This window comes from Balearica regulorum, chromosome 3, assembly GCF_011004875.1.
Source record: "Balearica regulorum gibbericeps isolate bBalReg1 chromosome 3, bBalReg1.pri, whole genome shotgun sequence".
In the NCBI taxonomy this organism is placed as follows: Eukaryota; Metazoa; Chordata; class Aves; order Gruiformes; family Gruidae; genus Balearica; species Balearica regulorum.
Window position 1 is genome coordinate 19,807,027 of NC_046186.1, and position 72,089 is coordinate 19,879,115.

Here is a 72,089-nt window from a genome sequence, read left to right on the forward strand (position 1 = left end):
GTGTTGAAAAATATTAAGGGGTGTTCAAGCAAAAATGAAATTTCTGGTTTTATTTAAATACACCTGAACAGCCCTAAAAATGTATTGTTTTGTACGTGTAATAATTTACTAATTTATAAATTTGCGATTAAGAAATAAACTTCAGAAGCATGGTCTTCTCATGTGCAAACTTTTGGCATCAGTTAGGTTAGCAAACGATTTTAAGCGCTTTGTGATATCCTTCCTGACCTTCAGCTGCCACATTAAAAAAGTATAGGGTGTGCAGCCATAGATCTGCCAGCCTTGTGCAGAAATCTATGAAATCTAAGCAGCACGAGTAGCTTACCCTACCTTAAATGTCTGTCTTGAATGCTTGTGCACCAGTGAGAGTTACACTTCATGTACTCTCAAGCCGCTGGACTCTAATACATAAATAACTGTATGAAACTGTTAACTAGCCTAGAGAAGCAACTTACATTTTTTTCCTGATAATTCTGCATGATTCTATGAAAATCGGTCTCTAGAAAATGCAGACAAAAGTAATAAATAATGTTTTTAAAATGTTGAAGGGTAATTTGATTTTGTGGTAACTTTTTGTATCCAAAGAAAACCATTGATATTTATGTGCCAAATGGTATGTGCCCAACCAAGAAAATGGCAGCACTCAAAAGCTATCTCTTCAACTGAGAAGCAGTCATTCAAAATTACTTCAAAAATAAACTAAAATTCTTTAATAACATTTTATAATAGCGTAAAATTTGCAAATCAAACTTGACATGAGGAGTTAGAATTTCAGTTCTTTCCAGATTCAAATCAATACTCTACCAACATTTTTAACTCTCATCTTTCAAACCAATTGGATCTTAAATATTGTTGCTCTCACCCTATAAGAAAAATAATTTAATTTTACAGCACTTCATTTTGAGAAAGAGTTTTTTTCATCATTCGGCTGTAAAATCCAATATGCATTTTAAAATATCTTCGTTTACAGTAGAGTCCCCCAAACTAATGAAAATACTTACAAATCAATTAGTGAGAACTGACCACTTACAAACTAACATTGTGAATTATTTAAAAGGCTAGAAAATATATTGCTAATGCTCTTTATGAGTACATTAATTCTGTCATCGTTTACCAGCTTCTCTGCAATGTCAGATTTCACTCTGCAAGCCTTCTAAGTACTCAGTATACTCCTGTAAAAGATTTGCAGAAATACATTGAGTCTGCATTTCCCGGTTTCACACCAGAGTAGGTTTGCACTGCAAAAAGTGGAAAAACATTTCTCCAGAAGAGATATCAACAAAAAAAAGAGCGGAGTTTTCCCTCAAGCCTGCTTTCTGAAGCAGTACTGTTCCTGTTAGAAATGTTCTCTACTTTTCAGCAGAAGAAAAAAGGCAATTTGTGTACATAGCGTGCAAATAATATAGAGCACTACTATTAATAATAATAATAATATGCAAGGTATTTGTCTGAATTTGCCAAGCTCTGAGGAGGTATGGAGTTCAAAAGTAATGAAGTCATCTGTGCCCTTCTTGCAAGATTTTGAAGGTAATATGTTATAAAAGAGAAATAGATCTTAATGAGCAAATCAAGTATGGAGAATAGATTTCACTAGATAATCGTCAAAGATAAAAGAAAGCTACACTAATTAAAAATTTCTTTACATTAAAACTTTGGTGCTTATAATCACTGTGTTGCAAGCTGGAAATGTTTTGTAACAGAAAAAAATAAAACTGGAGAGTAAAACCAGAAAATTTACTACCCAGTAAGGAACACAGGATACTTACGTGAGGTAAATTTAGCCTCAGTTAGGAGAGAACAAGAATTTCAAGGATACTGAAAATCCATCACATGATAATCACTAGGATACCTGGTACCTCAGATACTATAAGAACAAAAAGGTAGACCAAGTGAGCATGCAACCTACAGTATAAGCAAAACATACAGAGTTTTGAAAATAGGAAAGCATTTTGGAAAATGAAAAATCAAAGACTGGAAATTGAACAGTATTATATTCATCTACATACACAGTTTGAGATATTTTGTCATAAATATATTTATGTACCTAGGACAAACAGCATATGATCCTTCACTAAATTAATTGCCAACCAGTTTTTAAAATGTAAATAGCTTTACACTATTTGGGTATTTTCTAGTAAATATCTCATCAAAATCGCATATGATCTCATAAAATTAAACCCTACTATTTCATTCCTATTCTTCAGTCCTACAAGAAAAGGTGTACTGGATCATCCCAGTCCAGTAAATTTCCAACAGCAGATAAAGAAGGCGTAGAAGAACAGCATAAGTATATTTTCCCTTCACTTGCACCCATCCCACATCATTATGCAGCAGTAGTTTATGGACTGCATTTATTGGCGGATGGAGCACCTAGAACACCAGCTTCAGAGATCACTCTTGAAAGACCATTCATGCCATATGGAAGAGTAACTGAGCATATTTTTGCCTATTTTGTTGTAATATAAACTCAGTTTAGTTTTTAAAATTTTTTATTAACTAATTAAAAAAATATGAAGCCAGAGCATTACTGACAGTAATAAAACCTTAGATTCACTAAAACACATCCATTACTGAACACTTTGTTAACACTTCTGTGCACACATTCATATTTTGCTACATGCTTAACTATTCAAGTTTTCCTTACAGGAACAGATGGTTTCAACACAATTAATAAGAAGCCTTGAATTATTTGAATACTTATTAGATAACTTCAGTTATTCTTCAGGCAGAATAAAGGTTCACAGAAATGGGATGCATGTTTCTCTTCATTAAAAGCATTGAAAACAAAGTGCCTATTGCAACAACAGGAAAATAGCAATTCCCAAACAGACTGTAAACCAATACCCATTTGTGTTTCAATAACCAGGTACACATTTTGTGTAACTTCTGTACGGTGGATTTTGTTACATAGCAACAATAGACAAAAACCAAACCCTCTTGGTCTTTCACTTAGATTATTGCCAGAAAAGAAGTTGTGTGATAGATAAGACTGAAATGTAAAAGTGCAAAGATGAGAGGATGGTTGTAGGCTTAAGTCATGTATCTAGGAAAGTTTTGAAAGTTTACATTTAAAACCTAGCTCTGCAGCAAACCTTCTGTGTGAGCTTAAGCATGTGACCTTGAGCCTAATTCTATGAAGAGCACTGGAGTCATTATCAGAGCCGCAACACTTCATGACAGAACAGACTGCAAAGCATGTCAGATGTTGTGCTTTTCTGAAAATTAGGGCAATATGCACCAAAATGGAAGGCACCATGCTCAAGAGACCTCCTGGATCATCAGCTGTAGTCATCTGCTAATGAAGGCAATCTACAACAGAATCTTTTTTATAAACTGCTACAGTTACCCTGAAACAAATAGAGATTTTTGCCTTCTTTCTGCTAGAAGGCTGTTCCAAATTTTCACAGCATTCATGGTTCAGGAAAATCCCACGTTTGTTCTAATTTCCCATTTAAATTAATTTATGTCCTTGTGCCAACACTGATTTAACTCAAATACATCTTCTTCCTTCCCCCCACTGGTGATTAATCATACATTTTTCAATCTCCATCTTGTGAGACTAAGTGGGTAAACCTTCTTTTCCAGCCTCTCCTCAAAGAATAGTTTCCAGACATTTGACAACCTTTCTTTCCACCTTTTCTTTATAAGTGTATCTTTCTCAAATCTGAGCATCAAGGCTCAGAGGCCTTATGAGACAAGTACCTCTCTACCTACTTTGCTCAAAATGTGCTCAGGTAGCATTTGGTCTTTTCATGACCACATATATGCACGTTTTATTCTCTGTCTTGTATAGATGAAGAGCCATTACCTTAGCAACTTTCAGTCCCTAATTCATGAGCACATTTCCCATGCTATTAATACTCTTTCCTAATAATACTATTAGTCTCAGTTCTTATGGTCATTCAGTTTTCCTACCAAATTATATTCTGGTCCTCCTTTCTGTTAAGGTTATTTTGTGACCTTAGTCATTTTTACTAGCTTGTGTCTACTTCTGCCCATTTTATTTATGATAATATTAAACAAAATGGTCTGAAGACGGATCTTCAAGAAATTTCTATGTAATGACTTCCTTCCAACCCAACAGTTTCCCTTTCAGCTTCACCCAGCTTAGCATTTTTTTATCCAGATCTTTACGCACATAATAGTATTTGTATTAATCCTCAGCTTCTGCTGTCGAACTAATAACCTCTCATGAGGCACTATATTAAAAGACTGCATTGTATTCTAGACAGATGAGATCTGCTGCAGTTCACTTGTCTGGAAAATCAGTTATCTTCTCTTAGGAAAGTATCACTAGCTTCGCACATTCTGTATTTGGTAAAATGGTGTTGTATCTTACATCATTTTTATTTATTTCCATATCTCAAGGTCTTCTTCACTTCTGTAAATGTTCCAAAATGTTGTGTATTATTAAGGTTATATTAACAAGTCTGTAGCTGGTAAATCAGATTTTTGTTTTCTTAAATGTACACACATATATGTGCTATATGTCTTACTTTCCAGTCATATTGACCACTTCCAATTCCACAGATACTACAACATATATTGTTGACAGAAAATGAGCCATTTTACATGCAAACATCTTCGATGTTCCAGCCTTGAGACCACCCAGTCCTAGATACTGAAGTATAACTCTAAATCAGCTATGTAAAATAGAAGAGATTGTAGAATCATAGAATCATAGAATCTTTAAGGTTGGAAAAGACCTCTAAGATCATCAAGTCGAATCATCAACCCAGCACCACCATGTCTACTAAACCATGTCCCAAAGTGCCACACCTACACATTTTTTGAACACCTCCAGCGAGCCACCTCTCTGGGCAGCCTGTTCCAATTCCTGACCACTCTTTCAGTGAAGAAATTCTTCCTAATATCCAATCTAAACCACCCCTGACGCAACTTGAAACCGTTTCCTCTTGTCCTATTGCTCATTACTTGGGAGAAGAGACTGACACCCACCTCACTACAACCTCCTTTGAGGTAGTTGTAGGGAGCAATAAGGTCTCCCCTCAGCCTCCTTTTCTCCAGGCTAAACAACCCCAGTTCCCTCAGCTGTTCCTCATAAGACTTCTTCTGAAAATCTGACTTTGACTATTGATGGTGAGTACTGTACTTATCTCCAAAAGAGGCATACTTCCTCTGCAAAAGATTTCATCTATCTATAAATGAGGAAATAGAAAAAAAAGTAATTTTGTGTCTGAATACATCTCTCAAGTTTCCAAATCCCTGTGTATGAAGAATGTTCTAAATGTTTCTCAACTGGTTTCAAAACGTATTTGAGGTTTGAAGAAAATACCTCACAAAAACTCAATGAGCTGTGTATGCATTATTTAAAAACAAACAAACAAACAAGCCTAACGCAAAAAAAAAAAAAACCCAAAATGAATACACTGAGAGGACACCTGATTACAGCGTTGAAGTACAGGAAGAATTTCAGCCATTGAAATACTTAAGAACTTAAGCAACATTAAAAATGGCAGTGACTAAAAGTCAAAGCAAATTAATTTAAATTAGAAACAATATACATATTTTTAACAATAAAGGTGGTTAAGGAATGCAACAAAGCATCAAGAGAGGCAATGAATTTTCTATCTCTTAATGTCATCAAATCAGAAGCCTCTTGGTATGGCAGAGCACAGCAGCCCTGGCTCTAGCAGCATACTAAAATGGTTATACAGCTTTGGAGTCTCTAATTGTGTTAGCATACTGCTAGTGCCAGGGCTGGTGAGTTCTGTCACACATTTGGAGAGCCAGCAAGGAGACTTATAGTGATCAGCACTTTTCCAAGAGATGCATCTCCCTAAAAATGCTGTAAACCATGCTAAAGAAAATTGTTCAAGAAAATCAAGGTAGAAGGAATTTCGGTCTAGGTAGCAATAGGAGCATTTCCCCCTAATTAGCTATTTAGCAGAGTACCCTGGGAATCTGCTTTTGAGGGCTTAGGAGTCCATGAGTGTTGGTCAGTCTTTAAGAACCACCTTTAAAAAGCACAGGAGCAGGCAATTCCACTGTGTTGTAAGTCAAGCAAGCAGGGCAGAAGATGAGCTTGACTGAACAGGGAACTCCTCATGGAGCTCAAGAGGAAAAAGAAACTGTATGAACTGTGGAAGCAAGGTCAGGCTACACAGGAAGAATACAGAGCTGTGGTTCATTTATGCAGGGAGAAGACACGAAAAGCCAAAGCTCAATTAGAGTTGAAACTGGTCAGTGTTGTCTTAGATAACAAGAAGGGCTTTTTTAAAGTATGCTAATATCAAGAGGAAGTCTAAAGAAAACATTGGACTGATACTTGTTGAAGATGGTCATCTAACTAATAAGGATGAAGAAAAAGTGGAGGCATTCAATACATTTTTTTTGTCTCAGTCTTTAATAATACTGATAGCTCTGGCACTGTCTGGTCCCCTGAATCAGAGGACCACGAGTGTGGAAACAATAAGTTTCCATTTGTGGACACTGAAGTTGTAAGGGACCAACTCTATCATCTGAATGTTGAGCTCATGCCCAAGGGGCCTGATGGATCTCATCCCAGAGTTCTGAAGAAGCTAGGGGATGTTATGGCAGGCTCAGTCTCTACCATCTACCAAAGGTCTTGGGAGTCTGGGGAAGTTCCAGCTCATTGAAAGCTAGCCAATGTTATTCCAATCTACAAAAAGGGCATGAGGGAGACCCGGGGAACTATAGACCTGTTAGTCTGACCTCAGTTCCTGGAAAAAATTATGAAGAAGATTATACTGGGTACTGTTGAAAGACACTTAAAGAACAATGCAATCGTCAGGCATAGTCAGCATGGGTTCACCAAAGGAAACTCCTGTTAACCTAATTTGATATCCTTCTATGATAAGGTCATTTACCTAGTAGATGAAGGGAGGGTGGTGGATGTAGTTTTTCTGGATTTTAGTAAGACTTTTGATACTGTCCCTCACAGCATCCTTCTGGACTAGTTGTCCAACTGTGGGATGAGCTGGTTTATGGTGTGCTGGGTGAAGAACTGGCTGAAGGGCAGGGGTCAAAGGGTTGTAGTGAATGGGGCTACATCTGGCTGGTGACACCAGCAGTGTTCCTCAGAACTCAATTCTAGGGCCAGTTCTGTTCAATATATTTATTAACAATCTGGATGCAGGAGTTGAATGCATGATTAGCAAGTTTGCTGATGATACCAAACTGGGAGGTGCTGTGGACTCTCTTGAGGAACAAGAGGCCTCGCAGAAGGGTCTAGATAGATTGGAGCATTGGACTATGATTAATGGCATGAAGTTTAACAAGTCGAAATGTCACCTGGGATGGAGTAAAGCTGGGCAAAAGTATAATTTGGGAGAGGAGTGGCTGGAGAGCAGCCCTGAAGGAAGACATCTGGGGGTGCTGGTCGACAGCAGCTCAATACAAGTCAGCAGCATGCCCTGGAAGCCAGGAGGGCAACCCTCATCCTGGAGTGCGTCAAACACAGCATAACCAGTCGGTCAAAAGAGAGGACTATCCCACTGTATTCGGTGTTGGTTCAGCCTACCTTGAATACCATGTGCAGTTATGGGCCCCACAATTTAAGAAAGATGTGAAGGTCCTTGAATGCATCCAGAGGAGGGCAACAAAGCTGGTGAAAGGGCTGGAAGGCACGTCCTGTGAGGAGCAGTGAAGGACTTCGGGCTTCTCTAGTTTGGAGAGAAGGAGGCTGAGGGTCAACGTCATTGCTCTCTACAGCTTCCTGAGGAGGGCAAGTCAAGAGGGAGGTGCTGAGCTCTTCTCCCTAGGATCCATTGACAGGACATGTGGGAACGGTTCAAAGCTACATCAGGGGAGGTTCAGACTGGATGCTAGGAAGCATTTCTTTACCTAGAGGGTGGTCAAACACTGGAACAGGCTTCCTTGAGAGGCAGTCGATGCCCCAAGCCTGTCAGTGTTTAAGAGACATTTGGACAATGCCCCTAATAACATGCTTTAACTTTTGGTCAGCCCTGAAGTGGTCAGGCAGTTGGGCTAGATGATCATTGTAGGTCTACAGACTATAGGTCTATAGACTATTGAATTAGTCTATTCTATTCTAAACTTTTCTACATAAACTTCTGAAACCTTATGGCCAAACAGCATTTGTAGTTATTAAAATATATATATTAAGACACTTATTAAATGCATAAAAAGCTGAACGATCAGATTTTGACAGCACTGATGGAAGAAAATGAAACAAACAAAAGCAATCTCAGCTGAGTGTTTCAGAAACAAAAGAATCCAGTATAGTACAGGTATTTCAGAAACAGCATTATAAAAAATTAAATGTGCTTGAAATAAAGCATCTGAGGCATGAAGGAAATCAAAACTCAGATCTTTATGAAATACAGATCCTTCATGTATCAGAAACTAGATACAGTTTTTAAAAAGGCTTTAAAAATCACATTGTATATCAACGATGTCTATCAAGAAGAATGACATTTTAGAGCATTGTGTTATCAACCTGAAGGAGATATTCAAGAGCACAGAGATGGAAAAAGAACCTTATATACAGATGCATTTCAGCCCATATGACTACCTGCATGCACAAAAGATGCCACATCTTTTCTGTTGCATAAGGAGACAAAGGATTACCTGTCATAACTTTAACCACTTTTTAAAATGATAAAACTACTGCCACCGTGTTTATTGTGGTGGCACACCTCTGTGGAAAGGTATGGTAACTTCAGGTTACATCTATACTGCAAAATTAAACAGTGCTGGAGAACCATCCCAATCACTGTAATTTGATTTTCTTTGCTGTTAAACTGCTGCTACCAGATTTTTGGCCCATGCTGACATGCGCTCACCCAAATGTTCTTGGGCACAGTTTGATAGTGTGGGCCAGGGACTGTTCCCAGCCAGGGACCATTCTGCTTTGGACCAACAGAGATTCTGACAGTGTGGACACAGACTTTTCTGTGCCAGTTTGTCTCAGTATCTTTTCCTCAGTGGTAAAGGGACACCTTCATTTCACTGCAGACAACTAAACACTTTTGCTTAATTGCTTCTAATTCCTGTTCTGCTAAAAGACAATAAATAGGATTGAGCCAGTCTCAGATATAAACATCTTTAAAACACAAAGGGAATTCAGTGTAATACCTGAATTGCACAGAAATAGCTGTTGTCTAAAGCAAAAAGCAAGATAAATATATAGACGCAAGTAACAGAGAAGACAGACTCAACAAGAAATTGCTGCATTTTAATATAAATGAATCTAATAAATATAAGTGAATTTTCTGTACTACTGCAAGAAATACTGATGAAGGTGCAAGATCTAAAAAATGTAGGTGTGTACATTAATGTGAAATGGCATAGTAATAAAAGATTTTCAAACTATTAATTGCACTTTACTTATGCTTAAGGGGATGTTAAATACCTGATGTGCTTAATACCTGAATCAACATCTTGAACACTCAAAGGGATGTACTGAAAGCAGTAACAGATTTAGTGATCATTTTGATGTTTTGGTTTAGGTTCCATCTGTTGATTTTCTTCCCTATGTGATTGCTCTTTTAGTTATTTAAAAAATATTCTGAAGTTCAAGTTAGATAGTTTTTAAATATGTTCAGATGTTCTAATTAGAAGTTAATCACTTTAATCATACACAAAAATATCCCCTTTATTAAAGCTGCACTGTATCAGTGGTAATATATTGATTTTTTTGCATTTGTTGTTTATTCTATCATTCACCAGTTTTTATTCACCATGCAGAGGCTTTCCGATGGTGGAGTTTAGTGTTTGGGATGCAGAAGGCAATACACTGTTGCTAAGACACTGCTCAGAAGTGACAAAACCCTATTTGATCACACAGAGAGAAGAGCACAGCAATGTCTCCATTTTTTTACCCCTGCAAACCCCATTGCTGTGGCAGCTGCCCAGCACAGTTGGGAGCCCCTTCCTGGATAGGGCTGCTGGGATAATGCACAGCCCTTCCTGGCAGGGCTGTACCAGCAGCTCCATCTCTCTCATTCAAGAGATCTTGATGTTGAAGGTCTCTAGGTCACCCATAGTATAGTAAACAGTGCTAAGTCATAGATTTGAGCCTTATTTTGCAACCATTCATACTGTTTAATTGTTAGCAGGCTTCCTCACATAAATATGACACATGCCATGCTGGGCAGTCAGGAACAGCTTGTGAAACAGCAGAGGCAAAGGGCTCATCAGAAGACCATTCGCAAGAGGCAGAATAGATGAATTCACGCTGCTCTAGGGAGGAAAAGATTTTAACCATATAGGTGAAAGCCTGACCACAAGGTCAACTTAGGGGTAGAGAACAATCCCCGCCACACTCTATCCACTAGCTTACGTGTAGTCCTACTGCTTATAGGCCTACTTGCGGCCTCACCTTGAGTACCGCATGCAGTTTTGGGCGCCGCTGTACAAAAAGGACATAAAACTATTGGAAAGTGTCCAAAGGAGGGCAACAAAGATGGTGAAGGGTCTAGAGAGGAAGATGTATGAAGAGAGGCTGAAGTCCCTTCGTTTGTTCAGCCTAGAGAAGGAGGAGACTGAGGGGGGACCTCATCACGGCCTACAGCTTCCTCACGAGGGGGAGCGAAGGGGCAGGTGCTGATCTCCTCCCTCTGGTGACCAGTGATAGAACCCGTGGGAACGGAATGAAGCTGCGACAGGGGAGGTTTAGGTTGAATATCAGGAAAAGGTTCTTCACTGAAAGGGTGGTCAGGCACTGGAACAGGCTCCCCAGGGAAGTGGTCACAGCACCGAGCTTGACTGAGTTCAAGAAACATCTGGACAACGCTCTCAGTCATATGCTCTGATTCGGCTGGTCCTGTGTGGAGCCAGGAGTTGGACTCAATGATCCTTATGGGTCCCTTCCAACTCAGGACATTCTATGATTCTATGATTCTATGATTCTATGATAGCAGTAGCAGTTCAACAATAGGGAAGAAGTAGCCTCAGTGCAAAAAGGAAAGGTTTTCTGCATGTTTTGTTTATGGCTGATACATACAGCTCCATTCACCAGTTTGCTGCTGTCCTTCCTGGTGCCAAAGTCTCTGGCTGCCAATCTAAGCATAACCACTATTCACAAGGACTTGCTGGCAACATATGCAGACAGCCAACAGCAATAAACTTATATATAGGTGTAATATAACAGGAGAGAACAGGTGCTTCCATTGCTTCAGACCACTGTTTTAGCATAGTGCTACACTGGACAATCTGGTTAGATGCAACATTGCCACAATCATCATTCTTCATCAAGTGTATGCAAAAAAATGCTCTCACTGGTAGATGATGCATCCATTTATGTAAAATCATTAAGCTAATGAAAGAATAATACAAACAGTGGACCATCCCAGACTGCTTAGGAGAGCAGGTAAATAGTCACACATGCCAAGACACCTTTGATATAAAAATCTCTACTGAAAGAAAGAGAGAGAAAGGGAGAGAGTGAACTAACTGTTAGGTTCCCACCTCTCCTACTGCAGAGGACAGCATCAGGCCAGGGATGAGTTCTGACATGGCTGATGGAGTGAAGAGTATTCAATACTTTAAGTAAAACTTAAAGCCTACTATGTTTTCTAGATCTGGGCAATATACGTATATTTATTAAAGTGTTACAATGTCAGCCACTGGCCTCTGCAGCTGTTCTTGAACTCTGGAACTGAGTAATTTCCACTGTAGCTTACTGAACTGCAAAAGTTCAAAGGAGATTGTTAACAGTGCAAGCCAAGTGGATACTGCTGCTTCGCTGGCCAACAAAGTAGACCATTTTCATCTCTGAGTCCAGTAACAAAAGGATCAAGAAAAAACAACAACAAACCCCAAAACCTATAAAGAGGGTCTCAGGATGAAAGTAGTTTACATACAGCTTCAGCAGTAACTGGAGATGAGTCCCTGACAGAGAGGCACAAATTATAAGGAGCAGGCTATCTTCCCCAGACAAGGATGCAGCTGACAGTGCTGATTTAAATTAAAAAAATCTTGCAGGGAGGTGAAAAAAAAAAAAAAAAAAGAAGAAGAAGAAAAAAGAGACTTTCATAAAGGTAAGCGTCATGTGAATTGGTCTGGTTTTGTTTTATCCCTTTGCTCCCTGTTATGAACTTCTTGGATGAATAAATAATATTTTGTTTTGAAGATTTTAGTTTGGAATCACTTTAATCAAGCACTGTTGTGGTCTCCTAGAAGAAAAGGACTTGCAAGTGCATGAGGCATCTAGGCCTAGCAGGGATGCAAGAGCAAAGGTATGTGTATTTTGCAGGCAGACATGATGTCACTTTGCATTTACAGTGAGCAGATACACACTCTCACTGTCCGTGCCCTGAGTTGCTGCTCTTGTGCAGGCCTGAGCTCCAGCTGTTTTCTCAGCCTTATTTCCTCAGCTGTGACATCACACAAACCCAGCATATCTGCTGGTAGTGTGAAGCACAGGCAAAACAAGCCGGTATCTGCCTGCAGAATAGTGCATTGATGTACCTCAGTGGTGACTAGGCCACCAGAGAAGATAGCACAACCTGCCCTGAAAGACACGCAATTAGAAGCAACCAGGAGGAGTTTAAAATGTTGCTGCTGTTTTCGCTATGACATGTGAACTTCAAGTCACTGTAAAGAATGGGGTTACAAGGTAAATGTCTCAATGGACTTCTTCAAAAGAGAATTTTAGAATATAATGATCTTATTTAAAATTTGTAATGTTGATGTATGAAAGTTTCCTCACAGTAATTACTCACAAATTCAACCATTAAAAAGACAAGGAAGAGCACGAAGTGCAACTATTTCTCAAGTCTACAGTGTACCACAGCTCATCAAATCAATTGTATTTGTTCTGTGCTTAGTGTGATATAAGTCAGTAAGAAACCTGCCTTTAGCTTGAGAAACCATTATTGAGATTGCATCATCAGTCATTGGAAGGGGGCTGTTCTGGCTTTGCGTACGGTCTGTAATTACCCTGAAACGCAGTATCTGTCATCAGGAAGCTATCTGAAGTATATTCTGCTTACAGGTGTCCTGTGGCAGTCAGCGCTTCGTTGTGCTACTGATAATGTGCTGACTGGCAACACTCACAAGCATGGCTGTTCTGTCCCACTCCTTCCTCTTTGCACTTCATGTATTTTACTCTGAGTCTGATTTCTGAGTGCAGGGACATTGTTCATCCTGTAGAATTTCCAGAGCCCATGAGATTATCAATTCTCTCTCTGCAGACGTGTATTGTAAACATTATACTGATGTCTTCAAGCTATAGTATGAGGCTCAAATGACATTTTTGGGAAGACAAAGAAAATAAAAATTCAGAGTTAGGACCAGGACCTGGGACCCTGATCTGGACTTCTTGGTCCAATCCAAGAACAGAAGGAGGATGAGGAACAATGTTCTCCAGCAAATTCATTCACTCCATGGAAAAGTGATGTTCCCTGGAAAGAGCTGGGGTAAAGAAGGAGGAAGGGAAAGGACAGGTTAAGAGTGTTGTTTCCCAAAATGCTAAGATTTCCTTGAGAGCTAAAGAATATACTTATATGTTAGTGTCGGACATAAGGAGAGAGCTTTGCTTAAGACTTGCTTTTCATCTTTTGAATAAAACTCCATCTATAGTTTTGCCGGATCTGAACAGAGAAAGATAGTTTGTTCAAAGATGAGGCCATACTTGTGAGTAAAGCTACCTGTGAAGCAAGAAAAACCTTTCTGCATAAGATGGAGACTTTGATGAGGGCTTCACAATCTTCTGGTTTTGCTACTGAGAAATATTGAATTTAAAAAATATTACTGCTCATAGCCATTACAATTAGAAATATGGCATGGATACTGAACAGGCATTATAAAAATTCACCACTGATCCTGTATTCGAGTAAGAAAAGCAATAAATCTGATGAGAATTATGGTCTAGATGATGCATTAATATTATTTTAATTCCTATTTAGTTCGGTTCCTCTCAAAGACCACAAGCCATTTACACTAGACACTATCAAAACACAGAACAAAATGCTGTTCCAAAATGCTTGCAATTTAAACATAAAAATAAATCATAACAGACAGACTAGTAGTGAGAGTGATTCAGAAGAAGGGTCAAAAACCCCTACAGATAGTAGATGAGAAGTCATTTGGTCCCAATACAATTTTTTGTTAAGTGCAGGAACTGAAACCTATGATCTATATTTATCTGGGTGCTAGTTTGAGCATCACTTATAATGTTGGATATTTTGTTCAATCGCTGTTTACAACATGTCATATTCCATAGTGTGAGATGCTTCAAAATCAAAACTCTTTTCCTTCAAAAAAGCATGATTTCAAGACCCCCCATATTTGGACCAGGAGCTTGTTCTGAAAGGGGTAGTGTAATCAAGAGGACCTTAACCTTTTCCTCCTGGAATTGACATATGGTGTAGAAAAGTTTCAATGTAATCACTTGCAGATAGTGCTGCCAAAAATTATCTATCAATTAAGGCTGGGAAAGGGAGAAGGCAGTTAGAAATTAATTTAATGAGACTTAATTCTGACCAGGAGTCATTCTTGGGAGATAGCTGCCACTTTCATTATATGTATTTGTAACATCAGAAAGCACTTTAGCTCTCATTATAATATTATTTTAATAAAACAATTAATTTTAATGTATAAATACAACATATTGACCATACCCTTTGCAATATTTCACTGATCTGTTATGAGATGAAAGGTACTTCCAGGATCATCTTGATTTAGACTATCTACAGCCATTCATCTGCAATTTTTCTTCAAGAGCTTGAGACAATAACCAGATGTCTTTAGATAGCTTTTACTTATTTGTCATGTGCATGCCCTTGAAAGTACGTTGACAGAAAGAGACAACTTAAATTACAGTTTTTGAAAATACCACATAAGAATTCAAGCTACATGCTAATTAAATGAATAAGAGAATCTGGATCTTTTCTGAAGCCCTGAAGCAGTCTGCTACTAAATAAAACGGACCTGGCCCTTAGGCAAAGGGCACAGCATGGCTTGAGCTCTGACGCTTACATTCTCCTTTCTCTCCTCACCCGCAGAGAGGGTGGCCCATCCTGCGCCAGAACTATGTCAACAGCATGCTAATAGGTAAACTATATGGTCAATCATGTGTCAGTTCTCAAATTTGTGCCCTGGCCTTGTTTACTTCTCTAGTCCAGATATAGGTCATATAAAAGTATTACCTTTCTCAGGGGAAAAAAAAAATACAAAAGGTTTTGACTTTCAGGTAATTTTTTAGCCAAATGAGTAGCTAGTCTTCCTCAACCAGTACAATCTGGTCTTTTAAAAACCAAGACATTAAAGGTCTTTCTCTAGAATACCTTGTTTTTAATAGTATTTTTGCATTCTAACAGCATTTCACTAGACCTCACACTTAAAAACAAATACACAGCAGCAGAGAAAAATGAGCAAACTATAGAGCTATGAAGTGGTAATAAAATACAGCTAGTTCCTGACATGATTGTGTCTCTTCAGCATCACAGTCGACTGGAATTTCACCAGATCTCCACTTTGAATTTGATAGCTGCCACTGGAAGCTTCCAGGAATCAGAAGCCATGCAAAATATTGCATCATCTCCCACTCATGTCTCCACATCATCTAAGATTGGGATTCAATCCACTATCATTTTATGTGTCACAGATTAAAAAAAAAAATAAAAAAAATTGTAAAGCCATAAAGAACACATAAATAATTGTACTTGCTTCCCTGTTTTAGTCATCTTCTTGCTAGTCTTGTATAACTTGAATGTTAAAACTCCTTATTTTAGACAGAACCCAGACATGGTAGCCTGGCACAAATTGCTACCCATGGGGCCATCAGTCATGTTAGCTCACATGAAAAGGCAAACAGCATGGGGCCAAATTAAGTGTGGAGCTTCATACACTGACTGCACATGTCTAATGTCACCACTGATTTACTTATATCTGCTGTCAATCTATACTGGCAATATATGAGAAGTAGGAAAACTTTCAGAGGCAGCTTAATTTGCAAGTTTAGTGGTACTCCATTTACTTAGACACAAATAAACAGCAATAGGATAAGCATGTGCATATTTCCTGTGCTGATTAGCTTCCCATGGGCTTGATTCAATTTCAACTCAAGTCAGTGGGAATCTTTCCACTTTCTTCAATGGCAGTTGGCCCACATCCTCAATAAAAAGCATACTGCACTGAGCAGCAGTGGCTCTCCATAAGAAAAAAATTAAAGGATTCGAGTCCGCAAGGAATAAATAGGTATAAGATGTCCTGCAAGCATGCTGACAAGATAATCATAATGAGAAATGAGCAATTTGATAAACTGTAAGTCATATTTGGTAATTTGGAGACATAGGGATTCAAATTTACAAAGTAAAACACATTACTTGTTGCACTGAAAAATTAATTATTCTGTTGGCAAATTTAATCCTTCAGGTTAGATGAACCTTGCCTGTTCCAGCTTAATAGTATCTTCACCTTATTGATCAGGTAATTTCAGTGGGATGTTTATTCACATAGTGGTTTTAATAGTGAAATTGAGCTTGTCCAACTAGAAGGGGGGGCATGCACTTTGGATTCAGCTAAATTGGAACAACAGGGGATTTTCGTCACTGAAACAATGAACAGTAACAACAATTGTGGCTGGAAGTAGAAGATTGATTTTCATGTGCCTTTAGTTCCTAAATATTACTTTGACAAGAAATAATTCATGCTCAGAAAAATGCTGACAAAACCTCTTTTTATTTACATTTTGGTCAATATAATTCACAATACCAAAACTGTATGTTTTTCAGCAAACTACTTTTCAGGAAAATCATCCATCTCTAGCCACAACAGATTAATCACTAATAATTGTTCACCTGCACTCTCTTAAGATTAAAAGAAAAAACCCCTACCATCTACACCAGTAAATAACCACCACAGAAGACAACTGAAACGATGATGCAGTGTAGGTCTATGGTATACTGAAAATTAGTTAAGAAGGGTTATGTACCCAAGCATAAGGAGCAGAATACAGGGCACCAAGTAATACCCTGTGTGTGAAGTCTATGAATACCATACTACTCCATACAATATGGTATAGAACAGCAGCAAAAAAAATATTTGGAAGGCCATCTAGTGTCATTCAATTGAAATGCAAGATATTTAATTGTTTCAAGTGCATGCACCTGTTCTCTCATAGAACAACTAAAAAATTTACAAGTATTGACTTTTGTTTCAAAATAAACTGATCATCACCACCTCCAGAACATCACTGACATTTTGCAAGGAAATTGTATTCAATTTAGCTGTCACAAATATATGAGACTTTATATCAGAAAATGATGGAAGGCAATATTACTAAAAGGAAAATACACAGAGAAAGCAAAACAAGTGAAATTGCTGTCATTGTAAGACTCTGGAAACTAACATTAAAATGTCACAATGTAATGAAATATATCTTTGCAAAATAGGAAATCAGGAAGATGGTGTGATACCAAATCTGAGTGAGGAAAGACAAATTCATCCAGTCACAGCGTAGCAACATAGCAATGGAAACATGTTAACTGTAAATGTGTTCTGAGCCTGAAAGAATGTTCATTTTATAGCCATTAAAATGTGAGGGAATGAAGGAAGAAGTAAATAAACAGCATCTATTATACCCTTCTTAATTTCTTTCCACTAAACACACACACACAAATACCCTTACTCACTATAAGGCCAGAAGGAACAGCTCTGTTTACCTGCTCTTACTTTATAAAATAATACGTGCTGTTGAACCTCAGTGTACTCATACATACAGCATGTATGATAAGAAAATAATTACTTTCATACACATCTTCATCATTGTTCTATCTGCACATGAAAACACTTTCATACATGTGATGATTAACTTTCTGTTTTTCAGACAAATCATTTTATCCTAGTAAGAAAACAAACTGAAAGAATCATTATAAAGCAGTAATACTTGTGTTTCCCTTACAGCATACTGCTCACTTTTGCTGTAATACTATACACTGTTTACTTCAGAAATGCTGGGAGGCAAACAATTTACCTTAGTATTTATCTGAGATTATACACCAGGCTAATGGCTACAGCAGCCTTATATTTAAATTAAGGATTTAAAGTTTACAGCTCCAGGCCTATGATGGTATATAAAAATTCCTATTAAAAAGTACAACTGCTTTCTGATTTCACTAATGAACTCACAGTGGGATTTACAGTGTTTGGAAAACTTCTGTTTTCTTGCACATTTCATCATAAATTACAGCAAGAAAAAAGACCAAATACAGCTTCATTAGTCAGTGACACGATTTATTGTGATGTCATTTATTCCATTTAATTTTTTTCTGTTAAAAATCAGCAAATTCACACTGCTTTATCAGTGACATTGCTCAAGTATGACAAAACCTGAAGATGGGAAGAAGAGTTCTTTGATGCTGACAGCATGATAAAGAGTTTTTTTCCATTAGACTGTACCTGTGGAGATCCTTTCCAACCATACGTTTGTTATAAGACAGACATAGGTCAAAACACTGAACCTGCATCTGAAACCATGCAATTTCCTTATCAGATTCAAAACTAATTAAGTCACTGTTTTCTAGTTCCAGTATGACAAGATGAAAATGACATCACAAGAATTTTACTGTTAAGATACAAAAATCTCATAAGAGCAGGTAATGGGTTTTGTACCAAATCTGAATTCTAGGCCTGATTTCACCACAAATCAAAATTCTTATTTCATATTTGGATCCACATACTACTCAACTCCTAATACATTTGCATAGTTTCTTGATGAAACTACATCCAAAGCAACAAAAAGACAAGGGGTCTTCCATCTGAAGCAGCCATGGTGATAACATATGGCCCTATTTCCTGTGCTTCCACACCACCACACCACAGAGGAATCCCCAGCATGACTCCCCCTTTGGAAGACCTAGGTTTTCAATCACAAGTGCAGTGATGGGCTATCAATCATGCTTGTGCAATAGCTACCCACACCAACTATCAACAGATACAGCATCAACCTCCCACCCACCTTTTGTCTTAGACAGACAGCTTGCATTCCCAGAAAGGATCCCACTGCCATTAATGGCAGTAAGCCAAAACCAGGGTGCAACAATCAATTCTGCATACCATGTATGGGTCCAGGGTAATACCAACTGGTTGCACCAGGTGCTCTGCCTTGTGACACAGGCCTACCTTGTCATCACCTTGTCTGGCAACCTGCTTCCATACATCAACAGGTTCTCTGCCTGCTCAGTCCTCTTTGCCCTCCCCCAACAGATCCATCAGTGTCACAACTGTGTTCTCTGATATGTATGAAAGTAGAGTCACCTAGAGACTGAACACCAGCAGGAGTGGTTTTACCCAAGTACAAAATGCTATCTCCCCATCCATTTTCTCCGCTGTCTTTCTCCCCATTTTTATCTACATAATTCTCAGCACCATTCTTCATGCTTACTAAGTGCCTGTCACCTCTGTGAGCCTTGGCTGTTTGCCACAATCAATGTAAAGTCCATTCCCAGTGAACAATGAGGTAGAGAGATAAAAAATTTGTCATGCAAGAGAATGACCTCAGAGGTTCGGGACAGAAGAGTCTCCAGAGCACGTGGCCAAAGAAGCTGGGAAACAAGCTTAGGATTGGTCTCGTATGAGGGCATCTGCTTCTGTGCTATATAACCAGTGCTATATACCAAGGTACAGGTGTACACCAAAGTGCCATTTTCAGTCACTTCCTTAGTGCTTCTGAGCAGGAAGGTCCTATTGGAAGAGAGCTTCAGCCCTCCCTGGGTGTCAGCTTAGCGAATGCAGCGTTTACCAGACTAGCCTAAACATGCCAGGGAGGAATACAATACTCTGGCAACAACCACACCATACCAAACCCTGAGAGAGCTGTAACTACTCAGAGGTCAACATCTTTCTCCAGAACATGACTAAGATATTACTAAATTTATTGCTAGCTAGGTTGAGCCTCAGATGAGGGAACCTGGGATTTACTAGGCTTTAGACTGCCTCCTGAGGAGACAAGGACAGCTGTTACAGAAACAGGGGTTCATGAAACACTAGCATTCCTTCATTACCAATTTCCTAGTCCTTCTTTTTCTTCACCTGCATCTCACACACTAGCCTTTTCCTCTGTCCACACAGGCAGCCATGCAGTCTCTGGAGCTAATGCTCCTGATTTTAATTCCAAAATCTCTTATTCTGTAAACCTGCAACATACCAATGTTTGTCCCATCAAACTATAGAGACGTTTGCCATTCCAGGCTTAATTCAGCCACTGCAGAAAGAATGATCCTGACATACCATGGTTAATAAACTCTGGAAAAGGTGCCTTACCTGGCAGAAAAATACAGGAGATATATCCTTCTACTCCTGAGCCACTGAAGTTTAAAAATCCTAGTAGTGATTTACATGTCTCTGTCTTGTCTCACGCACAGCCAACCCCACTTTGGCTTTTTTCTAGTTCCATTTCCAAAAAGGGATCAGGCCACTTATATAATCTAAAAGTGCTGGAAATACCTGCTGTGGAAAGCAGTAAGCAGGGATGCAAGGAGCAGGCACAGTGGTTCTGAGGTGATGTTTTGGACACGACCTTTCTAGGCTGCTTTCTAGAGAGCAAATGAAGGTGATTCAGTTAAGCGAGTGCTGCGTAATCAGCAGATCTGAGCTATCCTGAAGGACAGAACAGGTAACATCTTCTGCAGGGTTCTTTCTTGTTCTGAGTCAAAAGTACGGCTTAAAACTACACTTAAATTCTGGCCTTATTTTAAAGCCTACTTACACTGTAATATCAGAAGAATCCTGCCTTCCTCAAAATGTTTGGCCTTGGACTAAACACCCTGGCCCACGTTCCACACTGGCTGATTCTTTTCAGAGTATTTTAAGTTTCCATCATAAACACAAGTGCCTTGAGGTTTTTATGCATCACACTGGGAAAATGATGCTGAGCAGGAATTTCTTGCCTGACCTCTTTGAGAAGAGCACATAAGATATCTTAGATTTTATTCGGTTTGTGTAGCAAGGTTTTGGTAGTGGGGGGGCTACAGGGCTGGCTTCTGTGAGAAGCTGCTAGAAGCTTCCCCTGTGTCTGACAGAGCCAATGTCAGCCAGCTGCAAGATGGACCGGCTGCTGACCAAGGCCGAGCCCATCAGTGATGGTGCTAGTGCACTAGTGCCTCTGGGATACCAGAGTTAAGAAGGGGGAAAAACCAAAACCAAAACAAAACAAACCCCAACAACAACAAAAAACCCACAAACAAACCCAAAAACACCGGGAGCAATTGCAGCCAGAGAGAGGAGTGAGAAGATGTGAGAAACAGCTCTGCAGACACCAAGGTCAGTGTAGAAGGAGGGGGAGGAGGTGTTCCAGGAGCCAGAAAAGAGATTCCTCTGCAGCCCATGGAGAAGACCATGGTGAGGCAGGCTGTCCCCCTGCAGCCCATGAAGGTTGATGGTGGAGCAGATATCCACCTGAAGCCCATTGAGGACCCCAGGTCAGAGCATGAGGAGACACCTCAAGGAGCCTGTGACCCCATGGGAAGCCCACGCCAGAGCAGGTTTGCTGGCGGTACTTGTGGCCCCGTGGGAGACCCACACTGGAACAGTCTGGTCCTGAAGGACTGCACCCTGTAGAAGGGACCCATGCTGGAGCAGTTTGTGAAGAACTGCAGCCCATGGGAAGGACCTATGTTGGAGAAGTTGGTGGAGGACTGTCTCCCGTGGGAGGGACCACACGCCGGAGCAGGGGAAGAGTGTGAGGAGTCCTCCCCTTGAGGTGGAAGGAGCGGCAGAGACAACATGTGATGAACTGACCACAACCCCCACTCCTCATCCCCCTGTGCGGCTGAAGGGGAGGAGGTAAAGACATCGGGAGTGAAGTTGAGCCCAGGAAGAAGGGAGGGGTGAGGAGAGGTGGTTTTAGGATTTGGTTTTATTTCTCATTACTCAGCTCTGATTTGTTTGGTAATACATTAAATTAATTATCCTAAGGTGAATCTGTTTTGCCTGTGAGAGTAACTGGTGAGTGATCTCTCCCTGTCCTTATCTCGATCCACGAGCCTTTCATTATATTTTTCTCTCCCTTGTGTAGCTGAGGAGGGGGAGTGATAGAACAGCTTTGGTGGGCACCTGGCGTCCATCCATGGTCAACCCACCACACAGATATTTTAGTATACTTAGCGTGAATAATGTTTCTTGCATCTGACGTGTCTCATCATCTTCTGTTGGAGAAAGCCCTTGCCTCCAAATTTCTAGTGATATCTGATCCAGCCATGTCTGGGCTGTGAGTTAAGCATGAAATCTGTCTTCTCTCTTATAGGTCAACATACAATTGTACAACTTTTCAGTATCACACAAGGATGTATGGTATAGGACAACTTTGGAGATAGGTAAGATCTACAAAGATAGATCTCCAAAGATCTTCTTGGCAAATCATGGATGTGAATGTGGTACTCTGTAGGCTCAAAAGAGTCTACACAGAGAGGAGTACCAAGATTGGGACCATTCTTACGATTGCCTTAGCATTGCACTGCTAGTACAGAATCTCATTGCCCAGTAGGATTTCAAGGTAAAACCAGGAACCAAACCACCCAAGATATTCTAAGAAACACACAGAGACCCAAGTTGTGTAGCTGTCTAAATTCATAGTGCATAATGTATCATTATATGCAGTAAAAGCAAATGGATGTATAATTAGTTTAACAATATATGTACCATAAACATACTCCATAACTATGGCCTATATGTCTTTCAAAGTTACACTGAGAATTTGTTTCTAGCAATAGCTAATAAGCAGAAGCTTGCAGATCTGTACATCTGTCTCTTCTACCACCGTAAATAATTGTTTAATTCAGGAGACAAGTGAATGCACTGTTCAGATGACAGGCATGCTCCACAGTCATTTAAACACACTTTTGGACTTTTATTACTAACAGCAACCCATGCAACATCAGTAGCTGCCCGTGCAAATGAGGAGACATTTCAGTCTCTGATACCCACCCATTCAAGACAGGTTTGTGGCAATACCTAGCAAGTCACTCAACAACCCTTCAAGTGCCAGTCCAGCGTTGCAAACAACCGCATCACAGTGTCTGCCATGACACGGGGGGCAGAAGTGATCCCAGCTACTTCTTTCACTAGTGACGGGCTTTGAAGCAAGCAAATAACTGAATCCAATTGCCAGCACAACTTCTGAAGTTGTGCTATCACTTTCTCTGAGCTATTTATATGTCATGACATTCTTGAGTACTAATGCCTTGGTGTTCTGCTCTTTCCTTTGATCATGTTATAACGAAGTAGTTCCTGGTTTGACATAATTACTTTATCACTTTATCATGGCATTGTCAGACAGTGTGGAAAAAGCAAAAGTTCCAAAGATTTTACTAGTCAGGCGTATCTCAGTGTGCATATATACACAACAACAGAGGGACTGAATCAAAAGTTATGTTTGCATTATTTGTAAAATAGTAAGCTCTTATTAGAAATTCTCACATTGCAACCTATTTATTTTCAGACTTCATTTTGAAGGATGTTTTAGAAATAATTTTTTTTAAATTATGTATACAATATATATCTTTATATAAACTACTTGTTTATCTATTATATAGAATTTGTATTTATATTTGTGTACTTTATTTTTTCTATATATTACATATGAATAGCCACAGGCATATCAGGCCAAACACTAATGTAGTCATATATAAGAACTAAATCCTACTGCAAACATATTATTAGCACTTTTGGAAGCAGGAAGTCATTCGCATTTAACTGCACAGGTAAAACTCAAGACTTGAAAGGAAGAACACTTTGTGTGCACCACTGAATATTTTTTAAAAATTTGGGGGTTTATAATATTACTACTTATTTCTTATCTCTTTTTCCGTTTTTTCCCAGGATTAAAGCTGTTCAAATGCTACTATTCACTGCAAATTAAAATAGAGGGAAAGATCAATTGCTATGATGTGATTTATGGTCTCTTATAAAAATAGATACATGAGTAAAAATTCATGGACAAAAGGATTTTGAATGGTTTTGCATTTGGGTGAAAAATCAAAAACCTGGTTTTAAGAAATTGCAATATTAAAGTTCAGTTTTGCTTCTAAGTTGGAAAAAAAAAAAGTTAAAAATCAGCATTTGTCATTGAATGGATTACTGCAATATTTCAATTTAGATATGATAGAACAACCTAGGATTTTTTTTTTTTTTTAGTTTTGATGGAAATAAACCATTTCAATATTCATTAATCAATTTTTATTCAGTGTGTTAAATAGAATTGAAATGTTCTCTTTCAAGCTGATTGAAGTGAACATTAAGCTTTATTTGCTATAGTGCAGAAATGCTCTCTAGGACTGGTAATTTGGGGTTTCATGCATTTACTGTTCTTCCATGTGGGATTTGCTTTCTGGTTACCCTTTTAAAAAAAAAAAAAAAAAAAAAAAAAAAATCATTGATCTCACTCAGAAAATAGAACGCACTCTCTCCTTATTCCCTGAACTTTTTTTGAAACCCATGGAGAGAGTACTATCTCTTTGAGTTGATGTTTAGGACACTACTTTGGGACTTTCGGTCTCCTCATCCTTTCTGAAGAACATAACCTATGTTAGGTGAGTAACCGGCAATAACAGCCATCCCCAGAAGAGCCGGAGTAGAAGAAGGCACCTTATAGCATGTACAGCCGACATGAAGAGAGGTGAATTTAGGTGGACTGGATATTCTTTGAAGACTTTCCAAGCCAGACAAAGGAAAAAAACACAGTGCTTCCATGAAATATCCTGAAGCTCCTTTTGTCAGCCTCACAAGTGCACTGACTGGTTAGGAAATTTGAACAGGTTTTTTTTAGGTGGGCTGCATTGACCTGCTCTGGGGCAAAAAAAAAGCAACTAAATTGAACAGTCTGGATTACACCTACTGTAAAAAGAGAAGGAAGCCCTTCTAACAAAAGGAACAGTTGTCAGGTTCTGAGCATCACCTAGGATCCCATCACTGATCAAACAAGTATCAAGGAGAGCAGGACTGTGTCCAGTCAAATTCTGAATATCTCCAGGGATGGACACTCCACAATTTCCCTGGGCAACCAGTTTCAGTGTTTGACAAACCTCACAATAAAATAATGTTTTCCTATATTAAGTGGAATTTCCTGTATTTCAGTTTATGCCAATTGCCTCTTGTCCTTCCCCTGAGCATCACGGAGAAGAGTCTTGCTCCATCTTCTTTACACTCCCCTATCAGGTACACATTGATAAGATCCCCCTGAGCCTTCTTTCCAGGCTGAACAGACCCAGCTCTCTCAGCCTCTCCTCATATGTGAGATGCTCCAGTCACTTCATCACCTTTTTGGCCCTTCTCTGGACTGGATCGAGTATGTTCATGACTCTCTTGTACTGAGGAGAGACCGTACTAACACATCACTCACATGTATCTCATCAGAGCTGATTAGAGGGGAAGGATCACCTCACTCGACCTGCTGGTAATCCTCCTAATGCAAACTAGGATGCTGTTTGCCCACTTCTTCAGCCCCTTAAGGTCCCTCTGAATGGCATCTGGTGCATCAACCACTCCTCCCCATTTTGTATTGTCTGCAGACTTACTGAGGGTGTATTCTGTCCCATCATCCAGGTCATTAATGAAGACTTCAAACAGTTTTGGCCCCAGTCTACCTCTAGTAACCAGTATCCAGCTCTTGTTTGTGTCACTGATCACATTCCTTTGAGCCTCGCAGTTCAGTTTTCAGCCTACTTTGCTGTCCTCTTACATAGTCTATACTTCATCAGTTTGTCTATAAGAATGTTATGGAGGACAGTGTTCAAAGTCTTGTTGAAGTCAAGATAAATGATGCTTCCCCCTTGTCCAGTGAACTGGTGATTTTATCATGGAAGGCTATCAGGTTGATCAGGCATGACTTCTCCTTCATAAAAGCCTGCTGACTATTCCGTCATTATCTTGTCCTTCATGTGTTCAAAAAGTTTCCAATATTATTTGCTCCATCACCTTCCCAAGGATCACGGTAAGGCTGAGAAGCCTGAAGTTCCCCACATCCTTCTTCTTCAAGCCAGAAATGACACTTACTTCTCCCAGTCCTTAGGAATTTCCCCCAATGGCACTGAGCATTGTATCAAAATCAACTGCTGCATGAGTTTTTAACCTTGACCTTAAAAATATTTTGTTGAAACACCAGGGAGATTAAAAAACACTCAAGAAGATGATTGCAATTACATACTTAGCAAAATTAATTTTAAGAAAGCAGTAGTGGAGGCCAAAAATAGGGAATGAATAAGTTGGTTAAGTAAGAGAGAGAGATATTCAAATTTACAGGCTGTGAGAAAACTCACCCTACAGTACTTAAGGAAGTAGCCAAATATCTCAACTCTCAGTAGTTTTACTGAGGATTTGTGGACGACATGATTGATCCCACTGGAATAGAGAAGAAAAAAAAGATTCAAATAGAGAAACTATTACAAAACTATGGCTTAAACATTTCTGAATTAAACCAGTTTGCAAACACCTAGGAAATGACACAATGAATGAAAATAGCCAACTATTAAGAACAGAGCATAGTTTTTCTTTGATGGAGTGGCTTGGTTGGTGAATAAGGGGAAAGGCATGTTATGACATATCTTGACTTTTGTGGAGTTTCTGACACCTCATCTCATGACATTATCACAAGCGAGCTACAGAGGTATGATCTAGCTTTAATCATCCATGAAAGCATAAAACCCAGAAAATTCTTGCAACAGCCCACAGTCTATATGTGACTGCTCCTGGAATGTTCCCAATACCTGGAGACTCTAAACAGTCTCAAACGCTATTTTTCTGTAAGGTCATGTTGCAAGAGGGAAACGGGTAGCTTTATGAGGATGGCTTTGTGCAGAGCTCTGGATGTAGAAGATGACTTAAGACAGATATTCCAAATTTGGGGGCAATATTTTATTCCTAGTCCTTTCAGCATAGCACTTCCTGCTTTGACTGTTTCTGCAGTTCCTCCTACTGACTGAACTCTCTGGCTCATTCCATAATACAGCAGAAGAGATTTATGTATATTTTCAGAATTAGGCCTTTGTTCACATCACCAATGTAGCAGGATTCTAAGATGATTCATACCGATACAGAAATTTTTGAAAAGGAAGTTAAATTATTTAGATACTGAAAAAGAATCACTGTTGCCTTTTTCAAATTTGCATTACAGCATATCACTGTATCACCCAAACTGCTCATCCCTGATAAATGTCACCTACACTCAGACTTTCAAAATACCAGTATCTTCCCCCATGCTCACCTTCCTCAAACTGTCATCCATGCTTGGATCAGAGCACAAAGCAATGGCACAGGTCAACAACAGATCATGAGCCATCTCTCTTCCAAACCCAGCTCAACAGACAAGCATCAGTGAGCTTGCCATTTGGAAGTATTTGTTCAAAGCAATTGTTAGTAAGTGCACAGCTTGCTGCAGCTCTAGGAATTACCTCCAGGACATCTGGCTTCATGCCCAACCTCTCCATGTAAACTTCCCTGAAAATAAAACACCAGAAAGTATAAAAATGTATTGACTTGTCTGCAGAAAAGATTTGCAGGCTGTTTGCTTTCTTATAAAGTAAAAAATAACAAGGTTGATGTGAGCAAACAGAAAGACATAAAGAAGCTAAGACCTGTCAATAAAAAGACAAAGCATTATTCAGCTGAAAGTCATTCCATTGGGGATTATCTCTAAAAGCAAGCTTTGTTTTTGACATCATGCTTTAAAAAGTTGCTTGAACTTTTCTTAAAAAAATGTGATTATTTACAAGACTTCATGAAAGAGAGGATCAGAGAGCATCTCACAGCAATTATTTCATTATCTGAAAAATCATCCAGTAGTTGTGCATGTATGAAGGGCAAAACTTCATGCCTGTGATGCTTACATCACTGGGGAGGCCAGACTTGAATTGCCCAAGCAACTACTAATTTGTGTTTTCTTACAGTTCCTGTGTTGGGGAAATAAGTTTACCCTTGCAAAGAGAGCCAAACAGTGTTTCTGCATTGGAGTCATTCAGTGCTAACTCTGCCAAACATTTTAATCTCAAACAACAGTTCTTATTGCTTACAGTAAGCTAGTGAATGAAAGTCAATGCAGCTCCACTTCATTGCCTTTGATTAAATTGGGTTCCCCTATGTTAAGAAGATATTACTAACAACTTGAAGTGGACAAAGCCATAGCCCTAATTACTATAATAAAATCCTTTTAGGTGTGATTCATATTTCACATGGCATCCCATCTTGCTTTGCCTTGTGGAAGTAGAAAGATCAAAATTCTTTAAGTATCTGAATTTTGAAAAACTGAAAAGAGGCCTAATATTTGCCAACATGGATTTGAGCACATATATGTAACTGCGAAGACACCATTGGATTTCAGGAGTTGTCGGGCTAGTACAACTTGATAAAACATCTAACCTACTCTGTACAAATCAGCAACCAAAACCTATAGAACACAAAACAAACATCTGAATGATGGAGTTTTAGTTCTCAGAGTTTCCAAACATAGTTATTACAAAAATAAATAAACCCTTTGCCTTAGGATTTCTAGACTACTGTAAAGGTTCTTAGCTTACTTACCATGAGGAAGTTGTTCTTTGAAAAGACTGCTGAGAATCTTTTCTTTCTAACCAAAATTCCAACCTGTTAACTTAGGTATTTTTCCCCAAATGTGGCAAAAGTCAATGCAGTGGGAGATGCTCCAGGGGGTTCTGTGTGACCTTCATAGCTGCATCTGCCCCTTGGCTGTTATTACCTGCAACATCTTGACAGCATTCTGCATCATACCTCTCCTGCGAAAGAGAAAAGCTAAAGCTAGGAACAGCTGTAGAACTGGCAGATGCCAAGGTACTGGTACTTTTCATGACAAATATCCAGACCAACAAAAACCAAAATGGTCCAATTGACAAGAAAATAACCTTGAAACATCTCTTCCATTTGACATGAACATTTTGTGCTTCAAGAAATGCCAGTTCTCTGGTGTGGGCTTTCAATTTTCAGTAACTACCCTGCTTTATCAAAACCAAAAATAGAGAGTAATTAAAGACTGTTTTTGCAATCTTCTTAATCAGCTACTGACTAGAAGGCAGCAGAGATTTCATAAGGCAGTAATATCTGTTTAACTTCTAGTCTTGCATGCAATAAAGCATGATTTGATAAATCAAAAAAAAAAAAAAAAAGGAATACAGGAGACTACTTTAACATTAAACCACTATTTGAGGATAAATGTCTTTTAAAAACATGGTAGTCCTTATTCCACAATAATTAAAAGGATAATCAGTATTTTTGTCTTCAAATATTACAAATAAAGTATCTGCTCTTATAATTAGTGAATGAACTGGATCATGATTCCACAAAGAATTTGATCACTGTTGCAGGTTGTTCGATTAAGGTCAACTGACTTAAAAATTAAATGAAGTACGCATGTAACTATATTCAGTAAATTTATGTTATAGTTTGTTATCAACACATTTAGAAAATATATTAATAAATTGTCTGTTAGAATAGATTATTTTGCACGTTATTAAAAAAGTAATTAAGAGCAATCTGCGATTGGGTGTAATTAGTATTATCAAGAAACTATTAACAGCATTAAGAATGCTATTGTTCTACTATAAAGTCGAGATTTCTATTCTTTTCAAATTAGAAAGCCTAGAAGATATGATATTTTATTCAATGTAATTACATGTATATTAGAGCATATCTTCTCATTGTAAGGACAATTTAAATCAAAGAGATGCCAAATTCAAATTAAGTGAAAAAAATACTGCTACTTTCAGGCAATTTATAGCCATTCTGCACTGCCCAGAAAGTATGAGGCAGATGAGATTCTAAAGTTGTACATCGCTTTTCAGGAAAGCCATTCTTCCTTTTTCACTCCAGGATGCTACACACTTGTTTCCCCAGTGATTAAGTTAATGCCCAGCAGAAGCTGGCTGCTATTGATGTCTTCAGCTAATCTGTGCCCGTTGTTATTATAACCACAGTCAATGTTTAATTTATGGTCTGATAATACTTAAAGGGTACAAACAGATGGGAGCCCATTTTGGTCTTTCATGCATATACTCATAGACAGACAGTCCCTCCGCTTAAGGTCGTACAAAAATGAGTTCCTTATTCATAAGAAGATCTTAGAAGGAAGACTGCAGTGTTTAAAGCCAATGAGAGTCTATCTGCATACAGCTCACCATGGCTGTTTGGCAGTAGAGGAAAAGTGGTGTGAAAGCAATCATAGATCTTTAACTCTGACAAGTAACAGAGTCTATTGTCAAGGTTACCTGATACTCCTCAGCATAAAACACTGATTTCTGTTTGCGTATAATTTTACCACATTTTAATAATATTTGCCATCTCACATTGAAATCTTCTGGAAAAAAATAAACAGTTTAAACAAATTCATCCAACTCTGAAGACAAAGAAAAGGGAATCTAACTGCTATGCTTATTCCTAAATCTTTTTCTTTCAAGAGATCTGCCCACCCCACAATTTGAGGTAGAGATTAAAATTTTAGTAGGGTTGGATTTTGAGTCAGTGGTGTACATTTAATTATGTCTGCAAAAATACCAGTAAAAAATACCAAAAAAGACCAATAGAATAGGTAATGAAACCTATATTCCTGCAAATTGTGGGACCCCTTCCAGAGACTTCAACATAAGAGTGAGCAAGACTTTTTCTGATTGAAAATATGGAAAGGAAATCAGTCAGCAACGAAGATGCATGGAGAGCATTAGAAAAAAGAAAGAAAAGAGTCTAGGGGACACAATTGACAGAAATTGAGATGATGCCCAGGGCAGTTTTGCTTTTGAGGTAGACCATTGACGTTTTACAATATAAGTGCCAAAATCTGATTTTGTGTGGAGCTATTGATAAAACAAGAAAAAATATTTTCACTAAAAGTACAACATAATAATTTCTGTTTGCTGAAAGTTTCAGGAATGGTGCTATGCATATTCATTTAGTGACTTCAGATTTGGCTGCTGTCTACCTAAAATACTGGTTCTAAGAAAAAGGGCCAAAAAAGTGGAAGCAGTCTAGTAACCTGAGGTTCTTTTTTTCCTCCCCCCATTATAGTCTCAGAAGGATGCAGGATCCATATAGACCTGCTTAAAAACCTTAGATTTGCCAGCTTTCCCATGAGGGGTATGATAAGGCATCAGGTAAGACAGACATGCATGCATATTGTGAGTTTATAATGTTCCTTAATCACTATACACTGCTTCTCAGATTCCTAGAAGTAGGAACGACAGGTGTCAGTATTCAAATCCGGAATATAAATAAATACTATTCAAAGGAAGACAATCTCATGAAAGGAAAAAAATCCCAACATTTCTAAACTTGGATAAAGAACAAAAAAAGATAATCAAAAGGATATAATCAAAGATCAGGAAGGTGCTAAGGGTACAAGCATCCCTATTGCCATCTTCAAAAAGATGGTGTAAAAAACCAAATTGCATCTAATATTTGTCATTTATAAAACCTCACAGTGCCATAACATCTTGAGATTCACTAATGCCAAGCTTTTCTAAAGCAAATTAATCATATTTAAATGGTTATTAAATAAAATTGCAAGGGAAAGTTCTACAATCCAGAGAGATTTGTTATCAGGATGTTGGTCTGTTTCTACAAATAGATTAAGAACTCTGTAGCAGGAAAGTTCATTTATGTCTGCTTACATGCATTATTAAAAATTAATCCTTTGATACTCATTGTTGTTGATAGCATCAAAGAAATTAAGAGAAGCTAATAGCTAGGGTTTTGTTCTGAAGAGCAGTCTATCACTGAAACCAAACTCAAAGACAGGTTAAACTCATAATATGCCTTAAGGTATTTGTCAAAGTAAATAGCAGAGACTGACATATTTAGCTAATTCCCGATTAGAAAATAATAATTTTAAGAGAAAATGGTGAGGAATAATTAAAGAAAACAGTCAGATATTTGTAGCAGGTTGTTTCATAAAGACTGTCTGTTTGAAATGTTGAGAAGTAGCCTTGGAAGCAAAATTTGAAAAGAGTGTGTGAAACACTCAAATTTATGTGAACTGTAGATGCAATGATAAGCAAAATGTATCAAATATTACAAATATAATATGGCATCAGTTTATTATGAATCTTTGCCCCGATCACATGATCTCTGCCTCCTTGCTTTATTACTATGACCCATTATTTATACCTGAACAATAGTTATGAACAAAGGCTGCTAGTAAGGGCTGAACAAAAGCAAATATGGTACAAAACCATTCTAAGCTAAAAAAAGTAACTGACTTCCTTGAAATTATAGCAGTCACTGCCCGTGATCACCTAGCACTAACCACCATTTCAATTGCTCTACAAGGGAAAAAACACCCAAAACTAAAACATTTGCCCATAACAACTGAAATGGCCTGTGATATTAGGCCATTCCTAGCTATAACCTCCAATGCCTGAAGTTCAGCTCGACAGCAGTGAACAGTACACTGCCAAGTATCTTAAAATCATATATGACTATGAAAAACTATACAGCCTGCATAACTGGACTTACTGTATTGTAAATCCATTTATTTTATAGTGACTGGATTGGTATTGGAATTATTAAGGTAGTAACTGAAAGATTCAGTAGGATTGGGAATGTGCAGGAAAAATGATGTCTCTGCCATCCTCAGACTTGTATTCAAACGTCTATGTCTAAAGTAGAATGCAAACTAATTGGACAAGTCTTAGTAAACAAAACAAAACAAAACAAAAATGAATCCCCACACCCAAAAAAAAAAAAAAACCCACCACAAAAAAACCACAACTGTTAAGGCTATAGTAATAGTCCAAGTTATTCTAAGTTATTTTATTTCAGAAATTCTCTCTTTCCCAGAACAGATTTTCCAAATCATGATGACCATACAGAGATTTCTCCCCTAATGCCACAACAGGAAGAACAGCTGGGTTTCTAATGCAGAACCTTCAGATTCAGCAGGATGCATGGGTAGTTTAAACCTGAATCTAGATCTCAGGTCCTAATGAGAACTTTCATTAACTGCATTTATTTTTATGAGATATCAGGCTATTATAAACCAGTAGGGTAGTCTGTGCTTTTTTTTCCTTCACTTTCTAGATTGTGCAGATTCTACTTACTTTTCTTATTTTTTTTTTTCCTAGACACTGCATTCTAGACAGAAAGAAGCTGTATGACTGGCTCTGTTTCAATAATTCACTTTGTGACAGTAACTACCAGTAAAGAAAGCGAGAACTTTCTGTGTGTATTGGCAAAGGTAAGGTTCTGTGATAGCACAGACAGACTATATTTTATCTAAGTCAATGTATTGTAATATATAGATAAGGTCTAAAAGGAATTTCATATTCAGATTATCCAGTGAAGCTAACCAAGGCACAAAGCATCTTGTGCTTACCACTGCACACCAGCTGAGAAGCCTCTCAAAACTGGGACCACTGGGGAACACTTTGCAGGTCCCCAGTGGCTCTGTACTGAGTCAACTCAGGTCCTGAAACTGAATCCTCAGGTGAGGTCACCTGGGCACAAAAAAAATTGTATCCGCACGACGCTGTACCTGAGCTGACACGTTGCCACAGCACCGCTGCAGTGTACTGACAGTGAGCGCAGTGCTGCTGCAGCCAGAGCACAACTCATCTGAAACCCAGATGTGTTGCTTGCAGGTAATTCAGCTGGTTGTGTGTGTAGTACAAGAGCATAAAACTTCACTGTTCCTTGCCCAGTTTATTTCTCAACTGTGTCCCCTTCCTTCCTACTGTAGGTAAAGCCCGCACCTGTTTTTGATGACAAAACACAGAACAGAGCTTCTCAACTCTTACAAAGTCTCATCACACTCACTTGCCTTTCATTCTCCTTTTCCTCCTTCCTTTACTTCCCCCTCTTTAGTGCGCTGTTGTTTGCTTGCTTTCTCCTCTGCCGTTCCTCCTCTGCTTCACCTTAGAGAGGTACTATTATGCCCATAGAAAAGTGTTTGTGTGAGTACATATTATCACCCTGCCTGCAGGAATATGTGTCAGAATAAAACCCATTTTATCAGCAACTTTTGCATCTGTAGTAAATGAAATGGTTGACCATTAAATACTCTTCTTCCACTCCCTTGCTTCTCTTCCTTTTCTTTGCTTTTTAATCTCCTCCTTCTCTCCTTTCCAATACCAATCAAAATACCTGGAAAACTCTGTGTTTGGCAGTTTTGTTCTGCATAGCAGAGGTCAGATTAAATTGCTTACGCAGTGTAGAAACCCCGTGTTGCCCATCATTAGTCCAGGATGAAAGAGGGGGCAGGACCTATCCAATGAACCTTTATGAAGGGAACAGATTTGTATGCCAATTACAACCTGTGTTATTCCCGTTCTTATTCTCTTTCTCAGTTTGCAAAAATCACATTAATTATGGCTGATATTCCACATTTTTTCTAGCTTTAATTTCCTCTAGAAATTTGCAAGAATAGTTAATTGTTGCATCCAAATGCAAGACTGACAAAATAACACTGTGTCCGTAAGGAGGATTTGGGAACAACAGGCTTTAAATAAAAACCCAAATAAAAATGAAGCCCAGAAAAAAATATGGGCAGAATTTATGTTTCATTAGACTCACATTTTTTAATACTAAAGCAACATGAGAGTCTTATCATGCCCCAAACTTTTATCTGAAGCAAGACAGGATTTTTAACCAATAAAAACAGGGATTTATGTATTAATTACACCAAAATGTGTGAATCAGAAGAAATTTATTAAGGTTGCAGACTGAAGTATTCCAAAAGATAGTAAAAGTGTGTACTGGGGTTAACTAACAATCTTATTTTGACTTTCTTGAGGCTTTATAACAGAGCTTTCATTCACTTGACCACTTTTTGTCCCAGGATCCACTCCAGGGTACAACTGTGCATGAAATAGGACTCTACACAACTAACTTTATTCACTGAACAAGAGCCTGGGCATGACCCTAGAGGTTGGAGGTTAAGGGCAATCAAAAGAGAAATTTAGAATTTGGTTCCTAATCCTACTATTATTTGAAGTTCTCTATAGAAAGTGGAAGAGCTTCAATAGGACAGACTGAAATACACTAAGACCTAAATGCACTCTGATCTCTTGGGGATGGAAGAGATGTTTCAAAAGGATTTCAGTCCAAACTCTAGCCACTCTAACTAAGCATTCTACCCACTGAGCTTTTTTGGGGAAAAAAGAAAAAAAAAAAAAAAAAAAAAAGTGGAAATATTATCTCCTTTATATTCATAAAAAATCAGCTTTTTCTTATGCATCTTTCCAAAATACGTGGATATATATGTGTTTCATTTCAGGAAGACTAAAATATATTGTATATTAAATTTGACCTGAAATTACAGTTTCGGTCAATCTCAACCTGAAGTTTTTGCAAATAAACAGCTTGCTGGAAAGTATTTTCTCAGTCCTGCTGAGAAAAATCTATATCTGTTAATTGGAGAACATAATCTCTATTTTAGTTGACTGTATCTGGTAAAAAAGCAGCAGAACCAATCTATCACATAATCTTAATTTGGATACCTTAATTTGAATTTTATAGAATAGCATGCCCCAGACTTCATGCTACCATTTTAACCCATAGAGTACAAAAAAAAAAAGAAAAAAGACTACTCCCAAATTAATTAAAAAAAAAATAAATTACCATAATATTTACTTCTGTCAGAATGGTCAGTCCTGCAGGTAGTTTCTAACAATTTCTGTCACCTAATGTCTGTCCTGCCTATTTGTAAGCCCCACTGTGCACACTGCTTCCACAGACTAATATAGAAGGGTCTTGTTCTCAGGAATTTCTAGTCACTCCCTTAATTAACATAATTAACTATGCTAGTTCCATGAAACCCAGAAGAATTAGTGTCTCTCACTCTGAAAAGTGGTAGTTCACTCATCTCACTGTCATGGATATATTTTACCTTCATTTTTAGGCTCAAGCTATGAAGTTTTATTCATTAAGATTTTAAAGTATAAAGAAATAATATGGTATGCAAAAAACAGGGAGTTCCTGGGTCCTGGCCCTCTAAGAATTGCCTGCCTCTCTAAAAGAATATTAACAATTGGAGAAGATCTTTTCACTCTTATTTGCATTTCCTTTAAATAAATATTTAGAGTTTTTAACTGAATTGTGCCATACTGGAATAATTCAGGAGACTAAGGAATAGAGCATGTAGCTGATTTAATTAAAATACACAAATTACACAGTATTGCAATCAAATGAATACAAAGTGTGCTGTATAATTTGTGAATTACACATATGCATATGTGAAATCATATCACACTGTGGACTTTTTTTCCATTCAAATGTTAGCTGACGACCATCAGCTATTTCAGTATTGAAGCTACTAAAATATCCAATATTGGGGAAAAAAATGCACTTATTAAAAATCTTTTCATAATATTTCTTAAAGCCTGCAAAGGAAACAATTCCCTCCCTGCCCCCTCCGTTGGTTTCATCTTTCTGGATGAAACCAAACAGAAAAACTAAATTGGAAGTTTACCAACACAAGGATCTAAAATAAGAGGAACTTTATGTGACCCAGTAAGACAATCTTAAGTGAAAGAATCAGAACTACACCCAGCTACAATGCAGAAAACATTCAATAATGTCACCTATGGTTGTCATCACAGTTCTGATTTTTTTTTTTTTTTTTCCTTAATGACAGAAAAATAAATCAAAGGTGGCCAGGAAATCAGATAAAAACATTGGGCAGGGTTGTTTTGGGGTTTCTTGTTGTTTTTTCCACAGAATCATAGAATGGTTTGAGTTGGAAGGGACCTCAAAGATCATCTAGTTCCAACCCCCCCACCATGGGCAGGGACACCCTCCACTAGACCACGTTACCCAAAGCCTCATCCAACCTGGCCTTGAACACTTCCAGGGATTCATTTACTAGTATTATTTCTCTTCATTTAAATAACTCCTTCTGTATACTAAAGAAAGGTCAGGTCATTCTCTGTTTAGTTTTTGGTATGGAGTACATGATAACTTGCCTCTTCCATCAGAATTGTCAACCTACATGAAAACATGAGAGTAAGGAAGCCTTTGTGGTGGGGTGCCTCACCAAATCCCCTTTTTTGCAGGCAGGTGTAAGTGAGACTATGCAGCTGCTTCAAGCTTAAAACAGATCCCTTCATTCTGAACGGAATTTCCCAGCGGCTTCCACATCCTTATCAGTACCCACCCTTGGAGTCAAGCCCTTCAGCCAGGGGATGACAGATTCTAAAAACAAAGAGATGATATTGTCATACCAGTAATGACCCCGCGAACAAAGTACAAAATGGCTCTGGGTTACATTTTGAAAGGTGGGTGGGAACTGATCCGTGCAGTTTTCTTCTGTTTTTTTGAGAGGGTGGAGGTGTGGTGTTTTTTTGGCCTCTTCTGTTCTTTTACTCAGCCTAGTCATCATGTGGTTGGCAAGAACATGTGCTCTGTACTAGCACTGCACAGAGGCGCCCTTACTGGTGCCAGATATTCCTGTGTTCTCCAAGTGGTCCATCTCTGACCACTCTAATAGCCAACGCATAATCACCGGGTAAGGTGCTACTCAATTTGCACACTAGTGGTAGATTTTTACCATGCAGAGGGATAATAGGATGAGGAAAAGCAGCAGATGTGGAACAAGAATTGTAATCACAGGAACACCCTGGCAGCAAGTCCTTCTTAAAAAGTGAGAAACAATTTTCAACACATTAGTTTGAAGAAAGTCTGACTGTACACATTTTTTTTTTTAAATGTGATGTTATAGTTAGATTGTCAGCTTGTCACAGGTCTTAACTTAGATGGAAACAGAACGCTATCACTGACTAACTAGACAATGATATTACATATCTTGCTCCTTCCTAATACGTATCTGATTCTATCAAATGCTCATAACCACACACAGAACTTACCAGTGATTTTTTTTTTAATTGCTCACATGATGAAATGGAGTAGTTTTTGCAAAATCATATATTATTTATGGTACATATTTATTACATAGTATTTTAGATATATATTATATATTTACATTATATTATACTTTTTCCATTTATAGTTTGAAATATTTCCTTTAATTCAGAAAGGGTGCCATTGATTAACTAAGACAGGAAATGTTAAACTGCAGCAAAAAGTCCTGGGGCCTAATTCAGTAGTAGATAAAAGCCATTACATATCAATAACAGGATGTTGAATTGTGTATCTGGAGAGCTTTCAGGTCATTAGAATTTTTACTTGTTACCAGGAAAACCGACAGATTAGAGATAACCAAGTACCGTAGTCAAGACTAAAAGTGACTTCACAAATTACAAGGAAATAACAGATAAAAGATTTTTTTTTTTTAAATAGGTCCTAAAATCCACTGTAGATATTGAAATCTCCAAACATTCTGCAATGTTTTTTGGGTTTTGGTTTTGGCATGTTTGGGGTTTTTTTTCTCTGTGAAAAGATATTTGAGTGTTCTGTTTGATAAAAAGTTTTATCATGAAAACTACAATAATTGACAGTGGTAAAAACCCATGCTTCCAAGTATGTCTTACTAAGATTACTGAACATTTCAAATCCCGGACAAGGCTTTTGGTTTCTCTTCCTCATTATAATATATTTCAGCTAGAAAATGTTTCTATTACAAGACTTTAATCTCAAGTTTCTCTAATTTTAGTGGGTTTGGATTCAAACCAGCAGGAACTGTATTTCAGAAGTCAATATTTATGCTACATAAACAAAAGTTGTTACACTGATCATTTAAATGTTTCACAAACATACCATAGTCAATATCTTTGCAAGATATCTCTTAAAAATAACACTTCAATTATTTTTTTCTTATGAATGGATTTTGTTGACATTATTTTACTGTATCATAACTAACATGATGACAAAGTAGTTGTGTTTCTTTTTACATATGTGTACTTTATATAACATTTAACTTTAATTTCAAGGACATACAAGTTATGGTTTTTAGGGGAGAAACAAGCACTGAGTGGTAGAAGAGATGAAGTCTCTGTATAAACTGTTTCAAGGAAACATTGCACTTACTGAGTCATACCATATCTCTAATAATAAGGGCACATGCAAAACCAGTAATTAAACATTTTGAAATCAATATAATACAGATATTCAGAGAAAAACACTTAACCACTGGCACAGATGTAGAAGTCTTACAGTTTCTTATACTCTGACTTCTGTGTGCTAAGCAAAGAAAACAACAAATTTCAGCTCTGTATTAGAGATCCACAATTTTTCTCATCAAAATTTAAATTATTCAAGTCTCTTTCTTTTCCTTATATATCAAGAGCAGTAGTTTTTAAACTGTATAAATTTCTTTCCCTAGCTGGTTACTTCAAGTGTGAAGTGTCCAGTTTGGAGAATTGAAAGGCATCCAAAGTCAGCAGGTTATTTTATCAGATTGTAGTTTATAACTCTTGCATAAATGTGGGTCAGTTGATGGTATGCAAAAACTACATTATCAGTTATACACTTCAATATGGCAAGCCATCTCCTATGAAATGAGTTATTTATTATAGGTAGCCATAGTTTGTACATAGGTATTTTGATCACGGGCAGAGATTAGAGTATTACCGACTCCAAGCAGACGCAGGAGACAGATCCTGCCCTTCCTGCTGCCCATGCAGTACTTGGAGAATGGCTAAAAAGGCATCTACCGTTACACTTTCTTGTGATATACAGCATTATCTGTCTACTTGTTTTGTGGTGGGTCAGGGTCTGGTAAAATTACTTCAATCTATTTCTGCCATCCATTGAAGAAAAAAAGGATTGTGAGCATTATTACTAGAAGGTTGAAAATCTGCATATTTATGAATAAAGGACTGATGTCTAAAATTAAAGTTTCTGTTTATTGACCACAAGCTTCTTTCTGTGACCAGAATAGCTGTAGCAGGAAAAAGTTGGAATTAACTTCTCAGCAAATGAGAAAATGAACCATTGGGAGTGATGTTAATATTCAAGGATGTAAAAGTGTGGACAGCTACCAAAACAGTATTTATATATTGAAACTTCAGGGGTTTGTAGAAAGAACATTGTTCAAATCCTGTTATCTCACTTGGGAGAGCTGCCACACTGGCCTGACCAACAGTCTTTACAGAAACTTCTCATTATCTGGAATACTCCATATTCTTTACTCACAGTAAAGAATTTCTTTCTCACATCTAATCTAAATCCACCCTCCTTCAGCTTAAACCCATTACGCCTTGTCCTGTCACTACACTCCCTGATAAACAGTCCCTCACCATCTTTCCTGTAGGCCCCTTCAGGTACTGCAAGGCCGCAATTAGATCTCCCCGGAGCCTTCCTTTCCCCAGGCTGAACAATCCCAACTCTGACTGAAATATAACTGAGATGGAGCCAGAGCTCACCTGTTCATCCCCCAGAATTGGTATAATCCTAGCGATAAAACAAAATTGCAATACAACAAGCCTTCTAACTCTACTGAAACTTATTATCATATTTTTCTCTTCTGAGCAGACAACTAACCATAGTACGCAAATTATGTGGCTCCAAAGAACATCTTTACAGAGAATAAAAAATGTTTATAATATTTCTACATCAACCTGACTTTTGCATTTCAAGCATAAATATGCTGTTTTAATCTAAAACATATCACCTACAACATTAAAGATAAGAAAGATAAAAGGCCAATGAAGAAATAAGAATGGAGACATACCTGACACAGAGGTGTCCTAGCTGGTTAGAGCTAGGAGGAAAATACTGTAGGAGGTATTACCATTTACATAAATTAATGTCTACACAGATTATGTTCACATAAAATTGAAGAATTTTTTTACATACTTTTTTAAAAAAATAGGAGTGATCCCATTTATTATACATTATAAAAAGAACCATTAGGAAAAGAACAGGTTAGGAAAGCCAAAGCCCTGATAGAATAAAGTCTGGCCAGGGATGTTAAGAATGAGAAGAAAAGCTTCTATAGGTATGTTAGTGAGAAAAGGAGGATGAGGGAAAATGCGCGTCCCCTCCGGAATGGAACGGGTGACCTGGTTACCCAGGAGATGGAGAAGGCTGAGGTACTCAACGACTTCTTTGCCTCAGTCTTCACTGGCAAATCCTTGAGCCACACTGCCCAGGTCACAGAAGGCAGGGACTGGGAGAATGCAGAACCGCCCACTGTAGGAGAAGATCAGGTTCGAGAATATCTAAGGAACCTGAAGGTGCGCAAGTCCATGGGACCTGACGAGATGAATTTGCGGGTCTTGAGGGAACTGGCAGATGAAGTGGCCAGGCCAGTCTCCATCATATTTGAGAAGTCATGGCAGTACAGCGAAGTTCCCACCGAATGGAAAAGGGGAAACAGAACCCCCATTTTTAAGAAGGGTAAAAAGCAAGACCCAGGGAACTACAGGCCAATCAGTCTCGCCTCCATGCCTGGCAAGATCATGGACCAGATCCTCCTGGAAACTATGCTCAGGCACATGGAAGATAAGGAGGTGACTGGGGACAGCCAACACAGCTTCACTAAGGGCAAATCGTGCCTGACAAATTTGGTGGCCTTCTATGATAGGGTTACAGCATTGGTGGATAAGGGAAGGGCAACTAACATCATCTACCTGGACTTATGCAAGGCATTTGACGCTGTCCTGCATGACATCCTCGTCTCTAAATTGGAGAGACATGGATTTGATGGATGGACCACTCGGTGGATAAGGAATTGGCTGGATGGTCACACTCAAAGAGTTGTGGTCAACGGCTCAATGTCCAAGTGGAGAATGGTGACGAGCGGCGTTCCTCAAGGGTCGGTACTGGGACCGGCACTGTTCAACATCTTTGTCAGTGGCATGGACAGTGAGATCGAGTGCACCCTCAGCAAGTTTGCCGATGACACCAAGCTGTGTGGTGTGGTGGACATGCTGGAGGGAAGGGATGCCATCCAGAGGGACCTGGACAGGCTGAAGAGGTGGGCCCATGCGAACAGCATGAAGTTCAACAAGGCCAAGTACAAGGTCCTGCACATGGGTTGGTGCAATCCCAAGCACGACTATAGGCTGGGCAAGGAATGGATTGAAAACAGCCCTGAGGAGAAGGACTTGGGGGTATTGATGGATGAGAAGCTCAACATGAGCCGGCAACGTGCATTTGCAGCCCAGAAAGCCAACCGTGCCCTGGGCTGCCTCAAAAGAAGTATGACCAGCAGGTCGAGGGAGGTGATTCTGCCCCTCTACTCCACTCTTGTGAGACCCCACTTGGAGTACTGCATCCAGCTCTGGGGGTCCCAGTACAGGAGAGACATCGAGCTGTTGAAGCAAGTCCAGAGGAGGGCAACAAGGATGATCAGAGGGATGGAGCACCTCTCCTATGAAGACAGGCTGAGAGAGTTGGGATTGTTCAGCCTGGAGAAAAGAAGGCTCCAGGGAGATCTAATTGTGGCCTTGCAGTACCTGAAGGGGCCTACAGGAAAGATGGTGAGGGACTGTTTATCAGGGAGTGTAGTGACAGGACAAGGGGTAATGGGTTTAAGCTGAAGGAGGGTCGATTTAGATTAGATGTGAGAAAGAAATTCTTTACTGTGAGGGTGGTGAGGCACTGGAACAGGTTGCCCAAAGAGGCTGTGGATGACCCATCCCTGGAAGTGTTTAAGACCAGGTTGGATGAGGCTTTGGGCAACATGGTCTAGTTGAGGGCGTCCCTGCCGGCAGCAGGGGGGTTGGAACTAGATGATCTTTGAGGTCCCTTCCAACCCAAACCATTCTATGATTCTATGATTCTATGAACTGTGAAGTCACTTGTGGTGGGTTGACCCTGGCTGGAGGCCAGGTGCCCACCAGAGCCACTCTATCGCTCCCCCTCATACACTAGACAGGGGAGAAAAGGTACAATGAAAGGCTTGTGGGTAGAGGTAAGGACAGGGAGAGATCACTCACTAATTATCATCATGAGCAAAACAGACCAAACTTAGAGAGGAAATTCATCTAATTTATTACTAAGCAAAACAGAGGAGAGGAATGAGAAATAAAACCAAATCTTAAAAACACCTCCCCCACCCCTCCCATCTTCCCGGGCTCAACTTCACTCCCGGCTTCAACCTCCGCCCCCCTCAGTGGCACAGGGGGACAGGGAATGGGGGTTACGGTCAGTTCATCACATGGTGTTTCTGCCGCTTCTTCATCCTCAGGGGGGGAACTCCTCTCATCGTTCCCCTGCTCCAAAATGGAGTCCCTCTCACGGGAGACAGTCCTTCACGACCTTCTCCAACGTGAGTCTCTCCCACGGGCTACAGTCCTTCACGCACTGCTCCAGCATGGGTCTCTCCCACGGGGTGCAGACCTTCAGGAGCAAACTGCTCCAGCGTGGGGTCCCCCACGGGGTCACAAGTCCTGCCAGCAAACCTGCTCTGGCGTGGGCTCCTCTCTCCACAGATCCACAAGTCCTGCCAGGAGCTTGCTCCAGCGTGGGCTTCCCACGGGCCACAGCCTCCTTCAGGTGCCTCCACCTGCTCCAGCGTGGGGTCCTCCACGGGCTGCAGGTGGAATCTCTACACCCCCTCATCCTTCCTCCATGGGCTGCAGGGGGACAGCCTGCTTCACCATGGTCTTCACCACAGGCTGCAGGGGGATCTCTGCTCCAGCGCCTGGAGCATCTCCTCCCCCTCCTTCTGCACTGACCTTGGTGTCTGCAGAGTTTCTTACATCTTCTCACTCCTCTCTCTGGCTGCAAAAGCTCTCTCTAACTTGTTTTTTTCCCTTCTTAAATATGTTATCACAGAGGTGCTGATTGTCTCGGCCTTTGCCAGCGGCAGGTCCATCTTGGAGCCAGCTGGCATTGGCTCTGTCAGACACAGGGGAAGCTTCTAGCGGCTTCTCCCAGAAGCCACCCCTGTAGCCTCCCACCCCCCCACTACCAAAACCTTGCCACGCATACCCAATACATCACTCAAAATGTATTTGCAGTTGTAGCAAAATTCAAACAAGCTTGGTATGACTCAACAGATAACTGGTTTATATATATTAATATTCTGAGGAAAGTATTCAATAGACAATTGTTTATTTACAATATATATTCTGTACTCCTTAGGACCTCAAAATATTATATATTTTGCTTTGAAAACTTCAGTGGAGTCAGACTAATATAAATTGATCAAGTAACAACCCAACATCCTTTAATGATTCAAGGCTGAACATAATGGCCCTTTCTGTCAAACTGGAAACGCATCACAAGTGCAATATTTCAGTAGGGAAGAAAGTGAGGAGTGGAGAAAGTGTAGGAGGATTCAGCCAAGATGTCCTCTCCGTTAGCATGCTCAAGGAAAGGATATTTTGTGTTGGCTACAGAAGAGGTATAAGAACTGGGAGAGTAATAATTCATCCTGTAAGTCAACAAGATTCTTTGGTGCTTGCAAGCCAGCAATCTATTTGCCTGTAAAGCCATTCAATATACATTTAATGTTTTATAAAAAAGCACAGTAATAACATTAACATACAAGTTAAAGGCTGCTACAGATTGGACTGAATATCCTGGTTCTCACTCCTTGACACATATCCCTGACTTTGCATCCCATTTACCAATATATAAAAGAAAATTATTTCAGTCTAGAGTGTTTGTAAGTGCTGATCATGTTCCCTATTCTTCACATTTAACCTGCTTCATTTCAAGGTAGCCACACTGTTTCAGCCATATTTACTTACCAAATGCAGTTTTTCTATAGTGAAAAATGGTAGTATTATGCATGAAAGTGACTATTTCAGCTTGAACAAAAATATTCAGGCTGTTTTCACAAAATTGTGAGTTTGATGGTTCATTTCTCACTTGCTAATCATCATTTTGGCTGACCATCTCCTTTCATGACCAGTGCCTAGTTCAAGTCACTCCTCCAGCTAACAAAAATAAGTTACAGAGTATTATAACTACGATCACAATCTATAAACATAGCATCAATGTAGTCCTGAGAAGTACTGAATTTTGTATTGTAAATTGATATTAATTTTCTTGTAAACTTCAGGGTTCCATTAATTTTTTACCTGTACAATGGATTTCTGAGTAGAACTGAGTGGATTAGAAAATTCGGTCCTACTAAAATGTGTTGGTTCAAGTTTTATCACAAATGTGTATACACAGACAACATTAAATATCATGACTTAAACTGGTCTAATCCAGACATAAAATATAAAAATGCTGTAAGCTGAAGAGTCATCAATATGTGTCATCTCTGATGGTGAAATAATTATTAAGCCACTTAACTCATCAATATGCCTGACAAGAGATTAGTATAGAACAGGGTCACTGTAGACATACTTTGACATTTTCTATAATTTTTCTGGTTTAGAAATTCACAGCTATTTTCTACAAAAGGGGTAAATACTTGCAAAGCTTATTTAGAAGCCTTCAACCTTCTACTGTTTCCCATAAGCCTTTCTCTGACATTTGACCTGCCTCTCACAGGTCAGGACATTTTATCTGAGTTGGGCATAATTACAACTGACAGCAGCTCATAGCTCTTTTTTCCTTAGTCTTAGTTACAGCGAAAGAAGAACAGAGACAACAGATTAGAGGATTGTTCAGCAATCCAATTTGTGGCCTATTAAAGTCTTGAGCAATCTTTTACTCTTGCTGGATGGGCTCATTTATAAGTTTATCTCATAGAAACTTTGGTCACAAGGAAAATCATGTGATAAGAAACTTCATAAACAATTCTTAATGAATTACAGTCAGAAATCACTTCCATGGAATCTGATTCATTATCAAGGAATTCATTATCAAAGAATAATGCTGGTGCTTTTGCAAGTAGGCATTTTTTCGAATGTAATTCTAAAAGCAGACATTGAACTCTCTGGAAGACTTTCATTATACCTTTTTTCTGCACAAGGGTTTCATTGTCTACTAGGGATGGGTCCTGTCATTGCTACTTTAAAAACTATAATAAATACAAGTTCTCTGACTTCATTGTCCAATTATCTATTATAGGCAGAGCTTAGCTTTAGGATTAAGTATGGCTCAAATCAACATAAATTCATATGGCCTATGCATTAAATTAGCAAGACAGGCTCTAACAAAAGTTCCTGGTAGTTCTTTATTCCAGAATAAATTTCCCCTTTTCTGGGAGAATTTTTTTTTTAGTTATTTCTTATTTAGATATTTATATTTCACCTTAGAAATAGTAGTTAGCATCTTAGTAGTTCAGCATCTTCTAATCCTTAGTGGTTTTGTTCTAACAGAATCCCTGCAAGACACAAAAGTGTTAGAGGAAGACGTTTAAATAATTATATGATCCACCATAAATCCCAAATTCTTTATTTTCATGAAGAAGAAATATTCGCAAGTCTATTGTAGAAGATTCTGTTTAAACTATACAAATGTGTAATAATAGCACAAAGGCGTCCTCCAGCCTTTTGCAGAATTGGTGCAATTGCTGTTGGGTAACCACCTCACTCTCTCCCTCCCCAGCCCAGTTTTAGCAATATTAAGTGTCCCACTCAGCCCAGAGAGAAGGCAGGTTCTAGAAACTTCCTGCATCCAGAGAAGCCCCATTATCTGGCAAACCTGCCACTGTTTCTGTCCTATGAATTAAAATGAAAAACATAAAAAATTACTTGCCTTAAGAAGGTCATACTGTATGAAAACCACTTAAATGTTGCACAGAGGTCGAACATTTATTACTACAGGTATTGTCATGCAAGGGTTTGTGTCTCTGTTACTCAAAGAGTTCAGAAAAGCTGTGCTTTGTCCCTTGAACACTGTTACCAGACTCAAGTCATAAGGGTCCGCTGGCAACATTAACTGGGAGCAGAGCCTAGAAAGTCACAACAAACTTACGAGCATGTCTTCAGCCTGAAGCCTGCACATGGATTCCTACTGCTGTGAAAGCACTACACGTGTACCTATGTCTTCCCTCTCATTGCACCCCCCCCATGTGTGTGCAGGTTGTATGTAGCCTTTCTTGCTCTGGGATTCAATCACAGTCCAGGACAAGGTAGACAAGGGTAGGACAGCATGTGTTTGGCTTTGTCAACATAATGACTGATCGCTGAAGAATAGACAAGTTTGAGCCTGAGTGGAAGAGGTAGCTAGTTTTGATTCCCCTTGTCAAGTTAATAATGTAGACTTACAGCCTTAGTTCGGAAAGTGGCAGGGGTAGGTTTTGTTTTGGTTTTCAGTTATTACTCTTTTTGGCTCTAATTCAGATAAAGCCCAGGTTAACTCTGCAGCTACTTTACAGCTCGTATTTAAACATTAAGATTATTCATTTCACCCACAAATAATCATTAAAATGACCCCATTTATTAGTGACAGCAGGGTCTTTTAGCTGAAAATCTCTCTTAAATAAGCCACACAATTACTGACAAATGACATAGTGCAACTAGAATAAGAATACTTTGTAATGTTTTTATTAGTAGGAGGAAATGATTTAGCTATGGTGTGAAATAAACAGAAGCAGATCACATTGCATGAGGCAGTTGAAATATCATTTTCAACTACTATTGCACTACTATTCTGTACAATCCCATCTTTCACAGGTACACTCTTTTGGTCTAAAGTGTATAGAATAAAATACCATCGTACACAATAATAGCATTGTAAGACAGGTCTAAAAAAAAAGAACAAAGGAATTTCAGTTTGACATTAAAATATTCTGTTGCCATTGTAGCATTGCCAACATCATAAAGAAAATGTTGTCAATACTGATCACTGAATGTATTGTATAGTATTTTTAAGATTAGAACTATAATTTTAATGCTATGTGCAGTTTTATATTGCTTAATACATTTAATATATAGTTTCACCAAAGCCTTGACTAAATTTGCTTAATAAGAAATATGGCCAGTTAAGAAAAGGGAAAATGTTCACTAAATAGCAGCAAAATAACTTTGACTAAAGATGTAATGAAGAACCATAAGTAAAGAAGCATCTCACAAAAACAGAACAACTCATAAGTCTGTAGTGCATGTTCTATTTATTGAATTCTACTTATTCATACTATTAAGTGAATCTGAAGAACACCACACTCACTTTCCATGTATTCTGTTGGAGGGAAGGTTTAATATCACTATTAGCACTGTAGGATATGAATACCTTACTAATTTTAGAAGAAATTCATATTTTCTTTCTGTCTCTCACCAGGTGGGAAAATCCTTGTTTAGGGTTTTTTTTATTTTATTTTTTGTTGCATTACAGAAGTAGATTTTCTCGGGAGTATTGCAACTTGTCGCTGCTCTGATGAAGTGCAGAAGTGAATTCAACACTGAATTCCACCTCCATCTCCATATTCTGGGTAACACCCACTGGGGCTAGTAATTCCCCTTCTCCAGGGGATGATTGGTGTTGATGATGATCACAGCCAAGACTGGTGTTCAAGCTTAAGTAGCTGAAGCTGTTTCCATGGAGACTGTTGAAAATAACAGTTAAAGCTTTAAACACGGGCATATTACATGCAGAGCAAAAACCGAGTCATCTAAGCTGGACAGTAGGAACAGCTAAGGATACTTGAGCACGTGCTTAGACTCTGCTCTTCTAGAACACTTAGGTAGCTAACTCTGAGGCAGAAAGAAGCACCCAACTCCTCTAAGGATTCACAGCTATGCATCCTTCTTTGCAGACATAACTGAAAAAGGCTATTTCAGGCGCTAGCTACAGCAATGCTGCTGCTCTTCCTTCCCAGAAGCCATCAGACAGAGCAATTACAGCACACGTGCAAGGCACAGGTCCCCACCTTGTCCTCTACCAGTTGCAGAACACAAATGCAAAGCAGAAGTCACCCCTCCATAAATACTGCATTAATGCTTTGGGGTATTTGTAGGTTCCTCTTGTGACCCTGCTCTTGCTTGTAGAAACTGGAGGTCTCCTAGAGGACTGTCTAAAACACCAGGCTAGATTTGTTTTTCCTTCCTCAAACCCACAGAAGTATAGGAGAAATTTTTTGGAGCTCTGAATCCAGTTCCTTGCTTGTTCAGTCACCATATTTTTTACTAACCTGCCAATTTCAGTCTTAACAGTGCTTAAAATTTTCTTCCTCCTACTGGAAGGCAGAACTTTGTCACTCTAAGCTAGAAACCTTCAGGTTTCCAGCCTGTATTTATTCCTGTGTGTTTTTCACACTGAGATGTTCACATGCCAATAGTGTCTCTCACCTGAAGCACTCCTTTTCCCTCTCCAGCATTCACTGCCCGGCATATTTATACTTGGCAACCCTGTACCTTCTTAGCCCACATTCTGTTAGGTTAAACAAAGTAGTCTTTTAGGTGAGAACAGGTAGGCTTAAAACAAATTGGAGTTGTTCCTCTTACTCTTTTACTAGAAAGAGTAAACAATTCCCCTTTTTTTTCCTGTTCCCACAGCTCCCCCTCCTGTTTCCAACTATCCAGGCCATTGGGAAAAGGCAATAGCACCTGAAGCAAATTCCCTTTCCCTGTCACAGTCTGGAAGTCAGTGTGAAATGCAATCTGTCAATACGTGGTGAGTTTATTTACGCTAATATTCAGTTAGGCTTGTATACAATTGAGGAGTAAAGACACCAGGCCAAATCCAGCTTTTGTTCACCTGTGAAACCACCAGGCCAAATTCTGTTTTCCCACATATGTAAATACTACTCTCTGTGAGAGTTTGCATTGGTATGAGAGCAGAATGCACCCTCTGACCCAGCTATGTAGGCTCTCACACCTCTTGCAATTATCTCACATCTGTTCAAAAGAGAACTGACCTATATGTGGGCGAAGGTCTCTGCAAGCTGGCGTATTCCCCCAGGAGAATGTCATGTCATGTCATGCTGGTGTGAGACACAGATGCAGGGATGCTTTTATTGTAAGATCTGATGAGAACTGCTTTCTTTAAATTTAGCCTTTCCTGTGATACCTAACAATTCCAAAAACTTGCAAAATATTTTCATGGTTTCAATATTTAATGCCACAATTTTCAAAGCTCTGTCTGCTGTTTTGATGTCTGTTTTCAATTAAAAGTAGCAAGAACTAGAAGGTCAAAACAAATCTGAAAAATCGCAAGCTAATATGTATTTTAAATGTTATGTTTTTAATGCTGTAAATGTACAGTTTTGAAGTGATTGATACAAAGAGATTAATTTACAGCATTTGCCTCCAATGCTTACAAGTGAATTTTTGTACCTGTAAGTAAATACAGTGACTTTGTAATCTGTAAATTTTGTGCTTTTTACATGCACCTGTATATCACATATTTTCCCATCTGATAAAAAATTTTCTAGAAATAATCTATATTAGCATATATATTCAGCTATAGAGAAGCAATAGCATTTCCCAGCTGTGGCTGTTCTGCAAATCAGGATCTAAGTATCTATCACCTTGAAAATTTAAACCTAATTTATTAATGGATATATTATTTTAGGACCCTGATGTGCTAAAGAGAAAAAAAAAAAAAAACAAAAAAAAAAAAAAAAAGAAAAAAGAAAAAAGAAAAAAAGCGAGCGAGAGAAAGGAACCGAATACATAAGAGTCTAACTGAGCTGCAAACCTCCTCAGTTTAACACACCTCCACCAACCTCCATTTCTAAAATTAAGAGCATTTCCCTGTTGAAAAATTTCTGGAGCCAGACTGACTTCTGACAAGCTGTAGAGGATACCAGGAGAACTAGTATCCAATTCAATAACAAACATATTAGAATATATGGCATTCTTCCTTTTGGAGATACCAGTAGTCCAGACTATCAGCTACACAACATACTACTCACACAACTGTACCAGTTTTCTGCTTTGGGCCTATATGTTAAAAACAAAAGGGCATTGTTATGAGCAAAAATCGTTTATTTGAATACATAACACTTGTATGATAATGAGCCAGTGATCAGGAACACAATTGCCAATGTTCTCCACTCCTACAGTTCCACTCCCTCATCCTCATCTCACAGATGCATTCTGCAACTTACAAATGCCACGCACCCTCAACATTCTCCCATGATCATCCATTGCAACATGTACACCAAGCTATCCAGCACAATGACTGCCCCACATTTCCCTTTATTAATTACTACGTCCTCACACATCTCATTAAGTTTCAACAACACATTTCCTCTACACAACCCCACATACTAGAGCAAACACTTTTTTTCTGGATGCACTGCTGGCCAACACTCTGCTTGTCAGCAGATAAATACACAGTTTGCAAATCTTGTTAAACAGCAGCTTATCTCCCTACAGTACTCTGTGGGATTTATGTAGCTTTTTGTACATTAAATGCATTTGCCAGTTCCCCTAATGAAACGGTAGCAGCCTTAGCAGTAAGGAGTGTAAACTAGTAAATAATGGTAGGCAGATTCTTGATGTTGCAGAGGTTACTACACAACATGGCCTCTGGTCCATGTTTGCCACCACTGGTTTGATATAACAGAATCTGGCGAAACATCAATTGAAGCCCGGAGAAAGTATGTCTGATGAAACAGTTCAGAAAGAAGCCATAGAAGGGCAGGACAGGAAGTCCCTGTGGAGGTATCACGATAGCAAAAATGTTGAGCAGATGTAAAGTAGGAAAGGTAGGCCCAAAACAGTCCTATGTTCGATGGTCTGAAGTAATCATACAGCTTCACATATACTGCTCTTAGTACCTGGAAAACTCTCAGATTCTTCACATTCACAGCATTCATAGATACTACCTAGTAAGTTAAGCTAAAAGGTTTTAGAAGCCTAAAAAGGGCTTATACATAAGGAGTGGGATTCATCTCACCTAGAAGTAGAGACCGTACTAAGAAATTGTTCTGTTCTGGTTCTCTAGGTCCTGCAGTAGTCAAGAGGGAGAAACAAGAACATCCACAGCCAGATTCAACCCATCTAGCTAAGACAGATGTCTAATTGTCTTAGGCAGATGGGATCTGGGTACACTGCCTACAAGAGACAATTACCCCAGGATAGGTGCACAGCTCTTGGTGACTGACATGAATCCTGTGCTATGGCACAAAAGTTTCCTCAAGGCATTGTGAGTCCCGATGTAACTACCTCCTATTGAAATCAGTGTGAACTAGGCACCGCAGTAGCTGAGGACCTCAAACACTAAATGTACATTTAGCTAAAATTAAGCAGAAGTTATAAAATTGTAATACCAAATATTAGGAAAGGTAGATCCAGTGCTAGCATATTGTTTCAATGAAATCCTTGCTTTACTTGGTAATGCATCCACTGCATCCTGTTTGGGAATAATCAAGTACAGAAATATAAAAAGACCCTAAATGCATTGTGCAGAAATGCAAACTTCAGATTTGTTTTTCTTTTTACAGCTGAGCCATTTAATACACATATATCATAAACACAAGGCATTCAAACACTGCCAGCCTTCCAGATATTCTCGTCTTCCTTTGTGGGCTATGCTATTTGTTAAAATAGACTTCTTGTTCAGGAAAAGTCTTTGGCCTACTTAGTTGACAATTCATCACTGTTTGAAAGATATCATCCCTGTCTAATGGATACTAAATACAAATGAATAAATTAATCTTTTCCATAAATAAATAGAACATGCAAGCAGCAATCATAGATCTAAATGTTAAAATATGGAAAGCTTTTTGCGGTCACAGTGCAATGCTTCTAGGTTAAGGCCTGACTTATTAAATCACCATCAAACTTTACTATTTTAGGCACATAATCTGTCAATAAAGAGCAAATAAATAATCTTTTACTTCCCAGGTTAAGCAGAATTCATGAAGCTGAAATAATACTAATTGCTTATTCTCTCAAAAAGAAGGTTTTGCAAAGAAGAGAAAGAAAAGGAATGTAAAGTGGATGGAAAAGAACTTGTGATAATTATCTGTCACTAATTACACATCCAGTCTCTAAAAAATAGTAGGTTAATGATGGTAGCCTACATAATGATGCTGCTGAAGATTTCCTCCTACGCGTGTGTACACTCTAAGAAACCTGTTAACTCCAGCTTCCACCTCAACATGGCAGCACACCTCATTGCCTTGCAGATGCCCAGGGAACAATTGTGAGGCAGGGGAAGAAACAGTTCTCAACCTGGTAAAAGCCATTTAATTTGATGTCATTCCAAGCAAAAATTGGACAGCCAGAGGGAAAGATTTGTTTCGGAGAGCCAAGAAAGCAGACAGTCCCATCAGGGAAGCAGCATATAAATGCTGCTGGCATTTATGTGATCTCAGATTACTTGCACTGCCAGACTAAGAAGCTGATTTAAAACTATCATCTGTGTTGTCTCTATCCAATATAGGAAGGGTTCAGCAGCATCTAGGATTTGGTGCTTGCCAATGGACCAGTGGCATGCATAATGCACACCAATCCAGCAGCTTGGAGGAGTGGGAAGTAATCACTATATCACCAACAAGAAATAATAAAATACGGGTAGATAAAAGTTGGGAAATATTTAGAAGTATTTGTATTTTCCTCCTTGAAGAGTGCCAAAGTGGGGAAGAGCAACTGAAAATCATGAAAGAAATCACTGGCAACTTTTCTGACAGTGGCATATGTACAGTTCAGCAATCTGTTACTCTCAGAGAAACGGACATGGGATTGACAAGTGATTGGCACGAATGACTCTGGAATAATTGTGGCAGAGTAGTATAATAGGCATCGAGGGAGGATTTATTGCAGGGTGCTACTTAAAAAAACTAGGAAGGGTCCAGTATGGAAAAACTGCATCCAGTAACCTTTTCCAAGCAATGTAGAGAATGGAATCTGAGGCAAGGTCAGCAGTTTTAGCAGCTTCCAAAATGAGCAATACTGACAGATCCTAGACTCAGAGACTCTGAGGCCTAAACAGACTGCTCTGATCATCTTCTCTGCTTGCCCAAATGACACAAGCTATAGCATTCCACCTAATGACAACTTGTAGAATTAAAACACATGTAACTATCATATCTTATTTCACACTTCACTTGACATGGTATAGGTGTTTGGAAAGCAACGTGCGGTAAGATGAACAGGAAGTGACGACACAGTCACTACCAAAGCCTATAGCAGCCGCAGTACCAAGACTTCCACAAAACACGGATAGTTCAGCTGCTGACTTCTTACATGTCATTTTAATGCTGTGTTGGATTTGCATGGCAAGGTTTGGTTTTTTTTTTTTGGGGGGGGGGGAGCTACAGGGGTGGCTTCTCTGAGGACCTGCTAGAAGCTTCCCCTGTGTCTGATAGAGCCAATGCCAGCTGGCTCCAAGATGGACCTGCCGCTGGCAAAGGCCAAGCCAATCAGTGCCTCTGTGATAACATATTTAAGAAAGAGAAAAACAGTTAGGGAGAGCTTTTGCAGCCAGAGAGAGGAGTGAGAAGATGTAAGAACATCTGCAGACACCAAGGTCAGTGCAGAAGGAGGGGCAGGAGGTGCTCCAGGCACCTGAGCAGAGATCCCCCTGCAGCCCGTGGTGAAGACCATGGTGAAGCAGGCTGTCCCCCTGCAGCCCATGGAGGAAGGATGAGGGGGTGTAGCGATTCCACCTGCAGCCCGTGGAGGACCCCACGCCGGAGCAGGTGGAGGCACCCGAAGGAGGCTGTGACCCCGTGGGAAGCCCGCGCTGGAGCAAGGTCCTGGCAGGACCTGTGGACCTGTGGAGAGAGGAGCCCACGCCAGAGCAGGTTTGCTGGCAGGACTTGTGACCCCGTGGGGGACCCACGCTGGAGCAGTTTGCTCCTGAAGGTCTGCACCCTGTGGGAGAGACTCATGTTGGAGCAGTGCGTGAAGGACTGTAGCCCGTGGGAGAGACTCACGTTGGAGAAGGTCGTGAAGGACTGTCTCCCGTGAGAGGGACTGCATGCTGGAGCAGGGGAACGATGAGAGGAGTTCCCCCCCTGAGGATGAAGAAGTGGCAGAAACACCGTGTGATGAACTGACCGTAACCCCCATTCCCCGTCCCCCTGTGCCACTGAGGGGGGCGGAGGTTGAAGCCGGGAGTGAAGTTGAGCCCGGGAAGATGGGAGGGGTGGGGGGAGGTGTTTTAAGATTTGATTTTATTTCTCATTCCTCTACTCTGTTTTGCTTAGTAATAAATTAGATTAATTTTCCTCTCTAAGTTCAGTCTGTTTTGCTTGTGACGATAATTAGTGAGTGATCTCTCCCTGTCCTTATCTCGACCCATAAGTCTTTTGTTGTACTTTTTCTCCCCTGTCTAGTGAAGGAGGGGAGTGATAGAGTGGCTCTGGTGGGCACTTGGCCCCCAGCCAGGGTCAACCCACCACAAATGCCTATTATAAAAGTAATGAAAAAGGGTCCAATGCCTGAGAGCTCGCAGTGCCTGTCACTGAGTCTCTATATAAAATGTAGGAACTTACTTGAAACTTCCTAAAGGGAATGGGACATTTTTCTTGCATTTCAGAGGGATTTTTATCTGTTACATACACACAATGTTGCACATAGGCATGGATCTTATATCCATATTCTCTTATAGGTGAACTATTTTCGTGAAAAAATAATTTAAGAAGTACTAATCTAGTAGTAGTACTACTCTGTACCAGCTAGAATTTCTTCTGTGAACATAAGAGAGATCTCAGAATCTACCAAGTGAAGGAGCATAAAAATTAATTTTCCATAATGATGACTAGATAAAATGCAGGCACTTGGCCTAAAATCAACTGCCTTTCTTTATGGCAAGTAACTATTTTATGACTTCAGAATAACACCATTCACATACAAAACTCCACTGTGAGTTACTATACTTCACACTTCACATCATAATAGTCTTCACATTATTCACCCAGGAAATACAACACTTACAGCCAACAGTAGAAGTGGTATTCTGTCGCTACAACCTCTTCAATGAAAAACAACGTTAGGGGTTTCCGCGCTGCGGGTGGTTTTTCTCCTCTTTTATTTTTCATTGTCTTTTGCTACTTGAAATAAAACAATGGATTTGCACATGTTAACGCATCTGAATAGATACATGTTTAAGATCTAAAAGCACAGATGGTATTGGAGGTAAGCCAACTTTGAGGCTTATTCTGCAGCTTGAAGCTTTTTGCACAGCTGAGCTGCATTCAGAAGCCACCATTGGTCCCAAGAAGCAAAAGACCCAGAGTATTCACAGGCATAAGGAAAGATTTTTGTCTCTGTGTAGGCTAACTTAAGATCTATGCTGTAGTTTTGCCAGATTTCCAGCATGTGGTTGGTATGCAATGACACATCTGCTCTGACTGAACAGAAAGGAGGGTAGTGCATGAAATGGCTACTATTTTAGTTGCTGCCTCAAAATTCTTTCAACATCATGCTTATCTGGGCCAGAAACAGAAACGGGCTAGAACAAGAGATGTAGAATTTAGAGGAAGAATATCCAAATTAGTGAAGGTAAAATTAAACATGCAAAATGGCTTTACTAGTTGACATTCATTGAACTTAGATATGTCAAACATGAAACATTTCAGGAGATGAAATTATTTCTCTCTCAGAAAGACTCTCCTTTTGTTCTCTTTCATTTAATTTTCTGACACCTTTACAATGACAAGCCCTTAGGCAGCATCCTTAGCACATATCCACTGTAGGTTCAACTTTTCCTCAGAGGATATGTAGCACAAACATTAAAAAAATGTGCAGAAGAACTAGAAAAGCTCCATTTCTGTTCTGTTACTGCCACAAATCTTCTGAGAAACTAAATCTGTATAAAATAGTCTTTCTGTTCTCTTCTTATGCTTCTGTAAAATGGATACGATTTTCATTTCACTTGTAGTGCCTGGGCATTCAACTAAGATTCTTCCAGGTAAAGGACAGAAATGCAGAAACAGATAATCTCTGTTCAAAATTGATCATAATATTAACTGATAATGTACTAAAAAAGGAGAAAAATTGAAAAAATAATAAAATCCCAGGGTGCACGAAGTTATGTAATTTGACCAAAGTAACATGAAAACCTAGGAACTGAATCCAGATTGATTATTTGAAGGCCAGCTGGGTGCCTGTGTCTTATCCACTAATAAAAACCCCTGATTCATTTACAGTGATATTGTGATAGTAAATTAATCTATGTAACCAAGAGAGATAAAAGGAGGTACAGAAATGTTGCAAAGTATGTTAAATTCAGCCTTAAGCAAAGACTTATATTCTAAGTCTCTGTCACAGAATCCCCACGAATCCTACATAAGGGACCTCGGTGTTCCAAAACCATTCTCCATATGGGAGGAACTTGACAGTTCAATTGATGGTCTTTAGGCAGAACAGCCTTACTGGTGAAAAAAGGACCCCAACACAGAACAGAAACTCATCTCCACTTTATGCATCAACATATCCTCTCCTTCCAGGTAGATAAAATCCAACATAGCTACACGGTGTCCTAATTCCAGTTTTCTAAAGGTCCCATCATATATCTTCATAGCTGTTAAGCACTAATTTATGGACAAAGAAACATTGCATAAAGAAAAATGCATTCCTTATTAGTGTTCTAAATACTGAAGCTAATGGAAATTTATGTGGGCCTAGAAACTAAACTTCATCTCTGATTTTTGTTTCAAATTAATCAATTTTGCACACCTAAATGCACAGGAAAATAAAAAAAAAAATCAAGGGGTGACAATTTTTGTGTACAACTCCCTGACCTCCAATTTTATAAAGTATTATTATGAAACTACTAAAACAAATCCGCTACAATTCACCTCATGGATCTAATTACTCTTCACTCCTCTCCACATTGACTCCACCCTTCTCACAGCATCTTCCTTCTCTGTCATCATGCACCATCATTGGTGCTTTGATCTAAGAAATAGCTGACTAGTATCTCTTTGCATTTTATCAACTCTACTGATTCTTAAATGTCGCTTAAATATGTTTTCGGTCTCACCTTTATTTTTCATCTTCCTCATCAGTATCATGTTTTTTTTCAGTCTATAATAATTGAATTTTGGAAGACATTTTCACATGTAATACTTTCATATCAAATACAATTTATTGCATATCAGTGATATTTAAGAAATAAAATTTTCATACTGAAATATGCTACAAGTCATCTGTAGCTAACTTATAGCTCCTTAGTTAACCATATGTCAAATCATTCATTTTTATCTGAACTTGGCAAATTTGGTATAATAAAGCCATTGAATTGGGTGTTCTTATATCAACTGTACACCAAATAACTTGTAGATCAAATGTACAAAGACAATGGAATTCAAAGGATGCATTTTTTATGTCACCACAGATCAGTTAATAATGCAGATGTCTAATTATGTAATTAGATTTAGCATTCAGATGCCACACAGGATTAACTTAATTACAAAATGGATTTAAAAATCAATCCTGCAAAAGGTAAACTTTTATTATGAGGCTGTTCAATATATTTTTCAAATATTGTAAATGAAGATATAAAGTATTTAAGTTACCACTAAATGCAAATTAATGGAGAAATACTTTGTGTGTGTGTTTCTTCTTAACAGAAACATACTCATACATCAAATTTATAGTCCATTACTTTGTCTCGTAGATAGCAGTAATAATGAAGCTTATGCAGAATTCTAATTGTATCTGGAATAGGATATAAAGAAAAGCAAACAATGTTGTACTAAATAAATGTAGCCTGTTGTACTAAATAAATGTAGAAAAAATCCCAGTTGGACAAGAAAATGCACCACATTTTTGTGATAACGACCTAGAGAATATGCATGGTGATGCTGATTAAAACATGAAAGAGCTATTTCAAGTCATGTAATTCAGTCATATACTGGAATCATAATTTGTCTGAACTCCAATAATCAGCAAGAAAAAGATATAAGATAGGTTGAGTGATTTCACATCAGTATTTTGAAATGACCAGGGAAATCTTCAAACTCTGGTCAGAATTTGAGGTCAACCCGTTACAAAAACAGTCTGGCAAAATCAAGAGTCTGATTGAGTCTACATTTTATTAATAGATACCGAAAAAAAGGGGTCCAAAACTGCAGAGTAAAAATATGCTTCACTCAGAAATCAAGTGGCGCTCTACACACATGATGCACCAAATACAAACCCATTGGAAGTCAGAGGGAAAACTCACACTGATCTCAGTGTGCTTGGATCAAGTATTATCAGGCTCCCTCAACAATCATAAAACAATTATTTAACAATTGTTAGCTTAGAGTAAAAGCACTGGAGTGAATGGAGCATGACTACTGCTTCAGTATGGGCGGTGCAGAACCAGGACCTTGCTTGAGGCAGTTGAAGTGGCTCCATAGACCTAGCTATGAAAACCGCAAGTGGTTCCTAGATGCAGTTTCAACTAGTCAGAGACCTGCTTTATGTCCTTGATCCTCCCAGAAAGAGGAATTCAGAAAACACATCACCTGGGACAGGTTCAGCAAGTGATTCTTTCTTCTTTTTTCCCACTTGCTTAAGCTAGGCCCCTAAGAAGTTCTAATCATTCATAAGGTTCATAGCTTAAGGTTCACAGAAGCAGAAACTAGATTTTTTGATTAATGAATAAAAATCACTGACATTTTAAGGCCTGATCAAATGATAGTTAAAGACTCCCCATTATTTCGCTGGGTATTGAAATGACATTACAAGAAATACTTGAACTGGAAGAAGGTTAAGGCAGGTGGATGGCAGATTTATGACTTTTCCCACATTCATAATACCACGTCTACCCCAAGAAAATTTCAGAATCGCAGAAATGATAGTGGGAAGTAATGTAGCCCAACCTTTTGCCTGAAATGGGACTAATGCCAAGTCTAGATCAGGTTGACTACAGCTTTGGCTGAGTTCTCTGAGACAGATATGCATTTCCTTACTAGTGATTTTTTTTTTCCTAATGTCTGCTCTGAAATTGCTAAGAGCAAGTTATGCTCATTCATCTAACCAGCTGTACAGTGACCCAAAATAAATGTGACAGGGTGTTGCCTTAAGAGGGAGTTATATTTGAGGTACATTTCCATACAACATTCACTTTTTCTTCCCAACTATTCTGCATTCTCTACAACTACCTGAAAGGAGGTTGTAGCCAGGTGTTGGTCTCTCCTCCCAAGTAACAAGGGATAGAACAAGAGGAAATGTCCTCAAGTTGCACGAAGGGTCGTTTAGATTGGATATTAGGAAAAATTTCTTCACCAAAAAGGTTGTCAATCATTGGAACAGGCTGCCCAGGGAAGTGTTTGAGTCACCATCCCTGGAGATATTTAAAAGACGTGTAGATGTGGGAACACATGGTTTAGTGGTGGACTTGGCAGTGCTAGGTTAACGGTTGGGCTTGATGATCTTAAAGGTCTTTTCCAACCCAAACAATTCTGTGATTCTATGTGGCAATGAAGATTTCTATGTGTAGCAATAACAATTCAGCAGAACCAAATCTCTAGACTGTTTTTACCAATTCACTTTGCTGAACACCACAATGGGGAGAGGGTTCATCTGCTTCTTCCTGTCCCCTGTCCTTGATGTTAATCACTGAAATCTGGAGTGTGGAGGAAGTAGGCCTGCAATTTATATTTTTTTAGGCTCAGTTCTGGGGATATTTGTTTCTCTGCAAGGGCATAAAGCATAAGCTCCAAGTGAGTTCATAGCAACTTTCAGTGCATTTCAGTACCCCAGCACAAAGATACTGTTTAATAATAACTTGTTCATGTTCTAATTGTGGATTTTTCTTGTTAGACGAGATTGTCTTCATTCTTTACACACTTTGCATACCTTTTTTAAAATGGTTTTCATTATTTTTTATATTTTTTTCTTAGAAAAATGGCATCTAAATACACAAGGGGTATTCAGACAGATAATTGCTGCTGACAGAAAATCCCTCAGCAGTATAATTTCTTACAAAAAATCAGTTCATGAAGATTTAATTGAATTTTAGTTTTTGGAAGAACACACTGACTTGACAAAATTTTCAAAGAAAAACTTTGAAACAAAATATGACTGTCATTCCTTGTTGAGGCTAAGTGGTTCATTTCAATCTTTATATTTACCTTATATATACTGTATAGTCATTACTGTAAAAGTCAAAAAGAATCAAAATTATATATGTGAAACTGCTTTAATTCAAAAAGTAACACAGTCAAAGAACATGTTGTGAGATCACCAAGCTGAGAGGGGAGTGGAAATTCCTGTTTCCCTTTGATTCATAGTGCAATTAATTTTTAGAATGCCAGAATTTCTCGCCAAACAGAAATGCCAGGTCCTGACCAGCTGGGCTGATTAGAGTAACAATATTTATTTCCGTAGTTTACTGTCTGATTTTACTATCTTTTGAGTGTCAGAGTGAAACATCAGAATAAAGAATCAGTAAAGGTCATTCAAAATGAGTTAAAATTTAAAAAAAAAAAAATCTGCACAGTTATAGCTGAGAATCTGCTTCTTCTTAGTCACATCAGTTGCATGTTTACCTTGACTTCTGCTCATACATACATACACTCCCACCAATACGGAGCTGGCCACCTGCTAACACAAGAAATACACAAGAGTACAAAAGGACCTGTTACTATCAGATACACAATAAGTACTGCCAGATGTGCACATACACTAAATTTAATTCAGCATATAGCTTTTTGCCAAATTTGTGATGTAAAGAAAAAAACTTAACAGAAAAAACCTTTTTTTTCTGTTGAATTTAACAGCTAAAATGCTGATGGCCAGACCTCATGCTGTCTGCTGTGTTAGATGATTTTAATTTCCCATGCAGACATATTCAGAGTGGCAGAAAATGCCAACACAATTAAGATGCGAAGAGGAAACCTGTGCTGTTCATGACCAGCAAAAACATGGCCCCTGTGGGACAGGCACCCTGTTCCTGCAGCTGGGTGCTAGCTCTTTCAGTGTGAGGACATGGTTGCATCTTACCACCACTCTGCAGAGATGAGATGGCAAAACGGAGTAGCTGCCAATGCACACTGTGAACCTTCTGTGAGAAATAATCCTAAAACCATAGCACATGGAGGACCAAACACTCTACCTGTTCATAAAGGCTTACTGGATATTTTGCAATATGAAATTCCAAACCATCTAAACTGGCACCCTTGGCCTCCATGCCAAAAAAAGGTCTACCGTTCTAAGCACAGAGGTACTTACAGTTGTCATTGGAAAACATAGCCTTAATGGTATTTTGAAGCACCTACCTATCTCTGGAGCTCTCCTAATCCAGTGATGTGAAGCCTGGTGTTTTCTGAGGATAAGCACTTCACTGAGCTGTGGTCACACTTCTCTATGGAGGCGACAAATTACGTGTGCTTACTAAAGGAGAGCTTAACGGTAAAAGCATTTCCCTGAGGTGACAAATATGTCTTCCTCGGCCTCAGACACTTTAGAGCTCATCCTCCCACTCCCATAACCATGCACTCAAGGAAAGCTCCCTTGAACTCCAGGCTCTAAGTTATCCTTGATAAGAATGCTCTTCATGGCCCATATTGAAATGAGTTTTCCAAATTTGCAGCCGAGAATGCAAGAAATGCCAGGCAGAGAGAGGACACAAGTAGGTGATACCTATATAGTATGATGGAGAGGAAACCTGAGTTCTGGCCCTTAATTTCAGAAGTATTTTAATACTGCATCCAGCCAGGAGCCAAGCCTAGCTCTCCTTGCTGTTAACCAGTAGTAGAAATAGAGCATTCTTCCCAGAAGTGGTGGCTAGGGCTTTCTGACAGGAAACAGGATGACAGAGTTCAAATCTCTTCAGATTGAGGTAGGCTTAGAGGCAAAGTTTCCCTTTTCCAGAGTAAATGCTGTGATTACCTGACAATTACGTAAGTGGTAGGCACCGCATGTTCCTCTGGCTGCCTTTCTGAATTAATTCCGATCTGTTAGCACTTGTTAGACAAGCTCAGCTAACAGTTAGCAGATACAACTCCTGGGGACGCTTGGGCAAAGAGGTCTCTTGCACTAGAGACTAGTGAGTGCCACACTCTCCCACCCAGGATTCATCTGAATATGGATGTTAGCTTACATATATGTGCTTAGGAAGATTTTAAGTTGGCTGGCAAAGCACCTACCATGTGCATTAACAATGAGGAGCCCAAAAGACCCCCATGACCCCTCTTCTCTGCAAGGACTGGGGAAGACTCACATGGCAGCCAAGTATTAGCAACTGGCCTGCCCTTTGAGCCAGTGGAAGACAATCCAGGTGGGACTCAAAGGCAGGACAGTCACTTACCCATAGCACTGAGTCCTCTCCATCGTATCTTGTGCCTCAGCAGAGCTCAGCACTGTGCTTCCCCAGTCGTACCACTTCCATGTTAGAAATGCCTTGCACCCTCACAGCTTGGGGCAGCTTGCTCACACCTGTCTGCAGTCTAACTAACATTCAAACTAGCTGTTTAACAGTGTATAATAATTTTCAGCCAGCCGTGAAAGAGAATCCATTCCATGGCCCAAAGATACTATTTCACAGCCATTTTCTTGCTTTACGTACAAATGACCTGGGTACAAGAAGTAAAAGCATATTCCCTCTTTTCAAAAAGTCTAGTACTGAGCTTAGATCTGTTCAATGACAGCATTAATTTGCACTGTTATTTACATGAATTTGTGGTCTTTTAATTACTGCTGGGTCACCCACAGAAAAAGCTGCCGTCTTCTTTTTAAGTAATGAACGGGTATAGGAATTATTCGTGGGTTACTGAACACATCTCTAGTCATTAGTCTACCATTCATTTCATTACATTAACAATCCAGCCATCACAAGAGACCTAGAGATGTATGTAGTAGTAATTTTTTAAAATAAAAAAACTCACACCACAAAATAAAGCACATGTAAAAACATGCATTCTGGTTTTGTACAGGAGTACTATCTTGAAGGGTGTCTGAAGAAGAAAAATGTTTCCCTAATATCAACTTGTGTGAAGGAAAAACTGCAAACAATGTACTTCTATATGCAATCTCCGTAAACAAAATATGAAAGGAAAATCAATAGTGACAGTGCAAAGGAACATATTAAGTGGAATTTGAGACCAGTTCATTGATTCATACACCTTTCTTCTTTTTTCATTGCTCTTTAGTATCTTGTATACAAAGATGGAAATGCTCATGTGTCTTCAGCATGTCACAAGTTCCACTTTACTATATCGTTTATTCACCAACCTATATCCACGTAAAGCATACTTATTGATTTCTTATATTAAAGACATAGATGATATCAACAATTCTGTACCAATGCTTGGGATAACCTTGTACTCTTGTCCAGCCTTCTATTCAAGAGCATCACCTCTATCACACTGGGGTTAACACAAGAGGTTGTCTTCAGGCCTGTATATTGCTAGCTTCATTCTGCTGTCTTCATGTTGGAATAATGAAAAACAAGTCCTGTGAAAGCGTGAACAAATTGGTAAGATAACTGACAAACTGCAGAAATCTGTCCTTTTTTTACAAGCTTCCCCATTCTCCACAGTTTCTTCTCAGATGAAATTGGGCCATTAACAGCATATACAGATTACATTTTCCCAGATATCCCTGCTTAAGTACTACCTTTTCAATACATTATATAAATTGTCATTAGAGCTAATGAACCTATTTGTTGCCAATAAATTACTTGTTGGATTTGGCACTTTCTTCCTTAATGACTCACCCAGGACCCAGAAGTGACCATTATGGATCTACTTATTACATATGATTTTCACTCTAAGTAATATGATTTTTCAAATTTTCTTTTAGTGTTTTTAATTATCTCATCAGTGGTTTTGCAACCTATTTAGCAACCTTACATAAAATCACATTTTTTCTAAAAGTTGAATCATGACCAAATGCAAAAGAATCCCTAACTTAAAATGCCCATTTAAATTACTTTCCTTAGGGAATATTTGCTATAAGTGTTGTATAAACAATGAGTTTCCTTGACACTTAACTTTTTAGCTCTCTAAAAATTGAGAGCAAAGAATGCATAGGATGAACAAGCTTCCTACATATGTTACAGGAAGCTGGAAGAGCTGTAATCCAAAATAAACAGTTTAATAAAAAAGGGCAGTTTCTTAATTGTCCTTTACAATCACAGTCAAAATCTTTTAGATTACTCAGGACTTTTACAGCTAGAACCATGTATAAATTTGACCCTTTGATAAGGAAATCAAATGTTGGATGTCACAGATCTGAAGAACATGTGGTCTCTGTTTCGTGTTACACTGTGAATGAAAGCCACAGCAAAGCCACCTTCTCAGAAGCTGCCAAAGGGTAGGAAGGGGCTGTCCTGGGGGCAGGGCAGGGCACAAGGCAGGCAAAAGGGTTATCATAGACCATTCTTTTCTCCTCCAACTTACGTGTGATACACCTCTAAAAGGAATAGCTATTTGTTAGATTGAATATGTTGTCAGAGTGACCATCAATTAAATATTTAAAAAAGGTTATACATGATGATGTATTACCATAATAATGCAGTTAAACCCTTTCCCGACATTTAACCTGTAGCCTCACAGAAGCAAGAGTCTGACAAACCCATTTTTCCCCAGAAACATCTTAAAGAATCCACATTGATATAGCAATCAGTTGCACACTGAAGACTTTATTTTTAAAAGAGCAAAATGATGAGAATTTAACACAAGAAATTTTACTCAAACATCCATTCAAACATTTAATCAGTAATTAATCAGTAAATTAATTAATCAATAAAAGCCTTCATGTTGACCTGGGAACTTTTCGTTTGCCTCTCTGTTGGCCCTGTCATCAACTCAAAAGCAAAAATATCCACAGATGTTAGCTCTGTGTGAGTTACAGCAGACACATTGCATATACACTTCACAACCACGTTAACCTTGTTGTGACTGTGAAAGAGAATACCATTGTGTCATGAATAAGAAATTGGATCAAAACACACAGGCACTTCAATATATCCTTTCCCTGAGTACTGCATTTTGAATGAAACATTACTTTAGTTTGTACATATTAAGGTGCAGAGCTTTTCCTATCTCTTTGTGTACTGTGCAAGCTAGACTGATCTTTATGCAACTCTCAGTGGCTATCCTCAGATTTGAGGAGAATATTTTAAAAGTTTTTACTTCCAGATTACTTTAGTATTTCTCTTACATAATTGCAGCAGATTTTATTGTTGCTGATGCTGTGACCAAGGTGAGTTACAGAATCAGAGGCCTCTGAACATGACATTTTGCAAAAGAATGAACTCAGAATGGTCATTAGGAGGAGTTTTATCCACAGGTTCACTGTGTCCAAACTGCCTTTGAAAAAATGAGCTGTAGGTTTAAATTCTTGGCCTATTGACATTGCTCAATGAGAAACAAGAGGTCATTCAACTTACAAAACCTATCAATTCATAGAATCACAGAATCATAGAATGGTTTGGGCTGGAAGGGACCTTAAATATCACCTAGTTCCAACCCCCAGCTATGGGCCGGGACAACCTCCACTAGACCAGGTTGCCCAAAGCCCCATCCAACCTGGCCTTGAACACTTCCAGGGATGGGGCAGCCACAACTTCTTAAAGCTCCAATTAATAAAACACATACAATGCAAGAGACTGTTTCAAACTAAGGAGAAATAAATACAATTTAATATCAAGAGTACTATGAAACTCAGCAGGGAAAGTTATCAGCAAGACTTACTTTTCAAAAACTCTGGTATACAATGGAGAACATCTTAAGATACCAGAGCAGAGAAGCAGCATGCTGCAAAGTAGCATTGTATCACCCATGAAACTATAACAAAAGCAGGACTATAAACAGACAATGGAAGGCAATGTTCATCATGTCTGTTAGCAGAAGCTGAACTGCCTTAAGAAATAATTCACCTGCAATTGAGGCTGATTGATTTAGTGTCTCTCTCCCATGATGTGTGGATATGAATCTATAGGACTTAAAACACAGTTTTAAAAAATTAAGGGTGCTAAGTGATAACATACTTTATCACCTCATTTACCATTTCTGAAGATTCGTATTGAAGAAAATAGATAACATTGGTGCCCCTATTGACTTCTGAGCAGAAAAAAAACCTTATTCTTTGCAGGTGTGAAAATTTAATTTTAAAACAAACTAGTATCTGTGTTTATCTGGCAAGAGAAGTGTAATTGTTCATTTCCATGCTGTGAGATGTTTGAATTTGACAGGTAAATACATTGTTGGAAGAGTGTCTCAGTAATGAGTTTGGTTCTTCAGATATTTTAAATAATACATTTCACCTTTTCCATTTTTTGCTAATTGTCATGACTGTACCAACAGTATAGGCCACTGTGCTCTTAAAATGCAGATATCTGCATAGATTTAAACACTCTTTTTCTTTAGCCTTGTTGGAAGATTTCTAAGTCATAGCTTCTGGAAACAGTGCAGCTGCCTTAGGTCTGATCAATCCCAATACACTCAACCAAAGTCACTAACAGCTCAAGGGCATTATCTCAGAATATTCCAGCTTGTACAAAAGTTTGCAGCTCACACTTCAGCAACATGTGAAATCTTCATCTATGTTCCTAAACTCAAGCGTGATTGCCTCAGCACAAAACCCACTTATTTATTGAATTTTATTTAAATGAAAACAAAAATTAAAAGCTCCATATACATTTCCTTGTCCCAGCTTCCTCTCTCTTGTGAGCGTACTATGAAGCAAAGTTCAAAATGCTCTGAATAAAGTGGAGCATACAGTTTCTGCTCTGAATCTTTGCATTTCTTTCCCTCTTCAGCCAGGATTATATTTCCTGAATTTCTGAAACATCTATCCTTCCTGAAATGAAAGATATCCTTCTCTCTGGCTTAAGTCCCAGGTATCTGAGAATTCTTCCTCAGTTTCCACCCTCTTACATTTCCAAAGAGCAATACAAACTCTTAGGTTTGTTTGTGCTGTCTCTAGGAAGTTTGCTTCTCTAGATTCCAACACAAACACAAAAGTTGGAGAAAACTTGTTTCCCTAGGCATTAGCATGCCAAGAGGTTTCCAGCTCAATAGGATCTTCTAGATTTCATAATTAACTGTTGTTCCCGCCCTGGGGATTTCATCAGTATGCACGCATACATACTATCTATCCCACACTTTAGGGAAACATCTCTGGAACAAAGTTAGCCCCTTAAATTCAGATAGAAAGTAGCACAAGATTGAATAAGTATGTTGAGATATTTGTAACATTTCATTGAAATAAGGTTGAAATCTCTAAATTTTGTCTCACAGACAAAAGCAGCTGAGCAGACCCTGAAGTCTTACAAATAAAAGTCCTGCTGCTGTTGCCCACAGAGCTTCTTTGATTTATACCAGCTGAAGATTTTGTCCATAGTTAAACAGTTAAACAAATGAGGTGGAACAGATCACCACATTGTTAAATTAAAGAAATGAGCAGAGCTGACCCAGCTAATGCCAGAAAACTAAAATCCATATTCTCCTTGTAGCTTTGAAACAGAAGCAGGCAAAAAAAATATATGTCAGTGGAAGTGTACTGTCTAGTAGCAATACATCACCCCAATATGTTAGCATAGCTTGCAGAAGGCACTCATCAATGCAAGTTCATTGTCTGTCTCTGATACATCACCTCAGTATCTTTCCAATTGAATATGTTCCTGACAACAACAAATATTTTTGTCTAGTTTTTCTTTCTTCAGTCAATTTCCATAATGAAAAATCTCATCCAGTTTTCAAATAGCAATAGTTTCTTAAATATTTACTACTCATGCTTGGAAGACTAACTGGTTTTAGTCACTACTTCTGCATGTTATCTACCTCATAATACAGGTAACAGCAAGTGACTATATATTCTATAAAAAGCCTGAAGAAATAAAAAGCAAAGATTTTCCTGAGATGGAGGGAAACGTTAAACAAAAGTGAAAGGTCAGACCAAGATAGCTGCCCAGGATCTGTAGTTCAGAGTCAGCTGTCTTTACAAATTGCCTTGCATTCCCTGCAGCCTTCAGGAGAAGACTGGCAGTTTTCAGGACAACCAAATAGTGTAAGATAAACAGATACAGAAATGGGGTTTGAGGGGCAGCTAATTTCAGGCTACTGATTCTTCATTTTAATTCATTTACAGAGACAGCAACAACGCTTTTGTGCCACTAAGAGGCAATGTAGAGTTTGTATCAGTGCTGAATTGCACAGTACTGTTATACAACCACTTTGCCCATGTCTTTACAGAAGAAGAGGTTGGTGATGAACCAAATTGGGAATCAATATCCCTCGGGTCATTAGAGCAGAAGTATATGTAGAAAAGAATTGACTATAAAAGTATTAGATGTACTTAAAGTAGACAAAGCTGCAGAACCATATAATATGCATCAGTAAACATTATCAGACATTTACGAGGAAATGGGTGAAGCTTTAAATTATATTTGTACATGTTCAGTAGCTTCAAGAGACATTGAAGAGGAACCCAGTTCTCTTGTTTTTAAAAGATATAGAGACAACATAAGAAACTAAATAAGGTGATTTAATATAAGAACCGTTATGGAGAGAGATAATCTTAAGAAATAGTTTAAAGGGTAAGGAGCCATATCAAAAAAATGTAAGAAAATCCTTTAAAGGGATTGAGAAAGGGGTATTCATGATTAAGTCAAGAGTTTAGAACCTGGAGTTGTTTTCCTTTCTTTTTCTTTTCATGATATACAGAGGGAAAAATATACCTATATTTTCAATAAACATTAAATTGTTTCACCACTAGATTAATTATTGTGATAAAAAGTTATGAAGTAGTCAAAGATAGGTAAACAGCTATTACTTGGACAAAGTTTGTAATCAAGGATAGTGAGATGAGGGTTATACGGTTTATATCACTCTGGGGCATCTTAGTCTCAGCATATCGAAAAGAATCTGCAAGGGGTCTTGGACTTCAGCTGTCTAGAATTGGTGGGTTCACTTCTGAGAAAAAAAAACAAAAACAAAACAGCAATCTAATTCTAATCTGAGGGATAAATTATGGGGTTCAGAGCAAGGTATTCAGACCACAAGTCTGTCTTCCGCTATCAAATGAGAAGCTAAACAAGGATACATGATGAATGAATTTCCTTCTTCCTGAATCCATTCAGGCTCTTAGAGGTGAGCCTTACAGTGCTATGGGAAGAGCTCTGCTTTACCTAGTAGAAAACTACAGAGAGGCGACTCACCTATTCTCCCATTTTAATAGACCATGTATGTCAGAACTGATGGGATCTGGCAGATTTGATGTACTGCCACCAATAACCAAATCTGCAGAACGAAACAAGAACGAGTTGAGCATCAGAGTGCTGTTTATTTGGATCATAGTTACTCTTACTTTCATGTGCTTCATTTGGAGAGTTGAGCCAGTCGTTACAGCTTGGCTTAGATGAGGAAAAGCTTAACTAGGTGAAATGAGATTTAGTTCATTTAGAAGACATGATCAGTTTCAGGAAGACTGTGTTAGGAGAAGCGGAAGAAGGAAGGATGAAAAAAGCTATCATCAAACCAAAAGGAGAGGACTACAACCTAAACAAAGCTTTTCACATGTGATGCAGCAAAGACTCTGATGACCAGTGTTTTGACAAATGAGACAACTAAGTATAGATCAAACTTTAAGCCTAATTTATTTCAGATATTAATATGAAGAAGAGCATTAACTCATAGTAGTATTATGGCTGGTGATTGGGAGAAAAAACAGTAGTAAAAGTTTGAGATCAAAAGCATTGCCCATAAGTTCAAAGGCACAGAGTGTTTATTAATGACTCATCTCTTCTATCTTGTCTTCACATAATATTGGTGAAAAAGAAATTAAAGCAAAATTAAAAATATGTACATCATAACTGAAAATCCCAGCACTAGATTCAGCATTTTTGTGAAGGTACTTGAAAAATTCTATTCCAAATATTTAAAATGTCACTAATATCAATAATAAACCATGTTTTCTCTCATAGTTTTTTTTGGGATAGATGCTCATTTCCAGATAACTTTTTTTTTCAATGTATTGAAAATACAAAATAGAGGATACTAAAACTTCTTCTGAGTACAGATATTTCAAGGTTATAAATCACTGACTACTATATCTATACAGCGAGATAAGCAGCTGAAGTGAAAATAACATCTTTCTCAGTATTTCATGTTAATCTAAGCTCAGTATTTTTAGTACATGGTCCCTATGCCTAACTACAAACTTAAGCGTCTTATTTCTTTACACTTGTGGAAGAGTCATCACTTCAGAATGCATGATTGATCCATCTATTGCACAGTGAAATGGTAACTATGGGTTTCTACATTATGCATTATTTAAATAATAATCATGTCACCAGCCATATCAGAGGTCAAATATTAACATCTTTGTTGATATTCAACTGTTCCTTGGGCAAACACTAGTGGCATCAACCCACATCATACTAAAAGGAGCATTTAACAAAAATACCATTAATATATGATGTTTTAACATGTACACAACTTTTGTTGATAAAACATGGAGTATGTTCACATTAGCAAGGCTATAAGAGCTATAGCTTCATTTAAAACTTCTTTCTGCTCTTTGATGTTGCAGAATCACCAACTGCTCCTTTGAAATGCAGCAGCAGCTGAACCAAATCACTCTCAATCGACATTAGTGATAACCCATTCAATCTCCTGTCCCATAGCTGACCTCAGTCTGGTTTTGATCACAACTAGTTTGGGTACAAGAGCATTCACCTTCACAGGCTGACAAGGAGAGTCAGGTAAATTGAAAGCTATTTATGTTAGCATTTCAACATTGTATAGCTATTACAAATATCTATATATTCAGCATTATATAGATTGTAGCTATCTGAACTTTCAGTTGATCAGAGATTAATATTTTAATATATGGCTGAACAAATTCATCAGCATACACAGACTTTTTTTTTTTTCTTTCATATCCTGGGTTATAAATTGACAGCAGCAGCAGCTTTCATGCTGATGGTATCAAATATATGATCAATGCCTGTGAGAAATTCAAAGTGACTTTAGACAGAAATGTCCTAAGCTACTTTACTCTGCCGACTGTTACAAGATCGTGGATTTGGATATGCATTTTGACTTGACCTCTTACAGCCACATTTCACTTTCACCAGTGGTTTTCATCTTTCCTGTGCTTGCTCCAGATTCTGAAGTAACCCTGTAACCTAGGAACTGGCATTATCCAAATTCACAACTATTTCCCAGGTGCTAAATGCTTTGGGGGGGTTGGGGGGAGATATCTAATCAAAATATGTGAATATATATGGCAAAAGAAACAATTATGTTACAAACAAATTTTTTTGGGAAAGGCTTAAGAACCTCAGTTCCAATAGATCGATGCTAAAACTGCTATTTTTCTGTGCAAAGTTGGGGGCATTCTATCCAGGCTGCAAATATACACAATTTGTTTCTCTGAAATGTTGACATAAATAGCTTTCAATTTACCTGACTCATTGGAACAATATTCCAGTTTCAAAGGTCTAAAACTTAGCACATGAAAACAATGTGTTTTCAGAAGCACACCATGTAGAGTATTTAGTTTTTAATAAATAGTTTTGTCATATGGGATATGGCATTATTCTAGTACTAATTTTTTCCCCTCTGTGCCATCCACCAATAGAAACTTGATTTCAGAGACAAATAGAGTAAATCTCAT